This window comes from Cynocephalus volans, chromosome 7, assembly GCF_027409185.1.
Source record: "Cynocephalus volans isolate mCynVol1 chromosome 7, mCynVol1.pri, whole genome shotgun sequence".
NCBI classification, from domain to species: Eukaryota; Metazoa; Chordata; class Mammalia; order Dermoptera; family Cynocephalidae; genus Cynocephalus; species Cynocephalus volans.
The window spans coordinates 125,103,474-125,175,562 of record NC_084466.1 but is presented as its reverse complement, the minus strand read 5'-3'; the positions used below and the strand labels follow the sequence as shown (position 1 = coordinate 125,175,562).

Sequence of the window (72,089 nt, the reverse complement as noted above, 5' to 3'; positions counted from 1 at the left end):
CACATGGCTTGCCTCTCTATGCTTAGCCCTCCCGCTTAACTTCCCTTGGGCACTACCTTTTATCTGTTTAGGACATCTGTTGTTTTTGCTTAGAAAAAGGGCACGGTCCCATAGTTCCCCCTTTTTGTTTTAATAGAAGCCTTGTGTGGTTGTGTCTGTCTTAGGTTGCCAACCCCCCGTTAGGGGATCTTACCCATCGTTGACTATCCAACCAAGCTGAGGCTGAAAGAACATGTATTGGTCTTGTGTGGTTGTGCCTGTCTTAGGTTGTCCTCCCCCCATGGGGGATCTTACCCGTCCCTGACTGTCCAACCAAGCTGAGGCCAAACTGGAGATTGCACCTTGGTTGGTGTTAATATTTTTTTGAAGGGCCAAATTGACCGAAGGGTCTTGGGGGTGTTCTTCATTAGCTACCTTTTCCACCACCTGGGTGAGCATGGTCAGGGACCCTAGGTTGTGCCTTATAAGGGCTGTTAGCCAACCCCACATGCATGGAGGGCCTGTTAAGGTGGATATTAGAGTGGTGAACCAAGGGGAAGTTCTAAACCAGCCTTCAAAGCAGCCAGAATTGGTCTCTCTTTCCCTCCTACGTTTTTCTAATACTTCTCTTAATTTAGCTAAAGAATCTTTAACAATGCCGGAATGGTCTGCATAAAAACATTCTTCTTTGAGGGCTGCACATAATCCTCCTTGTTGCAGAAACAGCAAGTTGAATCCTCTTCTGTTCATGTTTGGTTAGCCAGAGTGTGTGGAGAAGAGGGTGGACTTGCTTCACCAATCATGGAGAAGACCCCTAGCAGAAGACAAGCTTGCTTCACTGTGGACTTTCCTGGAAAACATAAGAAAGGTTTTCCTCAGGGTCATTATTGCCCTGGGCAGTGGGTGAGAACTTGAGATTTCTGGCTGCCACCCATATAGGGTTGGGCTCGTTGAAAGGAAAAATACATCCAAATCCTCTGCCCATACTTAAGAGTGGGTCAGGGTCTCTCCATTGTCCTGAAAGGGGATCTTTCCATCACACCTGAATGGCAGGACTTGGGGACTGGGTTGACCAGTGTTTTTGAAAAGCAGTTATTTGCTCATGTTTTGGAAAATTTTAAATATTTAAGGTAAATAATGCCATTCCTAACTGGTGGTGGTGGCTAATAATTCCCCCTTTTTGTTTTAAAAGTTGGTTCTTTAGAATCTGATGATGACGTTCTATTATGGCTTGTCCCTGAGGATTGTAAGGGATGCCAGTGGAATGGCATATGTTCCAAGTGGATAAAAAATCTTGGAAGGCTTTGCTAACAAAGCAAGGGCCATTATCTGTTTTAAGTTGATTGGGGAAGCCTAGTGTGGCAAAACATTGTTAGCCTTTTCCCGAGTGTGTGCTGTAGCCCAACAGGCATGAGAATAAGTGTCAATAGACATGAAAATATATTTTAATTTTTCAAATGCTGGAAAATGAGTGACATCAGTTTGCAATAAAACATTAGATTTGAGCCACTTAGGGTTTACACCAGGGGGTTGTAAAGGCTGTACTTGTAAATACGGGATGCAAGATTTAAAGGTATGAACAATTCTTTTTAACTGTGAAACTGGGATTTGTGGGAATCGGGCTTGAAGCCCTCTCCAGTTAACATGAGTTAAGGCATGAAATCAGATGCACATGGTGTGGTGTAAACATTGGTGCCTGTGGTAGATATTTTGTCTGCCAGGGCATTGCCCAAAGAAAGGAACTCAGGCAGCCCTTGGTGCCCCCTCAAATGGTGCACATAAATAGGTTGGTTTCTTTGTTGTAAATAGGACTGGACCTTTATCATTAGTGGTGTGATAATTGGGCCTGGTTTAAGTAATTTTGCACCTTGTGTAATATTTGCTTATGGCACAATTGTAATGGAATTTTTCTTGTTATAGACTTTACTTTTAATAACTCAAATAAAGGAGTTAATTCCCCTGTGGGGATGGGGATCCAAGATCGAAGCCAATTAATTTCTCCTAAAAGACCCTGTAATTCAGGAAGTGGGTACTCATCCTGAATAGAAAGCTGAGGTTTTAGAGGGCTGGCATCTTCCAGGGTTAGCTGTGACCCCAGGAATTTAAAAGGAATTTTATCAGATGAAATGTGAAGGTTTCCCCTACACAAACAACCTTGTAAAATTTTGTGAACATTGGCCAACTGATTGGGTGTAGGGGCCCCCAAAATAATATCATCCATATATATATATATAATGTAACTTTGAAAAGCTGCCTAATAGGCAGCAACAATTGAAATACGTAATGTTGGCAAAAAGAAGGACTATTGGCCATTTCTTGGGGCAATACCACCCATTCGTACCATTCATCAGGCCCTTGGAAGTTGGTAGATGAGACCGAAAAGACAAATCTTTCACAATCATGTGGATGGAGAGGGATGGAAAAATAGCAGTCCTTGAGATCAATGATCATGAGATGCAAGTGGCTGGGGAAGGCAGGGGCCCAAGGTAGGCCCCACAAAGGAGTCCCCATAATAATCATCCTTTTGTTTATCTCTCTAAGATCTTGGAGCATTCTCCATTTTCCTGAAGCCTTTTTTATTACAAAAACGGGCATGTTCCAAGGGCTGACAGAGGGTCGAATGTGTCCCAACCTAAGTTGTTCTTGGATAATATCTCTTAAAGCCTGTAGTTTGTGAGAAGAGAGTGGCCACTGCTCCACCCATATTGGAGTTCCATCACTCCATTTAATCTGGGGGACCAGGGGAGCTGTGGCCTCTAGAATTGGGGGTGAACCCTGATTCTGGGGAGAGGTTGTTGAGCTTGCATTTTGTAATTAGGGTGACAGCGAGTGTTGAACTGTTGTTGGTATTCTTCCTTATCTAAAAGCTCATCATAAAAGCCCTTATGATTGGTGGTGATGTAAGCATCTGCCTTGCCAAGGATGTCTTGTCGTAAAAGATTAGCATTAAATCCAGAAGCAATGAAGGGCTTTACCTCCCCAGTGGTGCCATCTGCATCTCTCCATTTAACCATCCTTTTGTTTCAAAAGATGGTGTTTCACCCCTACCCTGAGGATTTGAGGCCCAAGGACATCCCAGCTAGGAGGCACTTCCTCTTGGTGGAGGACAGTTCGATCTGCTCCCGTATCAATTCAGCATCGGAACCTTTTACCCTCGATGGTGATATCCATTTTTGGCCTTACTCTGGGGACTATAGGGACTGTCCAATTAGCCCTGGGCCCTTTTGGCTGGTTACTTTTATGACCCCCCTTGGGGTGATGGGGTTAGGTGTTGCCCCTGGCTTAGTTTAAAGGATTGCCATCTTTGTCAAATTTGGACCTACAGTCCTTTTTCCAATGTAATCCTTTTTTACATCAGGGGCAAGGCGTCGTAGGGTTTTTTTTTTTGTTTGTTTTTGTTTTTTTTTTGCCTTTAGACTTGGGACATTGGCTTTTAAAATGACCTTGTCTTCTGCAACCAAAACATTCTCTCTTGAATGCTGCAGAAATATTATTTCCCAAGGGAATCAGGGCAGTAAACGCCTTGAAGGCTTCGGTTAAGTTTTGTGTCTGAGCCTACAAGGCTGTGGATAAAGCCCTGGCTTGAAAATGTTGACTCCCTACCTCCTTGGAAGTGATAAACCACTTCTCCATGGATCGGTCCCTTAAGCCTGCACAAGCCAATCTATGATCAGTGGTCATTCCATCCCATACAAGCATCTTAACAAACTGATCTCTGAGTGGGCCGGGGGAAAATTTTCTTTGTATATTTTGCTCTACTCTAACAATAAAGGAAGAGAGGTCTTCATTGGGCCTCTGGGTTATTCCAGCAAATGGGGGGGCTGTGGGGCCCTCTGTGAGTGTTGCCCAGGAAGCTAAAGTGGCAGCCCTGACTTGGTCTTGGTAAGGAGGTGGGATTGCCGCCTGTTGGATTCCTGTACATGCCAAAGGTAACTTGGATGACGGGATTGGCTGCTTGATTCCTTTCCGCTTGGGCATGTCACTCCTCCTTATAAAAGGCACAGAACTTATTAAACAAATTTGGGGGGAGGACTGCCTTACATAACATCTTCCAGTCCTGAGTGGTACAGGGCTGATGGGCTAGTCCCTGAAGGATAGTTTCTACCCATGGAGAATTAGGACCATCCTCAGCAACAGCCTTTTTTAGTTCTTTTAAATCCTGGGCTTCCCAAGAATACCAAGTTGCTGATCTATTGCCCCCCAGATTAACATTAACAGGGTAGGCTTGAAATGAAGGTTTTAGTTGATCTATGGGATTTCCCCATGTATCTTCAAGTGGTTTGGGTTAACTGAAAAAAGGACCTGAAACCAGGAAATATTGGGGTTGTTCAGAAAAAGGCGAGGGTGGGTTTTCAAATTTAGCCCAATTGTCATTTTGGAGCAGAGTCTATGGCCATGCTTTTCTTCCACCTTATCACCAAAAGGGGAAAGGTCGGGATAGAGCTTTGCACAAGCGGGCCCATCAGCTATTGGTTCAGGCTGTTGATAACCCTTTTCACTCATTGTATTGTCCTGTGCTCGCTCCTCAGCAAAAGCTGTCCAAATGCACTCTGTACATGGGGAGTCTGAGTCGTCTTTAGTGCTAGTCTTAAAACATAGTTTAAGGGTGGATACAGTGGGATAAAAGCCTAAGGGTGGCTCAACTCCCTGGTGGACTTCCCTCTTCTGAGTCACGGCCTGAATACAGTCCCAGGTATCATATGAGAACAAATCTGCTGAGAGCAGATTTGGATCTTTCCAGCATTTCTTCTAGATATTTAACTCTAGATATTTAATTCCCATTTTATAGGTCTCCAACTCTTCATTTTTACAACACATTGGGGTCATGTGCTTCAGACCCTCCCATCTTTAGCTTCACGTCATGTTTGCCTTGACAGGAAATAACCCAAGAATGTCTATTTCTTTCTGTTGTTAAAATTCAGTTTCTCATTTCCTCTCTCTTCAAGATGTATATTATATCTACAATGCATGTAGTTTTTAACTTTATTCTCTGAGAAGGTCAGGGTCCTGTGACACCCTTCCAGCAAGGAACACACTTAATATGCCGATCTTGATTCTAAACCACACTTACAAATAAAAAGAGCCAGGTTTCTTAGAGAGATGGCTGCTTGAAGAACAGGGGCAGAGAAAGTTTAAAATGAAGCTGGAATATGTTGTTTTGCCAAAAAATAAGGAATTGCTTAAGAACATAAAATCCAACTATTAGGAGTCAATTTGAGTACCAAAATAATTAATACTAGTAATGGATTATAACCCATTGAAAACAATTGAATCCATGATTCTTTACTGATTTTTTTAATAAATAAGTAATTTGAAGGCTCAATGAGGAATGATAGTTTTAGGACTTCAAATAATCTACCTATAAAACACTTAAAATTCAAATATGAGGAGAATAACTTTATAGTGGCAGAGACCATCAGACACTCTCTGAAACTAGAATTCAAATGAACATTATCTCTAAAGGAACAGATTGAAATTGTTTGTCACTCAAAAATGAGAGAAAATAGTGTCATTCTGTGATATTTCTACCAGAATTGTTTACACTGAATTTACTCATTAGGAAGCATAAGACAAACTGAAATTGGGAAACATTTTAAGAATATTTGTCCTTTACTCTTAGAGTGTCAATGTCATGAAACTCAAGTAAAGACTGAAGAACTGTTCCAGATTGAAGTTGACTAAAGAGATATGACAACTAGTTGCAACATGTGGTTCTGAAATTGATAATGAATTTTGAGTGGGACATAAATCATATCTTTGGAGCTTACTGGTGGAATAGTGAAGTGGGTTAGAAATCTTGATTCTCCTTTTATCTTAGAATAGGATTTTTAGGTAATGAATGAATGAGCCAAAAGTTTCTTGAATAGGGGACAAAAGTCCACAGATAAGGTTGGCAAAAGCCATCTCATCAGGTCTAATCACTGTTTAGGGATGGAATTGTGTATTTTGACTGTTTTAGGTTGCTGGTTTGATTCCTGCTTGAATGACTATTGACTACTTAACCTACTCAGTGTTCTTGAGATATGTTAAGGAAACTGCTTGAATGCTGTTTAAATATGCTAAGGATATTGCTGTAGGAAGTATGTGAAAAATAAAATGCTTACTAAGGACAAGCTCTTTGTTGGTGAATTAACCTAGCTTTTTGCAAATTACATTCTGGAATGTCACATTTTTAATTTACTGCTCTTCCTAGTTTTACACTGCCTGTCCTTATGTCCTTCTTTGATGATTGAATCAACTGATTTTTCTAGTGAAACATTCTTGTCTTGTCAATAGAAGGAAAGGCTGGTTTTGGATCAGAGCTTCTCCCCTGATGGGCTGAAGTCCCTCCAGGCCTCATTGATTGTATTTTGAGCAAATTCTTTCTCTTTTCTCCATCTCATTTGAGCAAATTCTTTCTCTTTTCTCCATCTCAGTTACACAGAGGAAAGTGTAACAGAATAGTAAAGGGAAAGAAGACTAGGAAGTCTCAATGCATCAATATTAATTCCCTGATTTTGATGGTTTTACAATAATTATATAAAATAATCACCCTTTTATTTTATTTTTTTTTTAATTTTATTTTGTCGATATACATTGTAGCTGATTATTGCTCCCCATCACCAAAACCTCCCTCCCTTCTCCCTCCCCCCTCCCCCCCAACAATGTCCTTTCTGTTTGCTTGTTGTATCAACTTCAAATAATTGTGGTTGTTCTATCTTCTCCCCCCCCCCCGGTTTGTGTGTGTGTGTGTGTATGTGTGTGTGTGAATTTATATATTAATTTTTAGCTCCCTCCAATAAGTGAGAACATGTGGTATTTCTCTTTCTGTGCCTGACTTGTTTCACTTAATATAATTCTCTCAAGGTCCATCCATGTTGTTGCAAATGGCAGTATTTCATTCGTTTTGATAGCTGAGTAGTATTCCATTGTGTAGATGTACCACATTTTCCGTATCCACTCATCTGATGATGGGCATTTGGGCTGGTTCCAACTCTTGGCTATTGTAAAGAGTGCTGCGATGAACATTGGGGAACAGGTATACCTTCGACTTGATGATTTCCATTCCTCTGGGTATATTCCCAACAGTGGGATGGCTGGGTCGTATGGTAGATCTATTTGCAATTGTTTAAGGAACCTCCATACCATTTTCCATAGAGGCTGCACCATTTTGCAGTCCCACCAACAATGTATGAGAGTTCCTTTTTCTCTGCAGCCTCGCCAGCATTTATCGTTCATAGTCTTTTGGATTTTAGCCATCCTAACTGGGGTTAGATGGTATCTCAATGTGGTTTTGATTTGCATTTCCCGGATGCTGAGTGATGTTGAGCATTTTTTCATATGTCTGTTGGCCATTTGGATATCTTCCTTAGAGAAATGCCTACTTAGCTCTTTTGCCCATTTTTTAATTGGGTTGCTTGTTTTCTTCTTGTAAAGTTCTTTGAGTTCCTTATATATTCTGGATATTAATCCTTTGTCAGATGTATATTTTGCAAATATTTTCTCCCACTCTGTTGGTTGTCTTTTAACTCTTTTAATTGTTTCTTTTGCTGTGCAAAAGCTTTTTAGTTTGATATAATCCCATTTGTTTATTTTTCCTTTGGTTGCCCGTGCTTTTGGGGTCGTATTCATGAAGTCTGTAAAATAATCACCCTTTTTAAGGAAATATAAACTAAACCATTTCAAAACTCTGGAATAAAGTCAGCATTTACTTTCGAATAGTTAGAAGTAAAATAATTCTTTGTATATACTAGCAACTATTCCATATACCAGTGATTGTTTTTAAAAAATAAAGCCAACTGTGGGCTTGTATATACAAAATAAACCAGTCTTTCACAAATGAAAAATCAATATTATCAAAGGACATCTGTAAAAGTGCTCAGCAACATTAAGTTTTATAAAAATGAAAATTAAAACTTCAAGGAGATATTATTATACAATCCACCAGAATGTTTAAAATAAATAAAAGCACAGATTACATTATGTATGAACCAGAAAGAGAAGAAACTGGCCCTCTCATGAAAAATTGTAAATTGGTTCTACCATTTGGACATTCTTTGGCAGAATTTACTTAAAGTGAACACATGCATATTCAGTAATTTTACTCATAGATATGTACTAAACAGAAATGCAGTACACTAGTATATCAAAAAGACAGGTATAAGGAGGTACGTAACAGCACAATCAAAATAGCCCCACACTGAAAGTGATCCAAAGATTCATAACAATACAATGGGAAAGTAAATTTTGGAATAGTTTTAAAGGAAACACTACAAGTAAAGCATAACTTATCTACTGATATTTGCAACAGCATCTATGAATATAACAAACATAATGTTAAATTTAAAAGAACTATGCAGTAAATAAATACATAATGGATGATTCCATTTATATAAGGTTTGCAAACAAACAAAACTACCTTGTGGCATGATACCAGATACCTGTGGGGAGGATTTGGTGGTTGTGAGAAGAAGGAGGCATAAAGGGGCTCCTGTGGTCCTAGCAAAATTCTTTTTCATAAGAATTAAGGTTTAGGTTGTACAGGTATGTTGCCTTCATGTTAATGCTTTGAGCTATACATTTAGAACATGTGCTTCTTTTTCTACATATATTATCCTTCAAAGAAAAAGTTTATTTAAAAACAAACAGCTCTACAGAACAATCATTTGAAGCCATAATGACTGAGAATTTCCCAAATTAATGTTACATGCAAATTCTCAAATTCAGGAGCCTCAGAGAACTTTAAGTAAGTTAAATATCAAAAAATCTACACCTACATATATTATATTCAAATGGAGAAAATCAAGACAATGGAAAAACCTTTAAAGAAGTCAAGGGAAGAGAACATCAGACCTATACAGAAACAAGATAAGAATCACATCGGACTTTTCTTCATAATTCACGCAAACAAAAAATGTAGGGTAAAATATTTAGTGTTGAGAAAAACCAGCCTACGTTGATTTTCATAACCAGTAAAACTATCCCTTGGAAATGAAGGACAAATAAGGACTCTTGCACAAACAATATAGAGAAAAACTCTCTTTAGTTCCTGCCTTGCAAGAAATGTTAAACGAAGTTCTTCAGGAAGAAGTAATAATATAGGTCAATCACGAACATATATCAGGAAAGGAAGAGAATCAGAGTACGAATAAATGAAGATAACTTAAAACTTTCATCTTATCAATAGAACTAACATACAATAATTTGTTCAGAATAATAAAAGTGACAATATATTTGGTGATAATAACTTATGGATGAGTGAAATGAAAGACAGTAATGATATAAGAAATTGGAGGAAGGAACTAAGAACACTTTGTCACAGTGAAAACACTACCAGTGAAATGCACTACCAGTGAAACAGTATAACGCTATCTGAAAGTTGACTTCAAATAATTGTAAATATATTTGCAACAACATGGATGAACCTGGAGAAACTTATGTTTAGTGAAACAAGCAAAGCACAGAGGGATAAATACCACATGTGCTCACTTATAGGTGGAGTTAAGAGAGAACGGAAGGCAGGAAAGAAAGGCCAGAGTAGTGCCATGATCCAACAGAGGGAGGGAACATTCCTAGGGCTACAAATTGGAGTTGAGGGGAGAAGGATAAGGGGAGGGAAGTTGGGGGATAATTGGAAGGGGACAGGGGGTACCAGGGTAATTCCTGGTAATGGGTATGAGCCCAATATGATTCTGGCCCCCACATCATGGGTGTGAAGGGGGACAATCAGCTTTGTATCTCATGAATATTTGAAATAAATAAGTTAAATAATTAATTAATTTTTTTAAAAAAGAATTACAAGTAAAACCTATTCTGATTTAAATTTAATTATGATTCCTTTGACCATTTTAATATTTTTAGCATTATGATTTTGTAAATGATCAATTAACATGTGACATGTTAATTATATTATTAAATATTTGAATAAAGAATGGTGAAAATGCTTAAATTTGTTTTTAAAAATACCAAGAAATTTGGAGAATTTGTTTAGTATAATGAATACATAAATACGTTTAGTGTTTTATAAAAAAAAAAAGAAGAGAAAATGAAATTATATAGCATGCTCAATTAAAACTATAGAAGGCAGAAAAAAGAGTTGAAAACAATAACAAAATAAAGAAAAAGGACAGCAGATAGAAAACAGAAAGAAATATGTGGTAGATACTAATTCAATGATATCAAAATAACTTTAAACACTACTAAATACACCAAATAAAAGACAGAGACTTTTAGAGTAGAGAAACAAAGAAGACCCATGCATTTGTATGTTGTCTACATGGTGGCCACCTGAAATATAAAAAAGCATATAGATTTAAATTAAAGAAATGGGGAAAGATATACCATAATAATATTAACTGAATTAAAGTTGGAGTAGCTATATTAATTTCAGACGAAGCCATCTTCAGAGCAAAGAAAATTATTAGATATTAAGGGGAGTATTACATAGTAATAAAGTGATCATTTCTCAGAGACTACCTAACAATCCTTAAAGTATATACACCTAACAATACAATGTCCAGATATGTGATGAAAAACCAGATGAAAATGCAGAAGTAAATAAATCCATTATTAAAGCTAAGTAATTCAACACCCATCCATCAGAAATGAGCAGATCCAGGAGACAGAAATTTAGGAAGGATCTAGGTGAACTGAACAGCATTATAATCAACTGGAATTAATTGACATTTATAGAGTATTTGACCCAACGAAAGCAGAATACACATTGTTCTCAAGCTCACATGGAACATTCACCGAAATAGAGCACATTCTGGGTCATAAAATACACCCTAACAAACTTAAAAGAATATGAGTCATACAGTGTGTCTGCTATCAGACCACAATGGAATTAAACTAGAAATCAATAGCAGATAGAGAGCTGGAGTATACAAAAATAATAATACATTACATACCTCTAGGACAGGGTGTCCTGCAATGCCTTAGCCCAGTAACCCAAGCAGCCCTCATAAATAAAACCCAGGGTGGAGTGCCTTTTGTGGTCCCTCAGCTATGGATTGACATTGGGCACATGCAAACAAGACTCTGTTCATCCTGAGCAGCTTTCCTGAGCCTTGGGGGAATGGCTCACCATGAATCCTCGGCTTCTACTGTCTCTTGCTGCCTATCTGTGAGTAAGAGTTGCTTTGCTAAAAAAATAAAAATAAAATACTATATGTGCCAAAGAATAAATCTCAAGAGAAATTTTAAAATATTTTGAACTAAATTAGATGAACATAGAACTTTTCAAAATTTGTGGGATGCAGTAAATGCAGTGCTTAGACGGAAACTCATAGCACTGAATGCATATTTTAGCAAAGAAGAAAGACATAAAATCAGTATTCTAAACACTATCTTAGGAAACTAGAGAAAGAAGATCAAGTTATATCCAAAGAAAACAGAAGAAAAGAAACAATAAAAAGTCAGAGCAAAAATCAATGAAATTGAAAACAGGAAAACAAAAGAGAAAAATCGATGAAACCAAAAGCTGGTTATTTTTATTTTTATTTTTTTACCTTTTGGGGAGGTGGGCTACATTTTTTTTTTTTTTTGGCCACTGGCCAGTTTGGGGATCTGAACCCTTGACCTTGGTGTTACAAAGCTGCACTCACCAACTGAGCTAACTGGCCAACCCATAAGCTGATTCTTTGAAAATAAAATTAACATGCTTCTAGCCAGTCTAACCAAGATTAAAAGAGACAAGCTACATTTTGCTAATGTCAGAATTAAAAGAGAGAGGCCATACAATGGACACTAAAAAGATAATTAAGGAATATTATGAACAACTATACGTTCACTAATTTGTTAACTTAGGTGGGTCAATTTCTTTCTTTCTTTAATTTTTATTTTAAACTTTACTTGTACGTATTTGTGGGTTACAGTGTGTTGTTTCAATACATGCATGTACTACACAATGATTCACTTAAGGTAGATAACAGTTTTATACCGATCAGTCCACCACATCCCCAGCACACCCTATGGTGGATCAATTTCTTAAAGACATAATCTTCCAAAACTCACAAAAAGGAGATAATCTGAATAGCCCTTTATTTATTAAAGTAATTGAATCAATAATTAATAACCTCTAAAACTGAAAGTGCCAGGCCCAGTTGGGTCACTGATGAATTTTACCCAACAATATTTTTAAAGAAAATGTAATTGTATTAATACTATTTTTTTATTCCAGGATATTGTCATGGAGCAGTTGGGAGGGAGGGGGAGAGGGGAAAGGGGAAGGAAATGGGATGGAAGAAGGCAGGAGGAGGAGGGGTGGGATTGAGGCCTCTGGAACCCCCCTCATTCCCACAAGGGAGACTGGGTGATTCCAGCAGTGGCTTGGTCACTGCTAGGCTTTGTGCAGATGTCAGGGGGGTATGGCAAAAGCCTTTGCCCCCAACCACCTCAGCTCAGGAACCTGGGTCACTTCTTGCTGCAGATTGGTGGTCAAGCTGGGCTAGATGCATGTGTTGGAGGGGCGTGACTGAGGCTCGAGGCCCTCCACTGCCCCTCCTCAGGAGAGCCTGTGGTGCTTCCTGAGGCAGCGTGGTAGTCACCACTGGGCTGTGTGCAGGTGTCGGGGAACATGGCTAAGGCCCAAGGCCCCTTCCACCCCAGCTTGAGAGGCTCAAGGCACTTCGTGTGATGGCTCAGTAATCTTCACTGGGCTGACTGTGGGTGTCAGGGGGTCGTGGCTGAGGCCCAAGGCCCCCCACCACTCCAGCTCAGGAGAGCCTGGGGTGTTTCCTGCAGCTGCTAGGTGGTTGCACTGTCTACCCAGCATTTTAAGGAAGAGATTATACCAGTTTTCTACAATGTCTTCTAGAAGGAAGTAGCAGAGGAAATTCTGCCTCAATTAATCTATGAACACAGCATTATACTAACACTAAAACCAGACAAAGACGTTATAAGAAAGGAAAACTACAAACCAATATATCTAATAAAAATAGATACAAAGTCCTCAACAAAACATTTGCAAATTTCATCCATCACTGTATAAAAATTATACATCAGGACAACGTGGGATTTTTATCCAGGTTTGCAAGATTGTTTCAACATTTGAAAATCAACTAATGTACTACATCACATAAGCATGCTGAAGAAGAGAAGTCACATGATATCAATAGATGCAGAAAAAGCATTTTAAAAAATCAAACACATTCATGAAAGAGACTCTCAGCAAACTAAGAAGAAAGGGAGAACTTTCCTGATTTCATGACAAACATCTGCAACAATCCACAGCTAACATCATTATTAATGCTGAGAAATTTGAAGCTTTCTGGTTAAGATCAAGAACAAGGCAAGATGTCCCCTCTTACCACTCCTGCTTGACATCATACTAGAAATCCGAATAAAATAACAAAAAAGGAAATTGAAGTTATGCTGATTAGGAGGGAAGAAATAAAGCTCATTGTTTGCAAATTACGTGATTATTTATGAATAAAATCCCAAAGAATTAAAAAAGATCCCTCAAACCCAAAGAACAACAATTAAAACCTCCTGGAACTAATAAGTAATTACAGTGTGACTGCAGGATATAAGGTTGATATACAGCAGTTGGTTGCCTTCCCAGATTTGAACAATGAACAATTAGGATTTGCAATTTGCAATCCCAGTCAAAATCCAGGCAAGTTCTTTTTTAGATATTGAAAATTTGATAGTAAAGCTTACATGGAGAGGTCAAAAACCCAGAATAGCCAATAGTGAAGAAAAACAACATTACAGGACTGACCGTACCTGAGACTTATATAAGGCTTTAGTTACCAAGACAGTATGGTATTAATAAGAGAATAGATTAATAGATAATGGGACAGAATAGAGAGAGCCCAAAATAGATTCACACAAATATCGTGAACTGTTTTTTTTTTTTTTTTGACAAAGAATAAAGGCAATTCAATAAAGAAAGGAAACTCTTTTCAACAAATGTTGTTGGAAAAAGTGGATATTTACATGCAAAAAAAAAAAAAGAATCTGTATAGCTTTCACCAAAGTTAACTTAAAATAGATCATTGGCCTAAGTGTAAAATGCAAAATCATAAAATCCTGTGAAAATAACACAGGAGAAAACCTAGATGAACTTGATCTGGCATTGTTTATTTAAAATACAACAAAGGCACAATCCATGAAAGAATCAATAAGATGCACTTCATCAAAATTAATCATTTTTACTCTGCAAAGACACTGATAAGAGAATGGGAAGACAAGCCACAGACTGGAAGAAATATTTGCAAAAGACATATCTGATAAAGGACTATTATCAAAAGTATACAAAAACACTTAAAATTCAACAATAAGAAATCAACAGCCTGCTTCAAAAAATGGGCAAAAGATCTGAACAGACACTTCACTCAAGAAGATATACAGTTGGCAAATAAATATGTGAAAAGTGTTCAACATCACACATCAGGATGGATTTGCAAACTAAAACAGAAAGGAATTATCAGTACCCTCCCCCTAACAATGGCTAAAATTCTAAACACTGATAAACCAGCTATTGGCAAAGATGTGGAACAATGGAAACTGCTAGTCATTGCTGGAAGGAATGCAAAATGGTACAGCCACTTGGGAAGACAGTGTGACAGTTTCTTCCAATACTAAAATATACCTACTGTATAATGCAGAATTGTGCTCCTTGTTGTTAACCCAAAGGAGTTGAAAACTCACGTCCAGACAGAAATCTGCACATATCCATTTTTAGCAGCTTTATTCATCACTGCCCCAAAATGGAAGAAACCAAAATGTCCTTCAGTGGCTGAATGGATAAACTAACTGTGGTACATCCATATAATGGAGTATTATTTAGTGTTTAAAAGAAATGAACCATCAAGTCATGAAAAGATATGGAGGAACCACATGCATATTAGTGAGTGAAAGATACCAATCTGGAAAGGCTACATGCTGTACGATTCCAACTTACGTAATTCTGAAGAAGCCAAAACTGTGGTGACACCAAGAAAATCATTTCTTGCCAAGGGATTGGGGTGGGAAGATGAAGAAATAAATAGGCAAAGCATAGAGGATTTTTAGGGCAGTGAAACTATTCTGTATATTACAATGGTGGATACATGCAAGTATACATTAGTTAAAACCCATAGAATGTAGAGTGGACCCTGCGTATCTTCACATTCCTCATCCGTGGATTCAATCAACTACAGATTGAAAAGAAAAAATAATACCTCCCCCCAAAAAAACATATAAAAATACAGTTTAACATCTCCTTACATTTTATTAGGTATTATAAGTTATCTAGAGATGATTAAAAGTATATGGGAGGATGCATATAGGTTATATGTAAATTTTACACCATTTTGTATAAGAGACTTGAACATCTGCAGATATTGGTATTTGTCAGGGATTGGGACAGGGGCTGGAAGCAATCCCTTGTGAATACAGAGGGAAGACTGTGCAACACAAAGGATGAACCCTATGTAAACTATGAACTCTGGTTGATGGTGATGCATCAATGTTGATACATCAGTTGTAACTACTGTATCACACTGGTGAGGGTTGTTCATTGTGGGAGGGGGTATGGGTTGGTGTGAGGAGGGATTATGTGGGAACACATACTTTTGCTGTGAACCTAAATCTGAAAAATAAATTCTATTGATTAATAAAAACTCACTGTAATCCATGACTCTAGCCAAGATGAGGTTTGCATCACTCTGTGACTCTGGAGGGCTTAATGCTCATACCCTCCTAATCATTTGGGAAGAGATAGGCATTATGTCAGATAGATTGTGAGATATCACTGAACTGGGAGTAGAAAACTGGGATTTTAAGACAAATTCTTGTATGGATACCTTGGTGACACTCTATCTCACTGAGTCTCCAATTGCTCATTCCTAAAAAACAAAACAAGGTTTAGATTAGTTTTTCTCAGATATCTCTTCTGTCCTTAAATTATTTATGATTCTTTCATTCTATAAAAAGAAATGTCCAGCGAGGAGCCTTGGCTCAGCAGAGTAGACAAGGAGCAGAGCAAGGACACCGATCTCTCAAGGAATGAAATGACTTCTCTAGAGAAAACAACTGAGCTTATTATATCCAAAATAAGGTGTTGCAGTTCTTTCAGAGTTTAGAGCTATGTGAGTCAGTCAGCAATTACTGTTCCTTTTTACCCTGGATAAAAGTTCACCAAGACCTGGACTCACTCAAAGCTTATAAAACCAAACTCTTCTGATCCCCCATTTTAGTCAACTGCTGCTGTAATTATTAACTAATTTAATGTTTACTTTGAAAGTCACTGATAAGGCTCAATCACAAAATATTGAATTATAGCATGCAATCAATGAATGTTGGTCAACCTGGTTGAACTGAATGTCTCGCTTGGAGGGAGGATGCAAGAGGCAAGGTATTTGGACTCCAGCCTCAGCTCTATCACCTGCAGTCTGTGTGCCCTTGGCCAAGGCACTGAATCTCTGAGGCCCAGCTTTCCCACCCCTAAAATGGGAATAATCTTACCTTAGTCAGAGATAAGTAAGATACTCAAAAGGAATATCATGGGTGTGAAAATTCTTTGTAAATTGTGAGAATCCCTGTAACCATAAGGAAGAATATATTGAATAACTAGGTATTAACATACCTTATTATTATTATTATTTTACTAAAAGTGCTTAGAAGTGATTACACTAATTTAGAATAAATATGATGATGTCTTTCCAGAACACGCCTTTGCACAATCAATGGCATTAGTGATCTGGTAATGTATATCATTCCAGTTATATTTAGATCCCCTTGACCACTAGATGTCATCTGTTCAGGTCAGCACATTTTTGTGGTTCTGTGCTATGGGTTCATTGAATGATTTCCATACCTCACATCCTCTGTTGTCCACGTCTATTGTTCTGTCTATAATTTCTCTTTCTCGCTGTGCATTATTACATTCTATTACTTCTGACAATAACAGAATAAACACAACAGCAATAGCCTCATCTGGAGGGGATAGGGGGGCTGCCACAGTTTCTCAAGCCCTTCCCACTAAAATTCTCTGAGATTTGCTCTTCCCTTCGTTGCACTGAGCAAGTTTCACCTCTGCCATGATGGAGAAGGGAGAATTATATCTTTTGTTTTTTCTCATAAACACCACTGGTCCTGTAATCCCGGTAGTCAAATAAGGCACCTCTATTTATTGTAAAGCCCATTGCTTTATGAACAGTCAGTGAAGTCTACATTAAGAGTAACTAATATTGGGGTTTTTAAATGCTAAAATAATTCTCAAGGCAGCTATGATATAGGCCATAGTGCACACAATGGGTAGCGGAATATCTCAGTTTAAATGCCTCTTCTGCCATCTGTGACACTGACAGGTACCCTGTTCTCCAAGAGTCTCCCTTCCCCTATTTCAAAAATAAAAATTTCTCTCTTCCAGCATTTTCACTTAGGACTTAATGGTGAAAGGTCTGGAAATTCATTAGCTAATAACTTGATATACGTCTGGTCATTCAAGATGCATCAGTTATATTAGTAATTTCATATTTAGACAGCTGTAATATTAGTAGAGTATGTTAATTATTTGAAAGGATTTTCATTATCAAGGACAAAGTCTCTTAGTCTTTGATATAGCATTACAACATACATTTTTTAAATATACAAATCACAGAGTACACTGATTTCCCTCAGTCATAAATCCCAACTGGTCATTTATCAGAGAATCCAGAATTTTGAGTAATTTTCTTGCCTCAAGTAATTTACCTTAGTTCTTCTCAATCATGTCTGCAATTGGACCCACCTGTTTTGTTGCTTTGTTTTGGTTTGTTTTGTTTTTTTAATTACCAACACTTGGGCTCCATCCCACTGTAATTAAACCAGAATGTCCAGGGTGGGCACTGGAAAGAAGGAAAGCAAGACTAAAAAACATTTTATTTTTACCTCTATCAGTGGGCCAAAGTCCACTCAAAAGGGCATGTAAGTGGATTTAGCTTATTCATCACTTTGTATGTCAAAGAGGCACATTCTGAATTAGCCAGGAGTGTTATAAAAGCTTTGGATTGCAAACCAAAGTTGTCTTAGTAAGAAGAGAAGGTTCAATGGATCCATTTGTGGTGCTGGTGCTCTGTCTCTCCTGTTTGCTTCTCCTTTCGCTCTGGAGACAGAGTTCTGCAAGAGGGAAGCTCCCACCGGGCCCCACTCCTGTCCCAATTATTGGAAATGTCCTACAGGTAGATGTTAAGGACATCAGCAAATCCTTAAGCAATGTAAGTATGTTTTATGCTCCTTCAGTGGCTTGCAAAGGGTAAGTAAATTGAAACTAATTTTAAGTAAAATATACTCTTGGAGGCACAATATTATAATAGATCATCATAAAGTAAAGTACTTTGATGTTTCTTCTTGCTTTTTCTTGTCTGTCATTGTTAGAAACAGTGGAAGGAAGTAATGTGTTTTGTGAGTAGAGAAACAGTTAGGCCCTTGTAGGGTAGAATTAGAATAATAAAGTGGCAAATGTTGGGAGTGCTGCTTTCCTTATTTGTTTTATAGCCATTTCTCATGATTTTTTTTTCTAAATGTAAATGACAAGGGAAGTGTGTGTTCCTGATTAGAGATTTTATTCAAAAACTCACCTACTATATTTGCCTTATGTTTTATTCAGAATAAACATGAAAACTGAATTTCTCTGAAGAATCAATTTATGCCTGATGTCAAGGAAATAGCTCTGGGTTCAGGACGAGTATAAGTGAATGAATTGGTGGTGTCAGAATTCTTTTGGATTCTGCAAAAAGCTGCTGCTTTTGGCTAAGAATACTGAAGGATGTTACAAATTGTTCTTCCAGGAGAAGTGGCTTTTCCTGGCACTGCCCATGTGGTGCTCACTCTTTCTGTGCTAGTAATACCAGCAGGTCCCAAACTGGGCTGAAAATTAGAATCACCTGGAGTGACTTTATAACTATAGATTTCCAGTGTTTATCACAGGGCTACTGAGTCAGGATACACATGGGAAGAATTTTAGAGTGGATCCTGAAGCCATCAGCTGGGTATTGGTCTCAAGTTGGGCATGGGTATCTGATAAATTAGGTTTTCTTTGTAGTAGCTGTGAGGTTCTGAAAATAAATTTGGAATTCTCTGACCTCAGTTTCTTTGTAAGACAGGGCAAATAAACCTGGTGAATGTGTTGGTATAGGGATTAATTGTAATCTGTGTACCAATTGCCTTGGTATTGTATGGCACATAATAGGCCATCCATAAATGACAGATTTAACAATCACAATCATATTTACAAACAAAATTCAGAAATATTTGAAACTTCATGTAACAGAATAAAAGCATAGGAAACACAATGATAATGTCAGTCTTCATCAGGCAAAATGTATGAATAAAATAGCAACTTCTTTTGCTATTATTTTTGCTTCTTCCCCAGTTCTCAAAAGTCTATGGCCCTGTGTTCACTGTGTATTTTGGCCTGAAGCCCATCGTGGTGTTGCATGGATATGAAGCAGTGAAGGAAGCCCTGATTGATATGGGAGAGGAGTTTTCTGGAAGAGGCATTTTAGCAGTGGCTGAAAGAGCTAATAAAGGACATGGTAGGTGTGCGTGTGCCTGTGTCAGCATTGGTAATGGGGGTGGGAGGATGAAAACAGAGACTTGAAGAGCTGCTCAGGCAGAGCTTGGCCCATTTGTCTAGCTGCCCAGTGTCAACTCCCTATTCCTTGTCTGGAATCACCCTCCTACTTTTTTGCTCTTCTTGTGGTAGGAATCATTTTCAGCAATGGAAAGACATGGAAAGATATCCGACGCTTCACACTCATGACCCTGCGAAATTTTGGGATGGGGAAGAGGAGCATCGAGGACCGTGTTCAAGAGGAAGCCCGCTGCCTTGTGGAGGAGCTGAGGAAAACCAAGTGTGGGTGCCTCTTTACTCTGTAGCACTGACCTTAACAGACCACTCTCTCCTGTGATCATGTCCTTGGAAACATTTCAGGGACAGCCAAATATTTCATCATAAGCAGTGGTTGTCAGGACTCATGTGGAGTAGGGATATTTTATAACAGAGAGCCGAGGAAATTTTGTGTGTCCATGTTTTGTGTGTACAGGTATGATTGTGCATGCAGTGTAGGTATCAAAGGTCATTTAATCCTACTTTCTTTTAAACTTTGCTTTTCTTTGTTTTCAAATCAGAAATCATGAATATATGCTTAGACTTCATTTTATGAAGGGGTTAAAAAGTAACATTTTCCCCATAGCATAAATGTGGAGTGCCTATTTCAGAACATTTAATAGAGAATACTTGGCAAATGGACATGGTGGGAATGAACCTACCTCACCCTTATGGAGCATGAACCAAGTGACATATACTTTCACTTAATTGGGCTGGGTGTGAATGAACAGCCTCATCGACATGTCTGGGGGTTTCTTACAGGCCCTTGCCTACAGTTCTTGCCAGTAGTGATGCTATCTAGGGGTTTAGGCATATCTCAATACAATTTTCATCCATTATGGTTTTTCTGGAAACACAGCACTACTTACAAAATATCAGCATGAATTATTTCTTATTACCCACTACTTACTGTATTGATTTATACATTTGAGTAAATGTATGCTAGACCAAAATTGTACCAAATATACAAATACCAATTTATAATTTATTTAAATAGGTTTTACTACTATCAATAATGCTTTAAAAAGTTTACTCTTTTTAAATTGACACATACTAATTGTACATATTTATGATATACAGAGTAATATGTATATACTCTGTACACTTTGTTATGTATACAGTGAAACAAGGCGCACAGTGTGTAATGATCTAATAAGGGTAACTAGCATATTCATCACTGCAAATGTTTATCGTTACTTTGTGCTGAGATATCAAACTCCTCTCTTCTAGTCATTTGAAAATATATAATAAATTGTTTTTAGTTATGGTCTCCAAGTACTATTATAAAACACTAGAACTTATCCTTCTTTTTTTTTTTTTTTTTTTTTTAAAGATGACCGGTAAGGGGATCTTAACCCTTGACTTGGTGTTGTCAGCACCACGCTCAGCCAGTGAGCGAACCGGCCATCCGTATATGGGATCCGAACCCGGGGCCTTGGTGTTATCAGCACTGCACTCTCCCAAGTGAGCCACGGGGCGGCCCAGAACTTATCCTTCTTATCTAGCTCTTATCTTGTTTCAAGTTTGTTTTACCCACTAATTACTGTATTGGTATATATATTTTGAGTGAATATATGCCAGATCATAATTCTGCAAAATACACAAAAACCAATTTACAAAATGATTTATTTAACTAGACTTAACCTATTATCAATAACTCTTTACTCTGCCTTCCCTAAGTGTAATTTGTCTCTGCTTTCAGTTTTGCATATCTCTTTTCTCCATGTTTATTGGATTTGGGGTTAGAATTTTATGGTAATTATCTTCCTCCAATTGCCAGCTCTCCTAACTATGATGTACTTGTAAATCTGATTTTCAGTTTGGATTCCAAATTACCTTATTTTAAAATTCTCTCTTCCAAATGAACTGAAAGGGAAGACTAAAAATCAGATCTTACCTGTTAATGAAGCACGAGCGCATGCACGCGCACACACACACACACACACACACACACACACACACACACAATCCCCAGGAATCCCAAATTACTCTACTTCAACTTAGCCAAAAAAAAAAAAAAAAACTTTTCTGAATGTTTAGAGCCCTGGAGTGTTTTAAACGCCTCGCATGGAAGCAGTTAGCTCAACAGGTTTCCTATTGTTCAATTCCCTACCATTTACTCAGAACAGTTTTGATTCAAGTCAGCCTTATTTGGGGTCTATAAATGTGAATTTGAGAGCTTCTTATGTGTAGGTTTATTGATCATTTGATTACAACCTTTTTATTACATAGACTCACCACCTAAAAAGAAAACTATTCATGTAATTGAATTTCTTTAACTGCAAAATGATAGACTTGGCCTAACTGATGGGCACATTTTAAAATTTATTTAAATAATACATTTCTGTTGATGGTTATACAGGACAATATCTCAGAATTCACAAAAGGGTGGCTTTGCCCTACTAAATTAAATGTGGAGGTTGATTGGACATGATAGACATTTACTTACTATGGAAGGAAATAATTTTTTAAAAACATTTAAGTGAGAAATAAAAAGATTCCTTTTGCAAATTTATTCTTTTCTTGCCATACCGGGGATTTATATTTTATATAAAAACTTCCCATGTTATTTTATTTATTTTTAGAAAAACTAGTCCATTGTATACTTACTGTTCATTCATATTAGTTTGTCCTCACATATAACATGGATGCATTCTGCTTTTCACATTTGTTTCTTCAAATACATGAATTCACTCAAAATCTCTCTTAATTCCTCTCTATTGGTTCAACACATGGCTCTTCCTGCCATTCATTATAAAAAGTTACCAGGTCCCCCACTATTCTATCCCTTTGCATGTCAGAACTTTACACTCTATAGGCTTTGCAGACAGATGTGATTCTGCTTTGAAAACTTAAACTATTCGGTTAAAAAATCTTCTTCCTTCCAAAATAACAGATACCTAGTGTTAAAACGGTGTAAATGATGAATGGATGTGAATTGAGTATTTGAAACAGCATTATTTAATTACCTGGTTTGTAATGGTATGCTCAGGTTTAAGGTTAAAGTGATGTGTTGATTTTATTCATGCTGAATACTTTTTTTTTTCTGTGAGGGGAATTGGTAGGTAAGATATTGCTTAAAATTTCTAATTTACCATTACCTGTTAACAAAGTGTTTTATGTGTACATTTTAATATTTTTTCCAATTCTTTAGCCTCACCGTGTGATCCCACATTTATCCTGAGCTGTCCTCCCTGCAATGTGATCTGCTCCATTATTTTCCAGAATCGTTTTGATTATAAAGATCAGAATTTTCTTAATTTGTTGGAAAGACTGAATGAGAATGTCAGGATTTTGAGTTCCACATGGTTGCAGGTGAGACCAAGGTCTTTTCTTCTTGAGAAACAACTAATGCTCTTTTTTTCTTGACAAGTCCAAAATTCTATACACAACATGCTGTGGAGTGAATGTGTGCAAATCTCAGTCCTGCCTGAGTGGCATGGAGTGCACATCTGGGAAAGATGGCTGAGCTATTTATTTACACACATGAAAACAAATGCACAAATATGGAGATGGCTTTCAAGCCGTTAGCCCTCTAACCAGTGATTTTTCCACTAAACACCAAAGCTATTTCTATAAAGTACTTTGGTGGTTGCCCAAAGGAAGCCCATATCACTCAGTGGACATCCAGGCCCTTTTTGAAAGCTTCCATTATCCACAAGGCTTGTCCTCCAGTCAACACTCACAGACCTTTTGTCATATTACTTGATAAAAATATCCTGATTTAGGAAGAGAATATCTCCTTCAAGAAGGGAGAGTACTTGGGACCCTACAAGTTGCCAGGAAACACTGAGTAGGGTAGGAGTGTTTGATGCTTCAGCTGGGATCTTAGCTGACAAGGTGGCTGGGTTAGGAATGACAAAATAATTGGTTATATGTGTATGAATCATAAACAAACATCAAAATTTTATCCTGTGCTGGATTGCTGTGTTCTTCACTCTGCCTCAATAATAATTATGTGATCTTGGAGAAGTCACTTAACTGCTCTGGTGCACGGTTTGGTTTCAAGGTATCCTTGAGCCCCTCAAAGACACTCAAAGTGGAATCACTTCTACAATACTGATTCCATTTCTGAGGCTGCTTGATATAAATTAAAATGGTTGGGACTAGCTTTGTTCTCTAAATCTGAACTCCCTTAACCTCTGTTGTCATCTACAAAAAACATGAACCATAGAGATCATGCTTTCTTATATTTCAAGTTTGTAGGGAAGAATTAATGTAAAAAAATTAGAGAATTGATATAAAGATGTTTTTATAGTGTAAAAGTGATGTCTGAACCTAGGAAGTAATTATGATCTTTGATACTCTGGTGAGAATTCTCTCTCTGAAATGTCATGAGTTTAGAGAATTATTATACAGATTGAGTATCCTTTATCTGAAATCTTGGGGCCAGAAGTGTTTCAAATTTTGGAATTTTTCTGATTTGGAATATTTGAATATACATAATGACTATGTTAGGGATGGGTCCCTGGTTTAAACATTAAATTCATTTATATTTTATACTCACCTTATACACATGTAGGCTGAAGGTAACATAGTATAATATTTTTAATAATTTTCTTCATGAAACAAAGTTGTGACTACAACTGGTCATGTGAGGTCAGGTGTGGAATTTTTGACCTGTGGCATCATGTTGGCACTTAAAAATTTTTCCTCTTTGGCTCGGTATACAGTATACGTCTTCATTATTATTATTTTTTTCCTTTTTACTTAATAAATTACTGTTTTTCCTTTTAGGTCTGCAATAATTTTCCACCTCTCATTGACTATTTGCCAGGGACTCATAACACATTACTTAAAAATATTGCATATACAAATAGTTATGTTTTGGAGAAAGTAAAAGAACACCAAGAATCGCTGGACATTAACAATCCTCGAGACTATATTGATTATTTCCTGATCAAAATGGAGCAGGTAAAATGTTAATAACAGCTCAGTTATTTAATTGCTCATGCATTTTGTGGTTCATTGAATAGTTCTGTGTTTACTAGGGATGCTTAAATGGTCAGACCAGTTATGATTGACAAGTATTTTAAGTGCATATTGTGTGCATGAATCTTCACTAAGCATCATGGAAAACAGGAAATTAATTTGCTAAATAATTAGAATACATTAACTCCATTCTTTTTTATTTTTGGTGGCTGACCCATTCAGGGATCTGAACCCGCCTTGGTGTTATAAGGTTGTGTTCTGACCAACTGAGCTAACTGGCCATCCACATTAACTCTGTTCTTTAAATAAAAATAATCTGCTTGAGGAGATACAGAATACAGATCACAGGTGAAATAGAAACAGCTACAAACAAGTTGGAAAATGCAAAATATATTACCATAATATGGAGTTGGACAAGATCAATGCATGCGTAGTGAGGGAGAATGGACAAGAATGACTTAACCTAGGTGGGCTTTCTGCATGTCTGCCAGATTGAAATAGACTTTAAAACATTCGCAGGAGGGATACAAGAGGGATTTTCAGAGGGTTTAAGTGTTATCTGTAGAGAAGTAGAGGTGTGTGTCAGGAAAAAGTAGATACATGGAAGAGAGAAGATTTAATTGAGTGTAATCTAAAATGATTTTCACAGATATGTAGTCGGAGGATGGTGTGTATCATGTGATGTCTAAGTATGTATCCTGTTATCACTTCATCATTTATTTATTTATTTTAATGTATTTTAACTTGCCAACATACATTGCAGTTGATTTTTGTGTCTCTTTACCTGTTCCTTTCCCCCTCTTCCTCTCTTCCTATCCCCCACTCCACTACATCATGTCTGCTCACTTGTTGTAATAAGTTCAAAGAATTATTGTGATTGTTCTGCCTTCTTCCTCACCTACACCCTTTATTTGTTTTTATTTTAGTTATTTATTTATTTTTAGCTCCCACAAATAAGTGAGAACATGTGGGATTTCTCTTTCTGTGCCTGACTTGTTTCACTTATGTAATTTTCTCTAAGTCCATCCATGTTGTTGCAAATGGCAGTATCTCATTCTTTTTATAGCAGAGTAGTATTCCATTGTCAAGATATACCACATTTTCCTTATCCACTAATCTGATGATGGACATTTGGGCTGGTTCCAACTCTTGGCTATTGTAAATAGTGTTGCAATAAACGTGGGAGTACAGGTATCCCTTCAGCATGATGATTTCCATTCCTCTGGATATATTCCCAGCAGTGGAATATGGGGATATTCCCAGCTGGGTCATATGGTAGATCTATTGGTGATTGTTTGAGGAACCTCCATATCATTATCCATAAAGGCTGTACTATTTTGCAGTCCCACTAACAGTGTATGAGAGTTCCTTTTTCCCTGCAACCTCGCTTACATTTATCATTCTCAGTAGTCAGGATATTACCAATCATAAATGGAGTGAGGTAGTATCTCAAAGTGGTTTTGATTTGCATTTCCCGAGTCCTGAGCGATGTTGAGCATTTTTTCATGTGTCTGTTTGACATTCGTATATCTTCCTTTGAGAAATGCCTATTAGGCTTCTTTGTCCATTTCTCAATTTGGTCATTTGTTTTTTTGCTGTAAAGTTGTTTTGAGTTCCTTGTATATTCTGGATACTAATCCTTTGTCAGATGTATATTTTGCAAATATTTTCTCCCACAGTGTTGGTTGTCTTTTCACTCTGTTGATTGTTTTTGTTTCTTTTATTGTTTGTTTGTTTTTGCTTTGCAGAAGCTTTTTAGTTTCACAGAATCCCATTTCTTTATTTTTCCTTTGATGCCTGTGCTTTGGGGGTCATATTCATGAAGTCTGCACCAACTCTTACCTCCTGGAGTGTTTCCGCTACGTTTTCTTAAAGGAGTTGTATTGTTTCAGGATGTGTACTTAATTCTTAAATCCATTTTGAGTTGATTTCGGTATATGGTGAGAGGTACAGGTCTAGTTTTTTTCTCCTACATATGAATATCCAGTTTTCCCAGCACCATTTGCTGAAGAGGCAGTCTCTTCCCCAGTGTGTAGACTTGGAGCCTTTGTCAAATTCAGATGGCTGTAGGTATGTGGTTCGATTTCTGAGTTCTCTATAATATTCCATTGATTTGTGTCTCTGCTTTTATGCCAGTATCGTGCTGCTTTGGCTATTATACCTATGTAGTATACTTTAAAGTCAGGTAGTGTTATGCCTCCAGCTTTATTATTTATTTATTTATTTTTATTTTTATTTTTTTTTTGCTCAGGATTACTTCGGCTATGCATGGTCTTTTGTTGTTCCATATAAATGTCTGGATAGTTTTTTCCATTTCTGCGAAAAATGTCATTGGAATTTTGATGGGGATTACATTGAATCTGTAGATGACTTTGGGTAATATGGACATTTTCACAGTGTTAATTCTTCTGATCCAAGAGCTTAGGATATCTTTCCTTTCTCTTGTGTCCTCTTTAATGTCTCTCAACAGTGGTTTGTAATTCTCTTTGTAGAGATTTTTCACATCCTTGGTTAACATTATTCCTAAGTATTTTATTTTATTTTTTTTGGTGGCTATTGTAAATGGGCTAGCTTTCCTGATTTCCTTTTCAGCATGTTCACTGTTGGAGTATAGAAATGCTACTGATTTTTGTGTGTTGATTTTGTAACCTGAAACTTGGCTGAATTAATTTATCAACTCTAAGGTGTATAGGACCATGTCATACACAAACAGGAACAGTTTGGCTTCATCTTTTCCAATCTGGATGTTCTTTATTTCCTTCTCTTCTCTGATAGCTCTCGCTAGGCTTCCAACACTATGTTGAGTAGGAGTGGTGAGAGTGGGCATCCTTGTCCAGTCCCATTCAGGATGATACCGGCAGAGGGCTTAACATAATTGGCTTTAATTTTGTTGAGATACTTTCCATCTATACCTAAGTTCTAGGATTCTTTACCATAAATGAATGTTGAACTTTGTCAAAGGCCTTTTCAGCGTCTATAGAGATGATCATATGGTTTTTGTCTTTGCTTTTTTGATGTGGTGTATCACATTTATTGATTTGCATATGTTGAAACAACCTTGCATCCCTGGGATGAATCCCATTTGATCATGGTGTATAATTTTGTGTGTGTGTTGCTGTATTCTGTTACCTAGTATTTTATTGAGGATTTCCGCATCCAAATTCATCAGTGATATTGGCCTGTAGTTTTCTATTTTTGATGTATCTTTGTCTGGTTTTGGTATCAGGGTGATGTTTGCCTCAAAGAATGAGTTTGAGAGAATAGCTTCTGTTTCAATCTTTTTAAATAGTTTGTAGAGAATTGGTATCAATTCCTCTTTGAAGTTTCACTAGAACCCTGTGGTGAACCCATCCGGTCCTAAGCTTTTCTTTGTTGGGAGCCTTCTGATAACAGCTTCAATCTCTTTTATTGTTATTGGTCTGTTTAGATTTTCTATATCTTCTTGGCTCAGTTTTCATAGTTTGTGTGTGTCCAGAATTTTATCCATTTCCTCCAGATTTTCAAATTTGTTGGCTAATAGCTGCTTATAGTAGTCTCTAATGATTTCTTGCATTTCTGACGTATTAGTTGTAATGTCACCTTTTTCATTTCCAATTTTTCTTATTTGCGTCTTCTCTCTTCTTAGCCTTACTAATAGTTTGTCAATTTTATTTATCTTTTCAAAAAACCAAGTTTTTGTTCCATTGATCTTTTGTATCATTTTTCAGGTTTTTATTTCATTTAGTTCTGCTCTGACCATAATTATTTCTATCTACTAATTTTGGGTTTGGATTGTTCTTGTTTTTCTAGTTCTTTAAGGTGAAGTGTTAGGTTGTTTATTTGCCATCTTTACACTCTTCTGAAGTAAGCATTTAGTGTGATAAATCTCTCCCTTAGTACTGCTTTTGCAGTATCCCACTGGTTTTGGCATGATGTGTGATTATTTTCATTAGTCTCAAGAAACTTTTTGATTTCCTGTTTAATTTCTTCGTGGACCCATATGTCATTAAGTAGAATATTGTTTAATTTCCTTGTGTTTGTATAGTTTCCAGAGTTTCTTTTCTTGTTGATCTCTAATTTTAATAAATTGTGATCTGAAAAAAACACATGGAATATTTCCAATTATTTTGAATTTGTTGGGATCACTGCATCATTTATTGAAAAGGTTATTTTTCCCATTCAGTTGTCTTGACATCCTTGTAAAAATCAATTGAATAGAAATGCAAGGGTTCGTTTGTGGGCTGTCAGTTCTACTCCATTCATCTGTGTCTGTCCTTATGTCAGTAGTATATTGTCTAGAAGTCTTAATTACTGCAGCTTTGCATCAAGTTTCAAATCGAGGAGTATGAGTTCTTCAACTTTTTTTTTCATTGAAACACAGTTGATTATACTGGGTTCTTTTATTAAAACACAGTTGATTGTACTGCATACTCTGTGGGGTACAGAGCTGGATGTGAATACCCATGCCTCAAGACCCCAGCAGGGCACCAGGGTGGTGGCAGCAGCTCACCTACTTGCGGCTGGGTTCGGCTTCCCCTGTCTCCAAGCCTCAGGGCTGTGCTGGGGCCCCAAGGCGGTGGTGGAAGTTCACCTAGTCACGGCTGGGTTGGCTTCCACCAGCTCCATACCTCTGGGCACCAGTGGGTCCCAGGGTAGTGGTAGCAGCTCACCAGTTGTGGCTGTGTTTACCTTCACCTGGTTCCATGCCTGATTCTAAGATGTTGTTGGGGAGCAGCTTAGGGAGAAGGGGAGAGGCAAAGGGGGAGGAAAATAGGATGGGAAGTGGAGGAATGAGGGGGAGCATGATTGAGGTCCATAGCAACCCCTCATCCTAACACGGGAGAGCAAAGGGCTTCCAGCAGTGGCTCAGACATTGCTGAGCTGGTTGAAGATGCTGGGTGGTCATGACTGAAGCCCTTTGACCACTGCTGCCCTGGCTCAGGGGCCTGAGGTGGTTACTGCAGCACCTCAGTGGTCAAAATTTGCTGAATGCAGATGTCAGGGTGGTGTGGCTGAGGCCCTAGGCCCTCTCCACTCCCTGGCTTGTGAGCGTGGGGGGCTTCCAGTCCTTCTATGTTTTAAAGGTGTTCTTTGGTGGTGTTAGAATTTTACTAGTTAATATCAGAACTTGTCTCTCGTGTGTGGGTATTTTGTTTTGTCTTTCAGTTCTGTGTTGGATTATTCACTCTTCCCACCACTTTAATTCTGCACTGGTACTAATTTGTTGTCCATCCTTTGCTTACTTCTAAAATGGGGGAACTTCCTGTGGGGACCAGCACTTGACCCAGGTAGTTGAGCCAAGCTATGCTGCTTCATTGCTGCTAATTCCATGCGGAAGGCTTTTTGTGCAGCTCAAGTTTTAATTGTTGACCTTGTGTGTACTTCCAGATCTTATGAGGTCTGGTACACCTGGGTTGTGTGGTAACTCTGGTCTGGGCCTGAGTCTTTTCAGCAAACTGCACCCCCTGTTGGTCAGTATTTTTGACCAGTCTCCACTGAGTGGACCATCCCAGATTGGAGGACAGATCCGCTTTCCATGCTGTTCCCCAGTATCACACGGGGGGGCCAATCTCCCTCACCACCTGCTCTCAAATACTTCCAATGTGAACCATGTGCCAGTCTCTTGTGATGACTCACTGGCCTCTGAATGGCAGCTTTTTTCTGTTATCTGTGGACCCTCACTTCTATGTTTGTGCAGAGGAAGCCTTTTACTGATGTTTCTAGCCTGGGGACCATCAAAACCCGCTCCCTCCTGCTGCTTCCAAGCAACTTCATAGGAAGGGCGAATCTGCGGATTTTGCGAGCTCCTGCTTCATGAGCTCACCAGCTCCAGACTTGAAGTGGTTGGGGATTGTAATGGTGGGAGGAATCCTTTCTTTCTTTCATTGTGGCTTCTCCTGTCTTCATGAATTCCATAGGTATCTCCTCCTCTTTCCCTCCCTCCCTTCTTCCTTGGCTGTCATTGCTTCTTTAATATTTGTAAATTGGTTGATTTAAAGGAGAGAGTAATGATGGTGACCTTCTATTCCACAATCTTGATGAGAATCTCAGTGTCTTTTTAATCATAGCCAGTCTAACAGGGCTGAGGTAGCACCTCCATGTGATTTTGATTTGCTTTTCCCCACTACTGAGTGCTGTTGAACATTTTTCATGTGTCTGTTGGCCATTTGTATATCTTCCTTTAAGAAATGCCTTTTCAGCTCCTTTGCCTATTTTTCAATTGGGTTATTTGATTTTTGCTGTTAAGTTGTAGGGTTCCTCGTATATTCTGGATATTAATCCTTTATCAGATGCATAGTTTGTGAATGTTTTCTCCCACTCTGTAGGTTTTCTTTTCACTTTGTTCATTGTTTCTTTTGCTGTGCAGAACATTTTTAGTTTGGTTTAACCCCATTTGTTTATTTTTCCCTTTGCTGCCTGTGCTTTTGGGGTCATATTCATAATGTCTTTGCCAATCCTACTTCCTGAAGTGTTTCCCTGTTTTTTTCTTTTAGGAGTATTATAGTTTCAAGTCTTATATTTGTCTTTAACCCATTTTGAGTTGGTTTTGATATTTGGAGAGAAGTACAGGTCTAGTTTCATTCTTCTACTTATGGATGTCCAGTTTCCCCAACATCATTTATTGAAGAGACAATCTTTTCCCCCAATGTATGTTCTTCTTTCCTTTGTCAAAGATCATTTGGCTGTAAGTGTATGGTTTGATTTCTGGATTCTCTATTATTTTTCATTGATCCAAGTGTTCATATGCCAGTACTGTGCTATTTTAGTTACTATAACATTGTAGTACAATTTGAACTCAGGCAGTGTTATGCCTCTGACTTTATTTTCTTTGCATAGGATCACATTGTCTACTCAGGGTCTTTTGTTATTCCCTATGAATGTTCAGATTATTTTTTGCATTTCTCTTAAGAATATCAATGGTATTTTAATGGGGATTGTGTTGAATGTGTAGATCTCTTTGGGTAGTATGGATATTTTCACAATATTAATTCTTCCAATCCAAGAGTGTGGAATGTCTTTCCATCTTTTTGCATCCTCTTTATTTTCTTTCAACAGTTATTTGCTCTTGTTGTACAGATCTTTCACCTCCTAGGTTAACGTTTAATCTAGGTATTTTATTTGTGGGATGACTATTGTAAATGGCCTAGTTTCCTGATTTCTTTTTCTAGTAATTTGTTGTTGGAGTACAAAAATACTACTGATTTTGTTTGTTGATTTCATGTCCTGCAACTTTACTGAAATCACTTATCAAATCTAACAATTTTTGTTGTTGTTGTTGTTGTTTTTAGTAGAGTCTTTAACCTTTTCAATATATAGGATCATGTCACCTGCAAACAGAGACAATTTGACTTCCTCTTTCCAGTCTGGATGCCCTTTTATTTTTTCTCTTCCCTTACTGAACTAGCTAGTACTTCTAATATTATGTTAAAGAGGATATGTGAGAGTGGGCATCATTTTCTTCTTGTTGTTGTTAAGAGGAAAAGCTTTAGCTATTCAGGATGATACTGGTGATGGCTTTGTCACATATAGCTTTTATTGTGTTGAGATAATTACCTTCTACACCTAATTTGCTGAGAGTCTTTCTCATGAAAGGATGTTGAATTTTATCAAGTATTTTTTCTGTGTGTATTGAGAGAATTGTATGATTATGTCCCTGATTTTGTTGACGTGCTGTAACACATTTATTTAGCTGCATATGTTGAACCATCCTTGCATCCCTGGGATGAATCCCACTTGATCACGATGTATAATCTTTTAAAGTGTTGCTGTATTCTGCTTGCTAAAATTTCATTGAGGATTTTTGTGTCTATGTTCATCAAGGATATTGACGTGTATTTTTCCTTTTCTTGTTGTATCTTGGGTTTTGGTATCAGGGTAATGCTGGCCTCAAAGAATGAGTTTGGGAGAGGGACGTTTGTTTCAATCTTTTGGAATGGTTAAAAGAGAATTGGTATTAATTCTTCTTTAAATGGTTTGTAGAATTCAGTAGTAAAGACATTTGGTCCTGGGCTTTCTTTGTCGGGAGACTGCTGATTACTGCTTCATTCTTGTTGCTTGTTTTTATTGGTCTGTTCAGGTTCTCTATTTCTTCTTGGTTCAGTCTTGGTAATTTGTGTGTGTCCAGAAATTTATCCATTTCTTTCAGATTTTCAAATTTGTTGGCATATAGTTGTTTATAATATTCTCTAATTATTCTTTACATTTCTGTGGTATCAGTTGTAATGTCTCCTTTTTCATTTCAATATTTGTTATTTCCGTGTTTTCTCTTCTTTTTTCAGTTAGCCTAGGTAATTTTGTTTATTTTGTTTATCTTCTCAAAAAACAAAATTTTATTTTTCCCCTTTTATATCATTTTTAGATCTCTGTTTCATTTAGTTCTGCTCTGATCTTAATTATTTCTTTCCATCTACTAATTACAGGATTGGATTGTTCTTGTTATTTTAGTTCTTTTAGGGGTAGCATTAGGCTGCTTATTTAAAATCTTTCTATTCTTTTTCTAAATTTATTTTTTGAATTGAATCATAATCGATTATACACATTTATAGGGTACAGAGATGACTATCAGTGTTTGTGTAAATTGTATGGTGATCAAATCAATATTCTTAGCATGTTCATGATTACAATTCACAATTATTCTTTGTGTTCCTTACACAATTACTCCTTAACCCAAATCTCCGTCCCCTTTTCCCACCTCTAGTAACCATAGTTCTCTTCTCTCCTTCTGAATGTACTCCATTTTATTGTGGTCTTCCTTTCCTTTCCCTCCCTCCCTTCTTCCTTAATTTCTTCCTTTCTTCCTTTCTTTACTCCCAATTATGTATGAGGACATGTGGTATTTCTCTTTCTGCACATGGTCTATTTCACTTCACATAATTTTCTCCAGGCTTATCCATATTGTTACAAATGGCAGGCTTTCATTCTTTTTTATGGCTGAGTAGTATTCCGTTTTGTATATATACCACATTTTCCTTATCCAGTTGGCCATTAATGAACATTAAGTTTGCTTCCATATCTTGACTACTGTAAATAGAGCTGTGATGAGCATTCTTTTAATGTAAACATATTTTGCAATAAACTTCCCTCTTAGTACTGCTTTTGCAGTATCCCACAGGTTTTGGTAAGATGTCTTTGTTTTCATTAATAACAAGAAATGTATTGATGTACTGTTTAATTTCTTCTTGGACCTATATGCCATTCAGAAGCATGTTGTTTAATGTCCTTGTGTTTGTATAGTTTCCAGAATTTCACTTGTTATTGATTTCTAGTTTTAATCCATTGTGGTCTGAATAGACACTTGATATGATTTCAATTTCTAAAAACATTTTTGAGACATGATTTGTGACCTAACATGTGGTCGACACTGGAAAATGTTCCACGTGGTGATGAGAAGAATATATTTTCTGTACGTGTTGGATGAGATGTTCTGTGGATATCTGCCAAGTTCAATCGATCTAAAGTGTGGTTTAAATCCTGTGTTTCTCTGTTGCTTTGTTGCCTAGATGATCTCTCCTTTGTTGAGAGAGGGGTGTTAAGTTCCCCAACTATTAATGTATTGAGGTATATCTCTTTCCTTAGGTCTAACAGGGTTCACCTTATATATCTGGGTGTTCCAGTGTTTAGTGCATATATATATTAAAATGTTATGTCTTCTTGCTGGATAGATCCCTTTACATAGTGGTCTTCTTTGTCTCTCTTTATAGGTTTTTTTTTTTTTTAATTCTTTTTTGTCTGATATAAAAATAACTACTCCTGCTTGTTTTTGATTTCGATTTGCATGTTATATCTTTTTCCATCTCTTTATAGTCTGTGTTTTACAGGTGAGATGAGTCTCTTCTAGACAGCATATAGTTGGGACTAGCTTTTTAATCCAATCAGCCATTCTGTGTCTTCTGTGTGGAGAATTTAATCCATTTACATTTAGGATTGTTACTGAGAGATTTTGTGTTTCTCCTGGCATTTTATCAATTTTCATTTATGTGTTTCAAATATCTCCTGTTTCTTTCCCCATTATTGTTTGTCTTATGGTGTTTGTTGGGTTATGGAATTGGAAAGATGTATTTTCTTTCTCTTTCTTTTATTTTATTTTATTATTTTATTTTTTATTTTTTTTAATTTTATTTTTTGATATACATTGTGGCTGATTATTGTTCCCCATCACCCAAACTCCCTCCCTGCCCGTCTAGCCCCTCCCCCCCAACAATGTCCTTTCTGTTTGCTAGTCAAATCAACTTCAAGTAATCGTGGTTGTTATATCTTCTTCCCCTCCCCCCCCCAGTTTTATTTTTGGGTGTGTGTGGGTATGTGTGAATTATATATTAATTTTTAGCTCCCACCAATAAGTGAGAACATGTGGTATTTCTCTTTCTGTGCCTGACTTGTTTCACTTAATATAATTCTCTCAAGATCCATCCATGTTGTTGCAAATGGCAGTATTTCATTCGTTTTTATAGCTGAGTAGTATTCCATTGTATAGATGTACCACATTTTCCGTATCCACTCATCTGATGATGGACATTTGGGCTGGTTCCAACACTTGGCTATTGTAAAGAGTGCTGCGATGAACATTGGGGAACAGGTATACCTTCGACTTCTTTCTCTTTCTCATTTGCATTTTTGCTCTACCAGTGGGTTTTGTTCCTTCTTGTATATTCATGGTAGTGATACCTGTTTTTGTCTTTGCAGAGCTAGGGCTGGAGCTCACAGTCCCCTCAAGCCTGTTTTTTTGGACAGAGTCACAAACCCTTCACATGCAGGTCTATGATCTAGGTATCAGGAAAAGGTCCTTGGAGCCATGGGTGAAGAAATAATAAGCTTTATTTTAGATGCAAGCTCTGCCGACCAACAGTTCTGAGCTGCTGCCTCACACACTGAAGAGCACACAAAAATAACAACAAGCAAAAGTATACATGGGCGCACATGTGCACTAACTCTACTCCCACATAACTTGTTTACAAAGGATATGCTGCAGCACACCCAGCCAGACCTGAGGTGAGAGGGCCTGACTAAACTACTCTATTTTCCTCACAATCCACCCCTTCCGGGTCCCTTACCATACAATCTATGCAATCAGAATCTTCCACAATGTTCCCTTTGCAAGGATAAATGACCCTTACATCCATATAAGCTATTGTCTGTTCAATATGCCTTAAGGCTTGACCTTAAGTAGTCTTGTCCTTTCAACTCTTAGCTGCACATGTCCAGTTAGTAGTCATCATTGATGTGATTTTCCGTGGGAATCCTGTAGTCATACTGATTTGAAGTTCAGTGCATATTCAGTAGACAAACACATTGATCACATGACTCTGGTGCAGTGCCTGCAGCCAGAACTCTATGGGCAAAAAGACAGAAGGGTTATTGGTACCAATAGGGGAATTTCTCACCCCTCTGGTAAGATACATGCCAGCTTACCATCCTGAGAAAGGATGGTTGCAGGAGTAGGTAACTTACTTGGTTTATGATAACATACATTATCCACTAACACTGTTTGATCTGTAGATTGTACATGTAACTGTATAGCGGAATTCATAATTGGCCATAATGAAAATACAAATGTGCCTTTTGGAATTGAGCACTTATATGCTCCAGGACACGTTACCTTTACTTGAGGAGGTCAGGTATCTTTCACCCAAGGTGAAACTTGAATGTTTTCTTCTAATTCTTTCCCCCAAGGCCGTATTAGGCCTACCCAGCATGTATGGGAGAGGCTTCTATTCTCCAAGGCCATTTTCATTATACTGTCTGTCCCTGTTGCAAATAGGTTGAGGCTGGTAGGAGAATATTTCCATTCTTGCCATAACCTGGCTTCAAAAGCATATGTTTTGTAGTGACTTACAGTTGTATAGGTGCTGCAGCCCTATTCAATATAGCTTCCACAGGAAATGACCTGCCCTTTTGGGGTCTCTCATTTAAAATCCTGACTGTTTTGCCATAACCATCATGTCCACCCTTTCAGGGATAGGGGTTGGGAAGATACCTTAGTCTTTTTTTTAAAAGTCCATTGTACCGTTCAATCATTCCCACTGCCGAGGGATGATATGGCAAATGTAATCCACTGAATGGACAACAGGGAGGCCAACCTCTGAACCCCATGTCCAATAAAGTGGGTTCCATTATCACTCTCTATGATCACAGGCTGGCCATACATGGCAGTAAGGCTATTCAATGTGTTCACAGTGTTTACGTAGTCTAAGGTTTTATAAGAACATACAAAGAGAAGATCAGTAGCCATATGAACAGCCTTGAAGATGTATCTGAAATTCTCTGACCTGGCAGTGGTCCAACCAAGTCCACTTGCCATTGAGTCATGGACACCCTTCCTCAAGTTATTTGCCTATTTGTATGGTGCACCCACAAGGGGTGTGGACTCTCTTGAGCACATACTGGACAAACACAACAGTCATTCACATCTTCCCATTTTATAGGCAAGGCCCATCTTTGAGAAACCATGCACATGGTCTTGCTGCCAGCATGCTGCATTCGACGATGTAACCACTGGGCATATCAGTAGCTGGGCCTCTCTCCAGCCATCTTACCTTAGCCAAGGCATCAGCTTCATCATTTCCTGGACTGGCTAAGGGGAAGTATCCTGAGACATGGAAAAGAGTTACTCCTTTTTCATGTCCCAGTTCCATTAACTCTTGCCACATGGCTTGTCCCCACAGGGGTTGGTGGCCTACCATCCACCACTGGTATTTGCAAGTTGAGACCCAAAGGGCCATACTTTTATGCACAGCCCAGCTCTCAGTACAGATGGTTAATGGACCAGGCTCATTTTTTATCACCATTCATACTGCTTTCAATTCAGCCCATTGACTGATTTGCCTTGTGCCGTTTTCATACTACATGGTATCTGTTAAGGGATGGACAGCAACCCCTGTCCACAATGCTGAGGGTGCCATGCTAGAGCCATCTGTATACCAAGCTTGCTCTGTGAAAGGTCCCTGTCCCTCATGGAAAGGTATAGCCTCCATCTCCATGGGTAAGGGTTTTGCCAAAGTATCCTCCATAAACTCTACCAGTCCTAGCACAGTTTGCAACTCTTTGGATGGAGGACTCATTGACACAGTGCTTCTTTGTTCTATATATGCTCCCCATTCAGACAGAGTGGGAGTCTGAGCTATGCCCACTTTAGAGTTGGTTGCCCATGTGCACAGCCATCCTAGTATGGGGTATGTCATCCTTACTAGGACTTTGGCAGTTGCTGTGATAGCTTCAGTGGCCATCAAGGCAGGATATAAAGCTGCTGTTTTTTTATTAGAGAATAATGCACTTCAGCACCCTTCCAGAGCTGAGACAAGAACCCTATAGGTGTTTGGAATCAGTCTTGTCTCTGCCACAAATCCCATCCTAACCCTTCTTGGACTATATGTATGTCTAATTCAAAAGGCTTAGTGGGATCAGCCACTTGTAAAGCCTGTACATGCTGTATTGCCCTTTTTGTAGCCTGGTAAGCCTGTCCTGCTTCCTCAGTCTGATCCCAGAGGACTCCTTTCTTTGTTAATGCATACAGTGAGCATGCCATTTGGGCCATATGGGGTACAAAAGCTCTCCAATACCCCAAAAGTCCCAAATATGTCTGTAGCTGAGCTATAGTTGTGCATCGAGGGTATGCCTGTATCTTGTCTATAATAGCTTCTGGGATGACTCTCATCTTACCCGACCAGACCACTCCTAGGAATTTGATTGACAGCTCAGGTCCTTGCACTTTAGCTGTGTTCTTGGCCCACCCACATTGGTCCAAAAGACTTAGCAGTGTTGGAGCTCCCTCTGTTAAATCTGCAAGAGAATCAGAGGTTAGTGATTTGTCATCAATGTAGTGAAACATTGTAACCATGCTGGATCTAGTCCACTTGGCTAGGTCCCCAGACACTAAACCATGACCGATGGTTGGGCTATGCAGATAACCTTGGGGCAATACTTGAATGATCCACTGCTTTCCTTCCCAGGTGGAGGCAAACTGATCTTGGCTATAAGCTGAGATTGGAATAGAGAGAAAAAACCATTTGCAAGGTCCAATAATAATGCTAAGTTCCCAGCTGAGTTGTCAGCTGATCCATCAAGTCATGAACTGAAGGCAGAGCTGCATGCAAAGGAGGCACTACTTTGTTTAGTTCTCGGTGGTCTACAATCATTCTCCAGGTACAATCAAATTTTTTTCACTGGCCATACGAGAACATTAAAAGGCCATGAGCCGGACAAATAATGCCAACTTTCTCTAACTCCAGTATAGTGGCACCTATCTCTGCATGTCCTCCCACTAGGCAATACTGCTTTACATTAACTACACCCCATGGCTTGGGTAACACCTGTGAGTCATGTTTAGCATGTCTCTGTAACACAGGCTTCACTGTCTGTATCCACAGTCAAAACTCTCCAACTATTGTTTGCAGGTTGAAACCATAAAGAACCTCCATACTCAAGATGTATTCAGATACTGGGGATATATGTACAGTGTATATATGAAGGGGCAATCATCCTATGCCCAATGGCAGTGACACAGCTTTAACTTCAGTAGCATGTCCTCCATTACCATCTATGTGAACTGTGTCCCCTGGAAACTTTATTTATCATTCATCTGTTGATGCACATTTGTGTTATTTCTGTGTTTTGGCTCTTATAAATAATGCTGCTATGAACATTTGTGTACAAGCTTCTTCATGGAAGTGTTTCCATTTTTCTTGGGTACATTTTGGGGTCATATGGTAATTTTATGTTTCGCTGTTTGAGAAACTGCTAAACTTTTCTACAGTGAATGCACCATTTTATATTCACACAAACAATGTAAAAGTGTTCTTATTTTTTCACATAATGGACAACACTTTTGATTTTGTAAGTTTTTGTGTATATTAAAGCCATCCTAGTCAGCATAAAGTGTTATCTCATTGCAATTTTGACTTGCATATTCTTAGTAATTAGTGATATTGAACATCTTTTCATGTGCTGTTTCCCATTTGTGTACCTTTGGAGAAAAGTTGGGAAGTTGAGTCTTTTCCCTCCGTTTAGTTTCCTCCTTTTAGTGGATCAGCTTTCACAATTGAGTATGACTTAGCTTCACAAGTGTCATAAATGTGCTTTATCATGAATTTGAGGATTGGCTTTTCCATTTCTGCAAAACTGGCTACTGGAATTTTGATAGTGAGTGCACTTAATCTTTAAGTTGCTTTAGGGTGTATTGCCATACTAACAACATTACATGTTCTGATCCTTGATCATGGGATGGTTTTCCATTTATTATGGTATTCCTAATGTTTTTTTGCAACATTTAATAATTGTCAGTTTCTGAGTCTTTTACTTCCTTCATTACAGATTCTTAGGTGTTTTAACCTTTTCGATGATATTGTAAATGTCGCTAATTTTAATTCATTTTCAGATTGTTTACAGTTGTTGTATAGACACACAAGTGATTTTTGTGTTGATCTTGTATGCTGAAATTATGCTGAAATAATTTATTAGCTCTCATTATTTTTATTGTGGATTGTGGGGTGTTGTCTATATAGAATCCTGTTAGCCTAAATAGACATAGTTTTACTTCTTCCTTTCCTACTTAAATGTTTTCTATTTCTTTATTGCTCTGGCTAGGACTTCCAGTACTATGTTGAATAGAAGTGGTGACATGGACAGCCTTGGTTGTTTCCCCTGATTTTAGTGGATTAGCTTTCAGAAATGAGAATATAGCTTTGGAAGTTTTATAAATGTGTTTTATCCTGATAGGGAAGTTCCACTGTATTTATCGTGTTCTGAGTGTTTTTATCATAAAACGTTTTGAATTTTGTCAAATGCTTTTTCTGCATCGATTAAGATACTAATGTAGTTTTTTTCCTTCACTCTAATAATATGGATATTATACTGATTGATTTTCCTTCTTTCTTTTATTATTTTTTTTTCTGGTGGCTGGCTGGTACAGGAATCTGAACCCTTGACCTTGGAGTTACAACACCATATTCTAACCAATTGAGCTAACTGGCTAGCCCTGAGTAATTTTCTTGTTGAACCACCCTAGCATTTCCAGGAATAACACCACTTGGTTTTGGTGTATAACCTTTTTTTTTAAATTTAAAATTTTGGCAAAATATGCATAACATAAAAGTTGCTATATTCACCATTTTATGTGTACAGTTTAATGGTATTAAACACATTCACATTTTTGGGCTACCACAACCACCATTTATCTCCAGAACTCTTATTACCTTAAAGAGTGGAAACTCTGTACCCATTAAACAATAACTTCACATTTCTCCCTCCCTTTAACCCCTGGCAAGCACCATTCTACTTTCTATCTTTATAAATTTGATTAGTCTAGGTATCTCATAAAAATGGACTCTTACAGTATTCATCCTTTTGTGACTGGGTTTTTTAACTTAGCATAATGTCCTCATGGTTCATTTATGTTGTAGCATGTGTCAGAAATTCTTCCCATTTTAAGGGTGAATAATATTCCGTTGTATGTATGTACTACTCATCTATTGATAGACACGGGGGTTACTTCTACCTTGTGGCTATTGTAAATAATGCCACTATGATCATGGCTGTACATATACCTCTTTGAAACTCTGCTTTTAGTTCTGTAGGGTAGATACTCAGATGTAGAATTGCTGAATTACATGGTAATTCTATTTTTAACTTTTTGAAGAACTGCCACTCTGTTTTGCATAGTGGCTACACCATTGTACATGTGCACCAACAGAACACAAGGGTTTTGATTTCGTCGCCAACACTTGTTATTTTCTGTCTTTTGTTTTTTAATAGAAGCTCTGCTAATGGGTCAGGTGGTATCTCACTATGGTTTTGACTTGTATTTCCCTAATGGTTAGTGACATCAAGCATTTTTTTCAGGTGCTCATTCACCATTTGTATACTTCTATTCGAGTCCTGTGCCCATTTAAGAACCAGATTGTATAGGTTTCTGTGCGTGTATGTGTGTGTAATACTTTGAAAGTGCTCTTGGACTTGGTTTACTAATATTTTGTTGAGAATTTTGCATCTATATTCATAACAGATGCTGGTCTTATTTTGTAGCATCTTTATCTGGCTTTTGTGTCAGGGTAGCATCATAGAGTGTGTTAGAATGTATTCTCTCCTCTTCTATTTTTTTAAAGAATTGAGTAAGATTAATTTTAATTCTTTCTTAATTTTTTGGTAGAATCCATCAGTGGAGTCATTTTGTTCTTTACCTTTTTGGGGAATTTCTGGTTTCTAACTCAACGTCTTTGCTTGTTATGTGTTCTCATTTTCTATTGAACGTTGTGTCAGTTTTGATAATTTGTGTGTTTCTAGGATGTCTTCCATTTATCTAGATTATCTAATTTGTTGGTACACAACTGTTTATTGTATACTCTTATAATCCTTTTTATTTCTGTAAAATCAGTAGTAATGTCTCTGCTTTCATTTCCAATTTTTGTTCTTGGTGTCTTCTCTCTTTCTTTTATTTAGCCAGTATAGCTAATGGTTTGTCAATTTTGTCAGTCTTTTTGAAAAACCAATAATTGGTTTTACAAATTCTTTTTGTGTTTGTTTTTGTGTTCCCTTTTTCATTTATCTCTGCTTCCTTCTGTTGGGTTGGAGTTTAATTCATTGTTCTTTTTCTAGTTCCTAGGTTGTAAAGCCCGTTCTTTATTGGAGCTGTTTCTTTTTTAATAGAGATATTTACACCTATAAATTTTGCTCTGAGATCGGCTTTTGTCACATAACCTTATTTTGTCATATTGTTTCATTTCCATTATCTCTCAATATTTGATAATTTTCCCAGTGATTTCTTCCTTAACCATTGGTTGTTCAAATGAATGTTGTTCAGTGTCCAATTTTGTTCTCTTATTGATTTCTAGGTTCATTTCAGTGTGGTCAGAGAATATAGTTTGTATGATTTTGATCTTTTCAAATTTGGTGAGAATTGTTTATGACCTAACATGTGGTCTGTCCTGGAGAAAGTTCTATGTGCACTTGAGAAGGATGTTTATTCTGCTGTTGTCGAGTCAAGTGTGCTGTATATGTCTGTTAGTATAGTTGATATCTAGTGTTGTTCAAGTCTTCTATTTCTTTATCAATCTTCTGTCTAGATGGCCTATCCATTATTGAAAGTCGGGTATTGGAGTCTCTCACTATTATTGTAGAACTGTCTATTTGCTCCTTTAATTCTGTCAATGTCTGTTTTACATATTTTGGGGTTCTTTGAGTGAGGTAATACATTATAAAGTTACATATTCTTGATGAATTCACTTTTTTCTCATATAGAAGAATCTTATTTGCTTCTTTTAACAACTTTTGCTTAAAATCTCTTTTGTATGATATTAGTATAGCCATCCCAGCTCTCTTTGGTTACAATCTGGATGGGAAGTTGTTTTCTAGTCTTTCACTTTCAACATATATGTGTCTTTGGGTATAAAGTGAGTCTCCTGTAGATAGCATAAAGTTTCTCTTTTAAATCCATTCTTTCAATATCTGCATTAAAAATGGCAAGTTCATTTTATTTATATTTAAAGTGATTAGCCATATTTAAAAAATTACTTCTGCCGTAATGCTATCTTTCTATATGCCTAACATCTTTTTTGTTCAATTCCTTCAGTATCGCCTTACTCTTTGCTTAATCATTTTTTTCTAATGAAATGATTCACTTTTGATTTCTATCTCTGTATATTTTTAAGTTTTTTTCTTAATAGTTACCATGTGGATTGTTGTTAACATCTTATATATCTTATTACATACTGACTTGATGGAAATCATCATGTTGAAGGGATACCTCCTGCACTCCTATGTTTATTGCAACTCTGTTTACAATAGCGAAGAATTGGAACCAACCTAAATGTCCATTTATTGATGAGCGAGTAAGGGAAAGGTGGCAGATATACACAATGGAATACTACTCTGCCATAAGAAGAATGAAATTCTATCATCTAAACCAACAGAGGTGAACTTAGAGATAATTATGTTAATTGAAATAATTCAGGCACAGAAAGAGAAATACCACATGTCCTCACTCACAAGTAGGAGTTAAAAAATGAACACATCATATTGTAATATGTCAACTCTGAATATAAGGGTTTTTTTTTTCTTTTTTTTACTTCCAGCAATTACTGTTGTTCCTTGATGAAGGCTCCAGTCATCACTTTATTTAGTGACTTTTTCAAACTATTTTTGTATCTTTTGTTATGTATAATCACTTGAATCTCTTTTCTGCTACCTCTGCAGTCAATCAGTGACCTGACACAAATTTCCTTAAGTTCCTGGATCCAATAACAAAATAACAGAAAAGAAGTCATTCTGTTTCTTTAAATTCCCAATTCCAATGACACTGGGGAAATTGCTTTAGCCCATGGGGATTGTGTCAGCCCATCAGCAATCAAAAGACACAATGCTGATTTTTGAAGGAAAAAAAAATGTTTCTTTTTTTTGGATTGTGATTTTTAAAAAATTTTATTGTAACAAAGTTGATTGTACATATCTGTGGTGTACAGAATTGAACATCAATACTCGTATGCAATATGTGATGCTCACATCAGAATAATTATTATATTCAATAATATACACCATCATTGCTATTTGTGGCCCTTTACCCATTTGTAGGACAAGGTTTCTAATGCCCAGTCTAGCATCAGTGATCTGCTCAGGTACATAGTACACTATGCCCCCAAACTTCCCACCACAGTGGTAGGTTATAAGGAATGTTAGCCTCTATACAAGATGTCTAATTTACTGAAATTTACCTCTTTCTTCATCAAACATTCCTTAGATGATGCAAGTGTTTGACTAGACTCCAGAGTCCCCAAATAATTTCTTCATACATATTGTACGAGGTCACTGGTTGTTTATGTGGAGGAACTCATTGCTGAACTTCCTGATTTACCATTTTTGTGATATTACTCTCATAATGCCATCATAACATTAGGATTTCATACTGTGACATCAAATGTATTTCCATTTATTTAGGTTTTATTTTATTTCTTTCAACATTATTTTATATAGTCTTGTTTAATTATGATAGGTTATGTGCATGTAACCCTTAAATCTCCAAATTCCCTTCAACAGATGGAAATATAATTATTGATTTGTGAGTGTACTACTTCTCTTCTGACTTAAGAGTAATTTGAAGTCGATCAGCTTAGAATACTGTGTGAAGCCGACATTACTATGGAAAATGACTGTCTTTGTCTTGCAAGGAAATGTACTGAGAGGGGTTAGTTAATCTTCATGGTGCTGATTAAATAATATTAGACATGCCGTAGGTTACCTGCAGATTATAAAAGCATTATTAATTTAATGCTTGCCTACGGACTGGTTAGAAAATAATATATTTGAATATAAATGATCCTCTGTAGTTTATATTTAAAATTGCCCCCTTGTCACTTCTGTGACATATCATCTATTCAGGTCCAAACCAAACTTACTTATCCCTGTCAATTGCTTTCTCTCACCCAAATTTCTATTCATGGGAACTCCATTCATGAGTCACTCAGCCTGAATATATGCATTACTCCTACAATTTCCTTTATCCCTGATGGGCAGTTAGCACCTCAAACTCTCTATCTTCATGGCAGTAATGACTCTTTAATTTGTATATCCTATTCATTCCTGCATCTGTTCCCTGTACCAAGTTGCCCAATTTCTCCCATCTGGACTACAGTAATGCTGGCTTCATCTTGTCTTTGTGACCCCAATCCCTTTTCGTATAATTCATTTTAGATTTTGCTTCCATTTTAGCTTTTGCACAATTTCAATTTCATGATGAGTCTGCAGGCAATATTGAATTTATGTCAATTTTTGACAGAAGAAGAGAATTCACACTCTTATTTCAGGTTTATAACATCTTTATGCTGTGACCTTTATTTACCTATTTTGATTAATTAAGATTGTGTTTGCTTCTAAATAAGAGAAAATCTGGTTTATAATGGTTTAAACAAGTGGTGGGTTTATTTACTTCAAATAGAAAGATTTTCATGGTGGACCAGTGTACAGATAATATGTTAGCCTTGAAGCATCAGAGAGTCACATGCCTTCCATTTTTATTCACCATATTTGGTATGTAGGCTTCATTTCTTTGGTTAAATCCTCACATCCCAAGATGATGTCCACTTTACCTCCTAATTCACATCTGTGTTTTACGTGAGAGGGAGAAAATAGAGAAGGAGCACCAATAGGATTCTACTTATAGCTTTGTGGGAAAGTAATATGCTGCCTGGCTCACCAAGCTGCAAAGAGTCTCATGAATGGAAATTTTTGACAAGCAAAGAATAATGGAGTAAGAAATGAAGTTCAGGCCAATTGATCCATAGTCTGTGCTATACCATGTAGTAGTTTTTCTAACAATAGACTTTCCAGTTTCTGTGTTGGCTAACTTTACAGCAAGGTGAGTTATTTGGGATTTTGTGCAGTTAAATGTGCTTATAAATAATTAGTGAGGTAATTGTATCAAATCATTTTTAGGAAAAACACAATCAGCATTCTGGATTTACTATTGAAAATTTGGTATACAGTGTATCTGATTTGTTTGGAGCTGGGACAGAGACAACAAGCACCACCATGAGATATGGACTCTTGCTCCTACTGAAGCACCCGGAGGTCACAGGTAAGACCATAGCTGAGGAGCACAGTGAATTTCAGCAAAGATGTGAAGACCCTTCTAATGCCCTCCACATTGTTTCTCTTAGAGAGACTTCATTATTAAACTTCTGTGCTACCATCTGTAATCTGTCCAATTTAAGGATGTGATAAAATGGGGCATCTTTGCAGAATACAGGAGGGTGACTGAGAAGAGTGAAGGCAGCATGGCAGTAGGAAAACCAATAAAACTCTGGTGCCATGTCTGGATGTCATGGGAGGTGATTCATGGCATGCAGAGCCAGCATCAATTTGCCTGGATTGCGTGTTGGTTTTATTACAAAAAGGCCACCTTTAACATAGGTACCTTCTTGCAAATACCTTTCCTCATTCTACAAATTGGGTGTTCTAGTACTGGGGTAGGAAAAGGGAAACTCTGTTTATTGAAACATTAGTGGAAACTCTAGAAATTTAGTGATGCTGCCTGAGATAATTTCCAGCCTGTGAAGAAATCTAAAATTTAGAGTCATAAGAAAGGTGTTTCTGCTTAGGCAGAAGATATACCAAAAGGAATTTTAATATTTCAGAAGTCTTTTGTGATAAAACTAGTGGACTCACGATAAGAATTTGGGGGGGGGGGATCTGTCAATGATTCTATCTTTCACAAATTATTTTACTTTAGAAATTTATCTTTAAATATTTCCCATTATTCAGCAGATAGAAAACATGCTCTTTGCCCCCACCCGTGTCAGGATCCCACTGAAATGACAATAACCGAATTACAAATGAGGATTAGTCCTTTTAAAGTTGGTGGAGAGAAGTGCAGGAAACAGCCAAGAAGTCTTCAGAATTTTTTTGAAGCACAGAGAGCAGATTGAAGGGTGATCACTAACTCAGCAAACTGGATGAAGTTGTAACCTAATTGTCAGAAGAGGAAGCTATATCAAGGAAGAAAAACCAATCTGTGCCTGCAAAATCCCACAAGGTTCTGTATTTATTTGGAAGTAGCAAGTGTCAGAGAAGGTAGAGAATAAAGCTGACAAAGGAGTCTCTCCCTGCCCATGTTCCCTCCATGACTCCTTTTATCCGGTAACTGATTTTCCCTCAAGAAAAACAAAGGCTCACTCTTCAGAGAAACTGAGTCTGAGAACCCCTATACTGGGGACACTGGGCAGTGACAGGGAAAGAGTGAGATGTGGGGCTGGAAGAGAAAGTTTCATAAAAATCCTCTTCTTGAGTTCAGAGACTCTTAGCACTATTCTCCATCTTGCTTCCGGAAATTCAGTAGCCAGACATACCTTTCAGAGAGTGCACGGCTCTAGAGAAAAGATCGTTGTATTTTTCCATCTAAATCAAAAATTCTTTCCATTTGTCCAGCACAGTGAATAAAATAAAAAATATCCTTCCCAAGGTACAGGGTTATGAATTTTCAGAACACCAGTATTAAAAAGAAAATCATAAAAACTTTCAGAGAGCTACCAGATCATATATAAAGGATTAGGATTTATAACAGTTTCAGAATTCTCAAGAGTAACTGTTAGCTCATTAATTCATGGACAAAGGGTATCTTCCAACCTGCACATTTGCCAAAAACATTACCCCCTAGTTTTCCTTTTTCAGAAGAATACTGGAGAATGTGCTCCATCCAAATGTCTGAAACCAAGTCAGAGCAAGTCATGGGCTCCAGGGATCAGGAGGCCTCACTTAGGAGAATGAGACTGTCAGGGAGGCTTCTGGGCACCAGGCTTAGAAACCACCCACCTCAGAAAGGACCAGGTGGACAATGCAGGTGTGAGGGCAGACCCCAAGAACAGAAGAGAAGTGATGGATTTTATGAGGTTTCTCAGTAATTAGGAAATTGTAACTAGGAGTTTCAAACATCTGCTTGAGTATTTGGAAACAATTCTAACTCAGGAAACAAAATTATGAATAGAAATAAAGAGACATGATTAAGTCCATGAAAATGCCAAAAAAAAAAATTGTTATCTCAGTGGTCTTACCATGGAACCATATTTCTATAGAGGGGATCACGTGTGCTATAAATATTGATATATCCTGAATTGTGGCCTAAATATATTCTAGAAAATAGAGTGGGGAGACTTGTTTTTATGTATCTGTGTGTGGATATGAGGTGGAGATGGAGATTAGAATTCTCCTCTCTCATACCAGAAAATGATTAAATTGTTTTGAAAATGGATAAGTGAGAAATAGAGTTGTTATTTATTTAGAGTTGTTCTTTAGAAATACGAATCTAATGTTTAGAAGAAACTACTAGAATTCTCGAAATGGCCACATCTGGGAAGTGGGGATTTGAAGACAGTACCATAGTTAACTGCACGCACACACAGACACACACGGACACATAAACATACGCAGATACATACATTACAAATAGGTACTTTAGCATGATTTAATTCTTTTTAACTTTTTTCTCTTTGGCAGCTGGTTGGTACAGAGATTGAAACTTGGACCTTGGTGTTAACACCCCACTCTATCCAATGAGCTAACCAGCCATCCTGAATTTAATTTTTTAAGCACCATATAATTGTTTTGAAATAAAATTAATATCTGATTCCTGCTTTTCTTTCTGCAAGACAGTATTTTCTTGACTTAAATATATGCTAACAATATTTTCAAACATTTTATTGTTTCTATTTGCATTACTAATGTATATGCTTATATATGTATGTTCAGATTTAATTAATGGCACAATTATATTATTGTATTATAGCAATCTGCCCCTATAATTTATGTTTATAATGCTGGTGGAACACCTTCATAATACTTCATGTAATCCTGAATTGCTACCATAAATGTACCACTTTTCTCCTTTTCCATCAGTTCTTCCTTGTGTCTTATCAGCTAAAGTCCAGGAAGAGATTGGCCGTGTGGTTGGCAGACACCGGAGTCCCTGCATGCAGGACAGGAGCCGCATGCCTTACACGGATGCTGTGGTGCATGAGATCCAGAGATACATTAACCTCCTTCCCACCAACCTACCCCATGCCGTGACATGTGACATTAAATTCAGAAACTACTACATCCCTAAGGTAACATTGTTTCTCACACACTGTACCTCAGTGTTCTTCAAGTTCCCAAAGTCACAGTTTGGTTCCAATCCTCTACCAACACAAGATGAGAGAAGAGCAAAACTCATACATGTGGTAGCTTGATGGACTTTATGCTGTTTACAGTTTAGAGCTCAAAAGCTTCGTAACAGATCTTGGTATCTGGTACTGTATCTTTCAAATTTGTTCTGCTTCTTTCGGATTGTTTTAGCTACTCTTAGGTATTTGCATTTTCCAATAAGTATTAATTAAAAGTATCAGCTTGTCAAATTCCCAAAACACTGGATGTGATGTTGTGTTTTCAGTGAAGTGCCTTGCAAATCTTTTGTTAGGTTTGTGGTTCTTCCATTTTCTGTACCTGGAATATATAAATATAATAGATTTTATTATACTGATGAACATATACCCACAAACCTCACTAAATTTACTAATCATTATTAATATTTTTCCTGTAGATTCCTTTTGAATTTCTATGTACATTATCCTGCTATCTGAGTTAATACTTGTTTTATTTCATTTTCCAATTCTTGTGTCTTTATTTTCTCTTTTTTGCATTATCTCACTGGCCAGGATTTCCAGGATAGCATTGAGGAGACTGGTGATAGTGGGTGGGGGTTTAATAGCTCAATACTGAGAACGTTATTTTTAAGTACATTTTGGCAGTTATTCTTTATCAGATTATGAAAGTATATCATTTTCTGTTATTTTTATAATTTTTATATTGAAAATGTGTCTAATTTTTTCTATTGATTCTCTTCATATATTGGTAGGATTGAATATGATAGCTTCCCATTCCTCACTAAGTGTACATAGTATAAGTACATGCACAGCTGGATATGATTTGCTCCATATTTTGGGGGGCTTCTTTATTTATACTTATAAGAGTTTTCAGTCTTTGTTTTTCTTTTTTTTTTTTAATTATTTGTTTATTAATATTTTTATTTTTTTTACATTCTAAAATGTTGTTGCAGAGCAGTTGTGGAGAGGGGAGAGAAGAAGGGGGAAGGAAATAGGATGGGAGGAATAGGAAGGAGGGGAGGCTTGGTGGAGGTCCATGGCACCCTCCTTATTCTGTCAAGGGTGACCAAGGGGTTTTGGGTGGTCGCTTGCTGGTAGTTGCTGGGCTGGTTGCAGATGTTAGGGCAGTGTGGCTAGGGTTATGTGCTGCCTGCTGACTCTAGAGCCAGTTGTGCTTCCTGTGGTGGTTCAGTGGTTGTCACTGGGCTGGTTGTGGACATTGGGGGGCCATGGCTGAGGCCCTCAAACCAACACTGCCCCAGCTTGGGAGCCCAGGGTGCTTCTGGTGGCAACCTGGTGATCATCACTGGGCTGGGTATGGTGGTTGGGGGGTTGTGTCTGAGGCCAATGGCCCTCCCCTCCTCCTGGCTTGGGAGCCCAGGGGCCTTCCCATCCTTCTAGGTTTTATAGGTGTTCTTCCAGGTCTTTGGTGGTGTTAGACCATTACTAGCTAATATCAGACTTTGTCTCTGATCTCTGGATATTTTGTTTTTTCTTTCGCTTCTGTGTTGGATTATTCACTGTTCCCACCACTTAAACTCTGCACTGGAACTAATCTGTTGTTCTTTGCTTACTTCTAGAAAGGGTGAGCTTCCTGTGGGGACCTGCACTTGAGCCCTGTAGTTGACCTAAGTTACTTTGCTGCTAACTCCTTGGGGAAGGCTTTTTGTGCAGCTCAGGTTTTAACTGTTGACCTTACAACTACTTCCAGGTCTTCTGAGTTCCAGTAGACCTGAACTGTATAGAAACTCTGGTCTGGGCTTGAGTCTTTTCATAAAACTGCACTCCCTGCAATTCTGTATTCCTGACCAGTCTACACTTAGTGGACCTGTGCTGATTGGAGGACAGCTGTCCATGATTTGCCCCAATGTTCCCTCATTGGGCCCATCTCCCCCACCACCTGCACTCCAAACTCTTCCCGTGGGGTGGCAAATGTGACCATTTGCTGGTCCCAGGCAAGTGGCTCCTTTTTTCTCTTGTCTGTGGACCTTTGTTCCTATGTTGTTCCACAGGAACACTGTTAGTGGTCTTACTGGCCTGGGGGCCCCCAAGGCCCTTTCCTCTCTTGCCATCTGCAAGCAACTTCATACGTGCACAGCTGCGGGTTTGCCAACTCTTGTTCTGTGCACTCAGCAGCTCTAGCCTTGAAGCAGCCAGGGCTCAAAATAGTCGGAGTGGTCCTTTCCTTCTCTCATTGCAGCTTCTCCTGCCTTCATGAGCTCCATAGGTCTTTCCTCCTCATCCCTTGAGCTCTAGTGGCCCTAGCTTGGCAGTTGTCAGCTTATAATAGTTGTAAATAGGTTGATTTGAGGGAAAAGGGTGATGTTGGGGACCATCTATTCCAACATCTTGATTGGAAGCCCCTTCAATCTATGATTATTCTTCCTCAAAATTTTCTTGACAGATTTCTGCTCAGGTAATGCTGGCCTCACAAAATTGGGTGAGAAATGATCCTTAACGTGTGCCTGCTTCCATTACTCTCCTCTCCTTTCACTCTTCTGCTTGTGGACACTTAGTTGTATCTTAAATGAGTAAAACTTTTGGATGAATACCTAAATGCCAGGGATTATATATAAAAAAATGCAGTTTCAGATGATGTTTATGTTCTTCCAGAAGGATTTTATTTCCCTCTCATAGGCAGTATTAATGATATAACACTTTCTATACTGATTCATCATTGGACGTGATATGAACAGTTGAAAATTGACTATAGGTGTTAGCTTACCTCTCTTTGGTTCTCTCATCTCTGAAATCTTGAGACCAGCTTTTTTCTTAAGAGCTTTACAGTGCCTTCTAACACATGGATTCTGTATTTATCTACAAGTTCTTGTTTACATGCTTCAAGCTTCTCTACTCCAATTGAAGCTAGAGCATGTTATTTTTAAAATTAGAAATAATGTAAGTAAACATTGTATTTTCATGGGGGAAAAAAGTAGTGAAATTGGTAAGGTTGCATTTACTAATGTCATGCCATGGAAAAGAAGGAATTGATGCCTCTACCAAGAGGTAATGGGACTTGTCTTGATGATTACAGATTAGGTATAAGAGTAAGACTTCATTCCACTGTGTTTTCACCAAAGAACTATATTTCTTAATTTGGGGTCTGAGGGAAATACCAATGAAACTTCTCTCTCCTCTTAGCACCTAAATGGTAAACAGACTGAGGAATCAGGCAGGGATTGACACTATCCCCCAACCACTGCATCAGTTTTGGGGACTGCTTGAAGGGAGGGTTGCACCTGCTGAGCTCACCCGTTCACTCTTTTGCATGGTGGCACCTGCAGACTCTGGTGGCTTTTGAACCTAAAGAGCACAGATCCCCAAGGCTATCCATTCCCTTCTGCCTTGAACAGCCCATTATAGAAATATGCAACACTGCATGACTGACTCCTTCCATCGAAATCAGGTAAATGACTTTTTTTATGCCAGAGGCTGAGGCACTGATCTAGGTGGAGATAATGGCCCCATACACAAGTTAGTAAGCTTTTTCTTTAATGGACCAGAAAGGAAATTTTTAGACTTTACAGGCCATGCGGTTTCTGTTGCACTACTGAACTCTGCCATTGTAGCATGGAAGCAGTCACAGACACTGTAAACAAATTAGAATGACTTTGTTCCCATTTTTATGAAAATGAAAGTAAAATTTCATTTATCAGTTACAATGTAGTTGATATTTGTGTCCCTTTACCAATTCCTCATTTTCCTCCTCCTTCTACAATTCACCCCACCCATCAAATCATATCTGTTCACTTGCCTTAACAAGTTCAAGGAATTGTTGTGAATGTTGTGTCGTCTTCCTCTTCCCACCATTTATTTGTTTGTATATTTATTTATTTATTTTGATTACCTCTCACAAATAAGGGAGAACATGTGGTACTTCTTTTTCTGTGCCTGGCTTATTTTAGTTAATTTTCTCTAAGTCCATCCGAGTTACTGCAACTGGTAGTATTTCATTTTATTTATGTATGTATATATAGCAGAGTAGTATTCCATTGTGTAGATATACCACATTTTCCTTATCCTCTAATCCAATGTTGGGCATTTAGGCTGGTTCCAACTCTTGGCTATTGTAAATACTGCTGCAGTAAACAGGGAGTACAGGTATCACTTTAACATGATGATTTCCATTCCTCTGTGTATATACCCAAGGGTGGATTTCTGAGTCATAATATAGATGTATCTGTAATTGCTTGAGGAACCTCCATACAATTTTCCATGAATGCTGCCCCATTCTGCATCCCCACCAACCATGTAGGAGTTTCCCTCTTCCCCCACATCCTTGCCAGCATGTGTAACTTATACTCTTTTGGATATTATCCATCCAAACTGGAGTGAGATGGTACCTGAAAGTGGTTTTGATTAACATTTCCTGAATGCTGAGTGATGTTGAGGATTTTTTCATGTGTCCATTGGCCATTCACATATCTTCCTTTGAGAAATGCCTATGCTGCTCCTTTGCCCATTTTTCAATTGGGTTACTTGGTTTTTAGCTGTTATGTTGTTTGAGTTCCCTGTATATTCTGAATATTAGTCTTTTGTAAGATTCATATTTTGCAAATATTTTCTCCCACTCTGTTGTTTGTCTTTTTCCTCTGTTAATCGTTTCTTTTACTGTGCAGAAGGCATTTTGTTTCGTATAATCCTATTCATTTTTCCTTTTTGGTTGCCTGTGCTTTTGGGGTTGTTTTCATAAAGTCTGTACCCAATCCTACTTCCTGAAATATTTCCCCTATGTTTTTTTTAAGGAGTTTTATTGTTCTGGACATATATTTAAGTCTTTAATCCATTTTTATTTTATTTTATTTTATTTTATTTTATCAATATACAATTTGGTTGATTACATTGGCCCATTACCTAAACCTCTGTCCCTCTGCCCTCTCAACCCTCACTCCCAACAAACTCATATCTGTTCACTTGTCATATCAACTTCAAGGAATTGTGATTGTTGTGTCTTCTTCCCCCCCAGTTTATTTCTGTATTTATTTATTTATTTATTTATTTTTAACTCCCACAAACAAGTGAGAATATGTGATATTACCCTTTAATCCATTTTGAGTAGATTTTTTTATTTGCTGAGATTTACAGGACTAGTTTCATTCTCCTAAATATAAATATCAAATATTCCCACCACCATTTACTGAAGAGGCAGTCTATTCCCCAGTGTGTAGTCTAGGTACCTTTGTCAAAGTTCAGATGGCTGTACTTGTATGAATTGATTTCTGGATTCTCTACTCTGTTCCAGTCATTCATTTATTCGTTTTAAAGCCAGTAACATGCTGTTTTGTTTACTATAGCTTTGTAGTATAGTTTTAAGCCAGGTAGTGTTATGCCTCTGGCTTTATTCTTATTTTATTTTATTTTATTTGCTCTGTGTTTCTTTTGCTATTTCTGGTCACTTTTTATTCCATATGAAAGTTAGAATTGTTTTGTCCCATTTCAGAGAAATATGTCATCATAATTTTGATGAGTATTGCATTGAATCTGTAGATCACTTTGGGTAGTATGGATATTTTCACAATTTTAATTCTTCCAGTCCAAGAGCATTGGATGTCTTTTCATCTTTTTGTGTCCTCTTAAATTTTTCTCAGCAGTGGTTTGTAGTTCTCTTCATAGAGATTTTTCATTTCCTTGGTTAACTTTATTCCTAAGGATTTTATTTATTTATTTATTTATTTATTTTGGTAACCATTGTTAATGGGCTACCTTTCTTGATTTTTTTTCTGCTAGTTCATTGTTAGAGTATAGAAATGCTTCTGATTTTTGTGTGTTGATTTTTTATCCTGCAATTTGATGAAATCATTTATTCTCTCTAATATTTTATTAAGTTTTTAGGCTGTTATATATATAGGATCATATCATCTGCAAACAGGGAGAGTTTGACTTCATCTGTTCCACTCTGGATCCAGTTTATTTCCTTCTCTTCCCTGATTGCTCTGGATAGTACTTCCAACACTATATTGAATAGGAGTGGCTAGAGTATGCATCCTCGTATTGTTCCTGCTCTTAAGGCAAAAGCTTTCAACTTTTCTGCATTCAGGATGATATTGGCAGTGGGTTTGTCATATATGGCTTTTATTGTGTTGAGATAAATTCCTTCTATACCCAATTTATAGAGAGTATCACAAATGAAAGTTGAATTTTGTCAAACGCTTTTTCAGTGACTGTAGAGAAGTTTGTATTGCTTTTGTCTTTCATTTTGTTGATGAGGTGTATCACATTTATTGATATGCATATGTTTAACCAACCTTGCCTTCGTGTGATGAATTCCACTTGGTCATGGTGTATAATTTTATGGATGTGTTGCTGTATTATCTTAGCTAGTATTTTATTGAGAATTTTTGCATCTATATTCAACAAAGATATTGGCCAGTTGTTTCCTTTTTCTGTTGTATCTTTGCTTGGTTTTGGTATCAGAGTGATGGTTGCTCAGCTACCTGTTGCAGCCTCAGGGTCTGAGAGTCAGCAGGGTGGGCCTCTTGGGAGTGGGGACTCACCTGGCCTGTATCCTAAATCTGTCTTTTGAACTGTAAAATTTCCTAAAATAAAAAATACTTGGTCAGGAGGAACCACATTTCTTCAGGGAGCAGTCATCAGGAATTGGGTGGCTCTTCCTAAGCAAAAGCCTTTCAGCTGACTGAGCATCACAGCATCACTTGGCAGTGCAAAAATTTTAGAGTCTGGGAAATCCAAAGTCCAGGGATCATATCTTGTGAGGGTCTTCTTATATGGTTGCTTTACAGGAACACAAGGTTCTCATATCTAATATTTAAATTTCAAAATGTTTTTGTGTGTCAAGAAATATTCTTTTTCTTTTTGTTTTTAAATCTAAACATTCTTACTTCATGTGTTATACCAAATCAGGTGGAATGCTGGATTTTGCATGGGCCATATTTTGTTATTGCCAAATATAAGATATTACTGTCCAGTAGAACTTCTGCAGTGATGTGAGGTTGATTTGTGCATTTGGGTCCTATCTAAAGAATATTGCTAACACAAGATCCCTAAGATTTATCCTTACTTTAAAAAAAATTTTATTGTTTTAGCTCTTACATTTAGATGAGTGATCCATTTCCAGTTAATATATATGAATAGAGTTCAGTAATGGTCATGCTTCATTTCTTTTCCTTTATGAATTTCCAGTTGGTTGAATAACTTTTGTATTGAATACATCTCCTTTTGTATCTTAAAGGAAAGATTTATGTATTTATTTACATATTTAAAAATATACAAGTGAATAATGGCAAAACAAAATTATAAGCCACATTTACACTAAAATAATAAAATTAGGGAACAAAATTTTTCCTCACCTTTCTATTTAAATTAATTAAATCTACAAGAGCTCTACTGCTGCCACAGTGAGGTCCAAGGCAGGGAAGTCTTTCAAGCAGGCTTCAACCATCCCCCTCTGTGCAAAGAAGAGATAGGAGGAGTCCTGCAGCATTGATAGGGAGGCCAAAGTCAAGGAAGTGCCCCAGGCGACCCTAACCCCCACCTGCACAGAAGGCAGATGTATCACCACCACTGGGGCAGGGAGACCCCAAACTGCTGCCATGGAGGTGGTCCATAATAACTGCCACTAATGCTTCTTCCACCGCAAGGATGGCTTGCCACCACAGCAGCAGAGAGAAGAAATGATATCTTAGCACTTCAAAAAAAAATCAAACATAGAGGAAGAATTATAAAAGTGGAAGAAAGGAACAAAAGATATTTAAAACATCTCAACAAAAATACCAAGAGTAAAACAATACTGCTCAATAACAACCCCAAATGTAAGTGGATTAAACTCCCTACTCAAAAGGCACAGACTCAGGGATTGGGTTTAAATGTTGGCAGAACTGTATGCTGTCTTCAAGAGACTCACCTCATCTGTAAAGACACACAGAATAATAGTGAAGGGATGGAAAAAGACATACCACACAAGTGGAAACCAAAAGAAAAGCAGTAGCTATTCTTATGTTGGATAAATATACTTTAAACAAAAATCCACAAAAAGAGACAAAGAAGGTCACTGAATATTGATAAAGGGATCTATCCAGCAAGAAAACATAACAATCATAAATATATATGCATCCAACACTGGAGCACCCAGATATGTAAAGCATAGACTGTTAGAACTAAAGAAAGACATAAATCCCAATGTGGTAATAGTGCAGGATCTGAACACCACTCTCAGTACTGCAGATCATCCTGGCAACAAATCAGTAGAGAAGCACAGACTTTTTGTTTTTTGTCAATATACAATGTGGTTGGTTATTGTGGCCCATTACTGAAATCTCCCTCCGTCCTCCCTCTCCCCCCTCCCTCTCAACAACCTCATATCTGTTCACTTGCCATATCAACTTAACTTGTAGTGCCTTCTTTCTGTCCCTGCCAAAATTCTTTTGTGTATTTATTAATTTATTTTTAGCTCCCACAAATAAGTGAGAACATGTGCTATTTCCTTTTATCTCCCTGACTCATTTTACTTAATATAATTCTGTCTAGGTTGATCCATGTTATTTCAAATAGCAGTATCTCATACTTTTTTTTTTATAGCAGAGTAGTATTTCATTGTGCAGATATACCACAGTTTCCTTATCCACTCATCTGATGATGGACATTTGGGTTGGATCCAACTCTTAGGTATTGTGCATAGTGCTGCAATGAATATTGGCGAACAAGTATACCTTCAACTTGAAGATTAACATTTGTCTCGGTATAGTCCCAACAGTTTGATAACTGGGTCATGTGGTACATCTATCTGCAGTTGTTTGAGGAAACTTCTTACCATTTTCCATAGAGGCTGAACCATTCTGCAGTCCCACCAACAATATATGAGATTTCCTTTTTCTCCACAACCTTGCCAGCACATATAGTTCACAGTCTTTTGCATGTTAGCCATCCTAACTGAGGTGAGATGGAATCTCAGTGTGGTTTTGATTTGCATCTCCCAAATGCTGAGTGGTTTTGAGCATTTTTTCATGTATCTGTTAGCCGTTTGTATATCTTCCTATGAGAAATGCCTATTTAGATCTTTCATCCATTTTTGAATTGGGTTACTTTTTTTGTTGTAAAGTGGTTTCAGTTCCTTGTATAATCTGGATATTAATACTTTGTCAGATGTATAATTTGAAAATATACATTCTTCTCATAAGCACATGGGGCATTCTCCGGGATAGACCATATGTTAGGTCACAAATTAACTCTCAACAAATTTTTAAAAATCTAAGTCATGTCAAGTATCTTTTCAAAACACAACAGATTAAAACCAGAAATCAAAACAAGTGAATCTTGGAACACTATACAAATACGTAATATTACACACAGGCTCCTTAAAAATCTATGGGTTCAAGAAGAAATTAAAAAGGAAATAAAAATGTCTGGAATCTAATGAAAATAAAGACACATCAAAACAAAGCTTGTAGGACACTGTAAAAGCAATAGTAAGAGGGAAATTTATTGCAACAAACATTTACATCAAAAGAATAGAAAGGTCAAATGAATGACCTAACACTACATCTCAAAGAACTAGAAAAACAAGAACAATCCAATACCAAAGTTAATAGATGGCAAGAAATAATTAACATCAGAGCGGAACTAAATGATATACAGAAAAAAAAAGATACGAAAGATCAATGAAACAAAAGTTGGCTTTCTGAGAAGATAAAATAGACAAACGATTCACTCAGTTAACAAAAAGAAGAAGAAAAAACACCCAAACAGTAAAAATCAGAACTGAAAAAGGAGACATTACAACAGATACCACAGAAATACAAAGAATCATTACAAACTGTTACAAACAAATATATGCCATGAAATTTGAAAGTGTGTAGGAAATGGATACATTTCTGGAAACATACAAACTACCAAGACCAAACCAAGGAGACATAAAAAACCTGAATAGACAAATAATGAGCAAAGAGATTGATGCAGTAATCAGCAGTCTCCCAACAAAGAAAAGCTGAGGACCAGATGGCTTTACTGCTGTAATCTACCAAACAATTAAAGAGGAATTAACACAAATTCTCTTCAAACCATGCCAAAAAATAGAAACAGAAGCCATTCTCCCAAACTCATTCTAGGAGTCCAGCATCACCTTGATAACAAAACCTGGCAAACATACATCAACAACAACAAAAGAAAACTACAATATCTCTGAAGAACAGAAATGCAGAAATCCTCAACAAAATACTGACAATCAGAATACGGCAACACATCAAAAAATTATACATCATGATCAACGGGGATTCATCCCAGGGAGACAAGGATGGTTCAACATATCCAGGTCAATAAATACGACACATCACAGCAACAAAATGCAGGAAGAAAACCATATATATACTTTTGTCAAAGGATGCAGAAAAAGTATTAGACAAAATTTAACATACCCTCATGATAAATGCTCTCAGCAAATTAGGTATGGAAGGAAAAATATCTCAAACAATAAAAGCCACATATGATAAACCCAGTGTCAATATCATCCCAAATGAACAGGAAAAAGGCAAGGATGCCCTCTATCAACACTCCTATTTAATGTAGTATTGGAAGTACTAGCCAGAACAATCACTCAAGAGAAAGAAATAAATGGCATCCATTTTGGAAAAGACAAAGACAAACTGTTTCTGTTTGCAGATGATGTATCCAATATTCAGAAAAACCTAAAAACAGCAAAAAAATTCTCAGGTCTGATTAACAATTTCAATAATGCTGCAAGATACAAAATCAACACCCTGAAATAAGTAGCATTCTAACAGAAAAAGAAATCAAGAAAGCAAGGAAAGCAAGTCCATTTTTTTAAAGATTTCTATTACCTTCTTAAAAACAAACTTTTTACTTAAGATAGTTTTAGATTTACAAAAAAATTGTGATGATGGTGCAGAGAGTTTCCATATAACCCACACCCAGTTTTCCCTATTATTAAAATCTTACATTAGGATGATATATTTTATTACAACTAATGAACTATTAGTGATACATTAACAAAATTCCATGTTTTATTCAGATTACTTTAACCCAATGTAATAGTCATCAAAAATAAAAATAAAAATAAAAAATAACCTAGGAATCAACTTAGCCAAGGAGGTGAAAGATCTCTACCAAGAGAACTACAAATCACTACCAAGAGAAATTAAAGAGGATACAAAAAGATGGTAAGACATTCTGCGCTCTGAGATTGGAAGAATAAACATTGTGAAAATGTGCATACTGCCCAAGGCAGTCTACAGATTCAATGACATCCTTCACAGAATAGAAAAAACAATCCTAACATTCATATGGAACAACCAAAGACCCCCAATAACTAAAACAATCCTGAACAATAAATAAATAAATAAATAAACAGACAAACAAATAAGTAATTAAAGCCAGAAACATAACACTACCTGACTTCACATTGTACTACAAAGCTATAGTAACCAAAACAGCATAGTACTGTTATAAAAATATACACTCTGACCAATAGAAAAGAAGAGAAAAGCCAAAAATCAATTCACATATTTACATTCCATTGTTCTTTGACAAAGGCAACAAGAACATACGTCAAGGAAAAGACTGCCTCTTCAACAAATGGTGCTGGGAATATTGGACATCCGTAAACAGAATGAAACTGTTTTCCCATATACAAAATGGAACTGTTTTCCCATATACAAAAATCAACCCAAAATGGATTAAAGACTTAAGTATAAGACCTGAAATTACAAAGCTACTAAAGGAAAACATAGGGCCAACATTTCAGGAAGTAGGATTGGGCAAAGACTTTATAAATAAGACCCCAAAAGCATAAGCAACAAAAGAAAAATTAATAAATGGGATTATATTGAAGTAAAAAGATTCTGCATAGGAAAAGAAACAATCAACAGAGTGAATAGAGAGCCTACACAATGGAAGAAAATATTTGCAAACTATACATCTGATAGGGATTAATATCCAGAATATACAAGGAACTCAAACAACTACACAGTAAAATACAAATAACCCAATTAAAACATGGGCAAAGGAGCTGAATAAATATTTTTTGAAGGAAGATATACAAATGGCCCGCACGTACTAGAAAAAATGCTTAATTTCACTAATCATTAGGGAAATGGAAATTAAAACCACATTGAAATATCTCATCCCAGTCAGACTGTCTGTAATCAAAACAACTGAAATAGCAAATGCTGGCAAGGATGCAGAGAAAGCGGAACTCTTCTACACTGTTGCTGGGGCTGTAAATTAGTACAGCCACTATGGAAAAGAGCATGGAGATTTCTCAAACAACTAGATAGATCTAACCATATGATCCAGCAATCCCACTTCTGGGTATATACTTAAAGGAATGGAAATCATCTTGTGGAAATGCATGCACTCCCATGTTCACTGGAGCTCTATTTATAAAAGTCAAAATTTGGAACCAACATAAATGTCCATTGATGGATGACTGGATAAGGAAAATGTCATACATATATACAATGGAATACTACTCAGCCATAAAAAAAGAATGAAATTCTGCCATTCGCAGCAACATGGATGAGCTTAGAGAAAATTATGTTAAGTGAAATAAGCCAGGCACAGAGGGGAAAATACTGCATGTCGTCACTCATGACTAGGAGCTAAGAGAGAAAGAAGAAAGGAAAGAAAGACCACAGTGGTGTGTTGGGAGTTGCAGAGGGAGAGAACAGATCTAGGGTTTCTGGGGGTGGAGTGGTAGAGGGGTAGGGAGGTTGGGGAGAGTTTGGGGAGGAGCACGGGGAATAATTGCAATTTGTTTCAATGGACAGGCTGATAGCATTGATCTAATCATCATATCTTGGGCACAGGTGGTGATGGTCAGCTTTGTGTCCCATGATATGCATAATCAAAAAAAATTTAATCTTAACAACATTTAAACTTATATATGTATAAAGTATGTATGTATCTACTTTTATATCTATCTATATCTCAATATTTCAATATGCATGTCCCAAGAACAATGATTTTCTACTATATAGTAATAACAGCATTCACACTCAGAAGCTATCGTTGCTACGGTATTATTATTTAACATTATCTAAAGCACAGCCCACATTTAAATTTTCTTAAGAATGTTGTTTATTACTTATTTTCCTTTGCAATTCACTACCCAGTCAAGGAACAAGGATATAATTTGTTTATCTTTCTAGACTCCTGTCATCAAGAACTGTTCTGTTTCTTTAGGTCTTCTTTCAGTACATTGATCTTTTTAGTGAGTCCTGGCCAGCAGCCATTTAATGTTCCTCAGGCTGGTTTTGTATGATTGTGTTCTAGAGATTTGATTCCAGGTACGATTTGAACAAGAAAACTATAGGTACTATGCATGTCACATTGAATCACTCTGGCGAGGCAGGTCATGTGTCATTTATGACATTATTGGTTATGCTAAGTTGCTTGCACAATAAGGTGGTAACTGCCAGATCTCTCCATTGCAGAAATTCTTCTTTGCATATGTAATTAATAAAAATCTATGGCAAGGTACTTTAACGCTTTGTGAAATCCTGCTTCCTTAATTATGCACTCAGCAATTCGAGCTCTAGTTGATGATCCTTGCCAGAACTAATTTTCCTAAGTGGAACTGTTACAAAGTAATGATTTTCTAATTTTGTCATCCCTTCTATGTTTTTAAACTAGTATTAATCTGTAATGAAGATCTCCCTCTTATTTTTAAATTAAGACAAACTGCATGGCAAAGATAATCCCTCAGTTTTTTATTCATTACTGCACTGGTTATCATCCCAGAAGATGTCATTTTCAACAAGATCAGATGTTTATTAACAAAAGCCATGCGAGCAGCTGGCTGGTTAGTTCATTTGGTTAGAGCATTATCCTGATAACACCAAGGTCTGGGGTTAGATCCCTGTGCTGGACTATTAGTCCATTTCTGTTGCTTAGAACAGAATGCCTGGAACTGAGTGATTTGTAAAGAAACCATATTTATTGCTTACAGTTTCAGAGGCTGGGAAGTCCAAATTCCAGGGAATACTTCTGGTAAGTATTGCTCTTGGTGCTAACTCTATGGCAATGCAGCTTGTCACATTACGAAATGGCAGAAGCAGGAAGATCAAAGAGAGCTCCTCCTGTGCTCTGCTTTTAAAGCTCTTGGAACCATGCTGTAATAAAAGGAGAAAAAGTTTAGTCAAGCTCTCTCGCCTCGCGTCTCTTCCAAATGGGCAAGATTCAACACATTCGCTAGAAACATGCTACAATAGTAGTGTAACTGTGCATGTGTGCTCATTTACTGATTCAACATGATTGTTGTAATTATGTAATGCTTGGCTTGTGGCCCCTGTTGTGTACTTAAACTAGAAAGGTAACTGCTCTGAACTGCTGGTTAGCAAAGCCTGGAAGGTTAGAAGAGCATGGAGGGAGGACAGAGCATAGAGAATCAGTAGAATAGAGCCTGAGCTTGTGTCTGAGAATGAAGCATGTCTGTGAAGCTCATATCTGAAGAATAAAGTATGTCTACCTTGCATAAAGCTGCTAGTATCTTCTTTCAATTACCTGACTCACAGCCTGCACAGTAAGGGGCAGAATGATCTGAGATCCCTGCACCACACATGCCCATGACCACCATTAGGTCATCAATTTATTAATCGTGTTCCTCACATGTAATCACTGCTTCAGGGCCCCATCTTTCAGCTACCATAATAGGATTTCCACCCTCTTAACACTGTCACAGTGGGAGTTAACTTTCTAATATGTGGACTTTGGGGGACACAATTCAATCCACAGCAACTGGCTAGCAAAAATAAATAAATAAAACATATAAAAAGATACTCTGGATTTTCTTTCTTTCATTTTCTCCCCAGTGTTAATATTCTATATTTTTAAAGATAATTTTTTATTGAAATATAATTGGTTGTACTTATCTTTGGGGTACAGCATTGAATATTAATACCAATGGGCAACATGCCATGCTCAAATCAGGATAATTAGTATGTTCAACATTACACAATATAGTCATTTTTTGTGGCCCTTTACCAATTTCTCAGTAACCCCCCGCCCCCTTCCCCTTACCCACCTCTGATGGCTTTGGTTTTGTTCTCTCATTTTGAAAGTTCAACAAATTATTGTGACTGTTGTATCCATCTTTTTTTTTATTTGATCATTTCTTTAACTCCCACTTGTGAATAAGGACATGTGGTTTTTCTCTTCCTATGCCTGGCTTATTTCTCTTAACATAATTATCTCTAAGTTCATCTCTGTTGGAGTGAATGACAGGATGTCATTCTTTTTATGGCAGAGTAGTATTCCATTGTGTATACACAGAACATTTTCCTTCTGCAGTCATCCACTGATGGACATTCAGGTTGGTTCCAACTCTCGACTATTGTAAATACAGCTGCGATAAACATGGGAGTTCAGTATCCCCTTGACTTGATGATTTGGATTCCTTTGGGTAAATACCCAACAGTGGGATGGCTGGATCATATGGCAGTTCCCTCTGTGGTTTTGTGAGGAACCTCCATATTGTTTTCCATAATAGCTGTACTAATGTACAATACCACCAACAATGTAGGAGGGTTCTCCTTTCTCTGCATCCTCTCCAGCATTTGTTATTCTCTGTCTGTTCTGTAACAGCCACTGTAAGTGGGGTGAGATGACATGTCAGTGTTGTTTTGATTTGTATTTCCCCAACACTTAGTGACATTGAGCAGTTTTTCATGTGCCTATTGGCCATTTGTATATCTTCCTTTGAGAAATGATTCAACTCTTTCACCCATTTTTTTAATTGGACTGCCTGTTCTTTAACTGTTAAATTGTTTGAGGTTGTTGTATATTCTGGATATTAATCCTGTGTTGGATGCTTAGTTTGCACATATTTTCTGCCATTCTGTACATTGTCTTCTTACTATGTTAACTGTTTCTTTTGCTGTGAAAAAGCTTTTTAGTATCATATAATCCCATTTGTTTATTTATTTTTTTTCCTTTGTTGCCTGTGATTTGAGGTCTTATTCAGAAAATCTGGACCAGCCCTACTTCATGAGTTGTTTCCCGTATGTTTTCTTTTACGAGTTTTTTATAGTTTCATGTCCTAATTTTAACTCTTTAATCCATTTTTAGTTGATTTTGGTATATGGTGAAAGATACAGGCCTAGTTTCATGCTTCTGTATATGGATGTCCAATTTCCCAGCACTGTTTACTGAAGAGGAAGTCTTTTCCCCAATGTATGTTCTTATTGCCTTCATCAAAGATCAGTTGGCTGTAAGTGATTCTCTATTCCATTCAATGGTCCAAGTGTTTGTACAGCAGTACTGTACTATTTTGGTTACTATAGATTTGTAGTATAATTTGAAGTCAGGCAGCGTTATGCCTCCAACTTTATTTTCTTTGCATAGGATTGCATTGGCTATTCAGGGTCTATTGTTGTTCCATATGAATGTTAGGATTGTTTTTTCTATTTCTATTAAGAATGCCCTTGGTATTTTGATGGGAATGCATTGAATCTGTAGATCACTTTGGGTAGTGTGGACATTTTCACAATGTTAATTCTTCCAATCTAAGAGCATGGAATGTCTTTCCATCTTTTTGTGTCCTCTGTAATTTCTCTCAGTAATAATTGGTAGTTCTCATTGTGGAGCTCATTGGCTTCCTTGATTAAACTTATTCTAAGGTATTGTATTTAAGTTTTTTGATGTCTAATGTAAATGGGCTAGCTTTCTAGATATGTTTTTCTATTGGTTTGTTATCAAAGTATAAAAACACCATAGTTTTTTTGCTGAATTAAACTTTATAATGAACAAGGAATGTTGTATCATTGTCTTTTACATTAGTTTTATAAATCTAGTTTTATTTTTAAGTGATATTTTTAAACGATAAGTTATTATACATATAATTGGGGTACAGAGTTGACTTTCGATAGTTGTGTACAACGTGTGATGCTCAGATCAGGACAGTCAGCTTATTCATCATTACGGTACATAATCATTCTTTGCGTCCATTAACCAATTTCTCATAAACCCCTTCCCTGTAGACCTTCCCTCCCCTTTTCCTCCTCTAGTAACCACAGTTCTTTCCTTTCCTTCTCAAAGTTTGATGTATTATTGTGATTGTTGTTTCTCTCTTTACTGCCTGTTTGTGTATTTATGGATTCAGCTCCCGCTTATGAGTGAGGGCATGTGGTGTCACTTACTGCACCTGGATTGCTTCACTTAGCATAATATTCTCCAGGCTCATCCATGTTGCTGCAAATGGCAGAATTTCACTCTTTTTTATGGCTGAGTACTATTCCATTGTGTATATATACCACATTTTCGTTATCCAGTAATCCGTCAGTGGACACTTATGTTGCTGTATCATATGGAATTTCTGTCTGTAGTTGTTTGAGGAACCTCCGTACTGTTTTCCATAATGGATGCACCAATTTACAGTCCCATTCATCAGTTTAGGAGGATTCCCTTTTCTCCACATCCTCACCCACATTTGATATTCTCTGTCTTTTTGTTAATAGCCAGTATAACTGGGGTGAGATGGTATCTCAAAGTGGTTTTGATTTGCATTTCCCTGATAATTAGTGATGTTGAGCATTTTTTCACATACCTGTTGGCCATTTGTATGTCCTCCTTTGAGAAATGTGTATTCAGCTCCTTTGCCCATTTTTTAATTGGATTATTCAAGTTATTACCTAAAGTTGTTTGAGCTCTTTGTATATTCTAGTTATCAACCCCTTATTGGGTGTGTAGGTGGCATATTATTTTCTCCTGTTCTGTTAGTTGTCTTTTCATTCTGTTGATTAGTTCCTTTGCTGTGCACAAGGTTTTTTGTTTCATATAATCACATTTGATTGTTTTGTCTTTTGTTGCCTGTGTTTTGGGGGTCTTATTTAGAAAGTTTTTGTCTAGTCCTACATCCAGGAGTTTTTTCTCTATTTTTTCCTAGACATTTTAAAGTTTCAGATCTTGTATTTAAGTCTTTAATTCATTTTGAGTTGATTTTGGTATGTGGCATGTTGATTTTTCTATGTTGGTTTTGTACTCAGCAACTTTACTTAAATCATGTGTCAGATCTAAGTGTTTTCCTGTAGAGTCTTTAGGGTTTTTAATATATATAGGATCATGTAATCTTCAAAGAGGGTCAGTTTGATTTCTTCTTTTCCAATGTAGATACCCTTTGTTTCTTTTGTGTGATTTCTCTGGCTAGTACCTCCAATATGATACTAAACAGGATTGGAGAGAATGGACATCCTTGTCTTCCCGTTCTTATGGGAAAAGCTGATAGCATTTAGGATGATATTGGTTGAGGTTTTGGCATATATGGCTTTTATCATGTTGAAATACTTTCCTTCTATACCTAATTTTCTGAGAGCCTTTCTCATGAAATGACACTGGATTTTTTCCAATGCTTTTCTGTATCTATTGATGTAATACTATGGTTTTTGTCCTTGATTTTGTCAAAGCAGCAAATCACATTTATTCACTTACATATGTTGAACCAGCCTTAACGTCCCTGGGATGAATCACACTTGATTGTGGTGTATCGTGTTTTTGATATGTTGCTGTACTCTGTTCGCTGATACTTTGTTCAGGACATTTTTGTCTATGTTCATCAAATATATTGGGCTGTAGCTTATTTTTTGTTTGTTTGTTTGTTTTATCTTTGTCTCATTTTGGTATCAGGGTGATGCTGGCCTCATAGAATGAGTTTGGGAGAATGGCCTTTCTTTTAATTTTTTGGAATGCTTTGAAGAGAATTGGCATTAATTCTTCTTTAAAGGTTTTATAGAATTCAGCAGAAAAGCTGTCCAATACTTGGCTTTACTTCATTGGGAGACTGTGAATACTGCTTCAATCTCCCTGCTTGTCCTTTACCTTTTCAGGTTTTCTATTTCTTCTTGGTTAATCTTCGTAGTTTGCATGTGTCCAGAATTGCATCCGTTTCCTCCAGCATTTGAAATTTGTTGTTGTTCAGTTGTTTATAATGGTCTTTAATGATGCTTTGTATTTCTGTGGTATCAGGTGTAATGCCTCCTTTTTCATTTCTTGTTTTCATAATTTGCATCTTCTTTCTTGTTTTAGTAGTAAGCCTAGCTAATGATCTATCTATTTTGTTTATCTTCACAAAAAAACAATTCGTTGTATTCAATGGTGGAGCTGCATGTGAGTGCCTCCATGGTTTAGGCACTGGAGTCCTTAGTGATTCCTTCCTTAGGTTTGTGACACTATGTTGGACTGTTGAAAATGTGGTTGAGCTCGCAAGTTTTGGGGAGAAGCACCTGGGTGCCCTGTCACTCTTTGGCTAGGTGGGTGACCTTGGGTGGGCTTTTTGGCCTCCCGGCTAGTGTCCTGTGACCCTGATGTGTGCACTAGGATTTATTAGAGCACTTCAGTCTGAATGGGTGACCCTGAGTGCGCTATTTGGAACCCCAGCTAGCATCCTGTTACCCTGATGGGTGCACTGGGGTACACTGGAGCTTCTCAGTTTGAATGCATGACCCTGGGTGGTGTTCTCTTTCTTCTTTCCTACAGACATAGACTTCTCCTGGTTCCTTGCTTCCCTGCATTGGGGCTGGGTTTGTGGTCGTTGGGAATTCTCTTCGTCGGTCTATTTGGGTTTGTGTCTCTCTCTGGATCAAGCCATTCATGTGAGCTACACATGTACCTCCCATCCCCAGGTGTACTACTGTCTTGGGCACTGTAAATCCCCTTCTGGGTTGGGCCACGAGGTTGTGGGTTTGCACTCACTCACCTTTTCTCCTGGTCTCTGCTGATGATATCTCAGTGCATTGGACTGGTTGGCAGGCTGGCAGCACAGTATCTATGGATGAGGTGGCAGTGGTGACTGCTGTGTTGGCAGTGGCAGTATCTGTTATGGCAAGACACTTTTGTGGTGCTAGTGTTGGAAGGCTGCCCTTGCAAACATTGGTGGCTGTGGCAGCAGCAGTGGTAGACTACCCATGTGGCAGCAGGATCTGCAGCAGCTGAGGGCCACAAATGCAATGGTGCCCCACACACTTGCCAGCTGTATGTGGGGACTGCTCTCACCTCCTGAGGTCCCTCACTTTGGACTTTAGAAATGTCAACACAGACTTCCATTTAAAACCATAATCTATATATGAGATGTGAAAAAATGTAGTAATGAAACAGAGCAATAAGTTGGGACATACAACAGTGTCCAAACGTGATAAGAAGAACAGATTCAGAAAGCTTGGCTCCCAAGTATCAATATGTCTACTACATCAATTTGGAGGCCACAGTTGAACATTCTCTGACACTAGCCCTAAACTCATCCCTGTTTATTAATTGGTCTGTCTGGATGAAAATGCCATTTTTTGGACCTGAGTTTCCTCATCTATAGATAAAAAACACTCAAGTAACTGATAATCATTGTTTCTTCCAGCTCCATGAATTCTCTATCACTCAGTTTATCATTGTGTGTTTATTCCAGGGCACAACCATATTTACATCACTTTCATCTGTGCTGCATGATGAGAAGGAATTCCCCAACCCAAAGGTGTTTGACCCTGGCCACTTTCTGGATGAGAGTGGAAACTTTAAGAAAAGTGACTACTTCATGCCTTTCTCAGCAGGTAATAGAAATTCACTACCATTTCTATGTCAGGGTACGAGATAGATTTGGGGTTCAGTTGGAACTCACATGGTGCCTCCTCTGGTGCTGGAAGAGTTGCTTTTTGTACATGATCAGGAGCACCAGTCATAATACTCACACATTATTCCTGCTCATAATACATCCTCATTGTTGGGCCACATGAGTGAATCTCATGGGAGTTGACCCAGTTCTTTCAGATTCAGAAACCTAGAGTATGCGACAATTGAATTCTGCCTCTTGATATAAAACTGAGGCACCCTAGAGCTCCTCTTATAAGGTGAAACTCTTGTAGACAGTCCTAACCAGCTATGAGAAAGTTTTCTATCTCCACAACTTTGAGTGTCTTCTCCATAGTGTTCCTCAGTGCCCTCAAGCTCAGAATGGCTTCTTAAGAGGCTCACTTCTGAGTTAGTTAGGCAGATGAGTAAAGAGATCATTGAATTCCAATAGAACTAGTGCTGTGAGAGAGGGAAGCAAGGACTGCAGAGGGAGGGAGGCTTCAGGGTTGCGGAGAAGCTGCCTACTTCATGCTCTCTCATAAACCACAAAGAGGCATAAAATAGAGTAAGCAACATCCTAATAGCAGAAATGACATTAGAGCTGCCTCAAAGGGGTCAGAGAGAATGGAAAGAAGAGGAGGCAGGACCTTTTTAAGGAGGTAATAAACCACAGGAGCAGGACATTTGCTCTACATCTAGGGTATCAGAACTTTTCCAAATAAGGACAGGGTCAGAGAAATATTGGGAATATGGCAAGATCCTGTGCCATAATTCCAGAGCAGCCTACCCTTCCTTCAGTCATGATCATATATCTTGGAAACTGTGATCTCAAATCCTGAAATGTGTATGCTGAGTCTCTGTCCATGGGCTCTGGATGACTTTTGATGCTGCTTTAAAACTGGCACTGTGGATAACAAGATGACAAGGACAGAGATCTCCCTTCAATAATTCACATTATAGCACAATAGAAAAATAAATAAGTAGGGAATTATGATGTCAGGTGAGCCATGCTTCAATTGAAGCATAAATATAATGTTGAGGAATCCCAGAGAAGGCAAGGTTTTATTGCTTGAGGGAATCACAAAGGGTGTAAATAGGACCTAGGCCCTGAATGTAGTACAAGCAAAGTGCATCTTAGTCTAAAAGACTAGCATGATATAGAACTTGAAACTACATAGTGTGTTCAAGATTGATGAAGATTGTGTACAGCCAGAGCTGAGCATACAGGGTATGAAGAATGGAGGAAAGATCCTGGAACATAATAGTCGAAACAGGAAACAAAAGAATGTGGGCATGTTTCTTGAAAAATATAGATGGAAACTTGAAATGTCAAAAGAGCAGTTATAATCTGAGAATACTTAATGAAGGGCATCGAGATGATACTCAATAAATATTTGTTGAATGAAGAGTGCCTGATCAGATCAGATATTAGGCAGATAGATGTTAGGTGTCCATTCTTCCATCCATCATTCTATTCCACTGTCCTTCCAGCTATCCTTCCTTCTTCCTTTCCACCCATCCATTGAATCTGTCATCAGTTACTGCATATTCCATGTGTACCTACCACAAATGCAGTGTTTCTCCCAATCCCAGTTCCTCATATGGAGTTACTACCCTCTGTGTTTGTTATTTTCAGGAAAACGGATTTGTCTGGGAGAGAGCCTTGCCCGCATGGAGCTGTTTTTGTTCCTGACCACCATTTTACAGAACTTTAACCTGAAATCTCTGGTTGATCCAAAGGACCTTGATACCACCCCAGTTGCCAATGGATTTGCATCTGTGCCACCATCATACCAGATCTGCTTCAATCCTGTCTGAAGAAGGGCAGATTGTCCACTGCTGCTGTGCTGTTGTCTGCAACTTTCCCTCCTCTGGGGCATTGGCCACCTCCTTCTACTATTGGGTTTTCCTTCTCTGACCTCTTTTCTCACATTTCCCATTACCTGAAGATCAAATGAACACCCGTCCTTCATTAAGGAGAGTTTCTGAAGTTTCCCTGCACAAATGCACCTATTTCCTATACTCTCTAACATCTGTGTTCACCACCACATATGTTACCACTTATCTAATATGAAAATATTAAAATATTGTCATATAAAACACAGAAATATGGTTATCATACCCTAATTCAGAGCCATTTCTTCTGTGCGTGTTCTAAATATAAAGCATTATTAATTGTAAGGTTAATGGGCAGCCTTTCATTCTTCTATGCATAATGTAGGTAAGAAACAAGAACTGTCCCAAGAAGCCATGCTGGTCCTCATCATGATAAGCACAAAGAGGGACAAAGGGGAAATACAAAATGTTATTAAACATGAAAAAAATAAAAAGGGCAAATTAAAATCTATCGTATACATTTTAAGCCTTCTTGATTGGAAAATGAAAATGTATTAATGTAAGGGTTGGCAATGGTGTGGTCAGACAGGAAGTCTTGTACAGGAATATACAGTCAGATTCTCAATGGGGGCTACACTATCCTGAGTGTCTTATCAAAACTTGTAATCTCCCGT

General features: G+C 37.5%; 1 protein-coding gene across 3 annotated transcripts; it reads left to right on the top strand.

The window, feature by feature from the left end:
• Window positions 1-17,975: 17,975 nt before the first annotated feature.
• On the top strand, window positions 17,976-71,397 carry LOC134382633 (cytochrome P450 2C19-like). 3 transcript variants are annotated; one of them, XM_063103349.1, is made up of 9 exons: window positions 17,976-18,143; window positions 19,301-19,463; window positions 19,634-19,783; window positions 22,692-22,852; window positions 24,275-24,451; window positions 45,863-46,004; window positions 48,839-49,026; window positions 69,419-69,560; window positions 71,216-71,397. In XM_063103349.1, exons 1-9 carry the CDS (start codon window positions 17,976-17,978, stop codon window positions 71,395-71,397), a joined length of 1,473 nt encoding a protein of 490 aa, XP_062959419.1. The 3 variants fall into 3 exon arrangements, with proteins under 3 accessions (XP_062959419.1, XP_062959421.1, XP_062959422.1); XM_063103351.1 differs by lacking the exon at window positions 24,275-24,451; XM_063103352.1 differs by lacking the exons at window positions 17,976-18,143; window positions 19,301-19,463 and adding an exon at window positions 18,157-18,181.
• The last annotated feature ends 692 nt before the right edge of the window (window positions 71,398-72,089 follow it).

Bases quoted from the DNA above. Each gene is read 5' to 3' on its own strand.
- LOC134382633 (XM_063103349.1), top strand. From the start codon at position 17,976: ATGGATCCATTTGTGGTGCTGGTGCTCTGTCTCTCCTGTTTGCTTCTC. The intron at 19,464-19,633 runs GTAGGTGTGCGT...TTCTTGTGGTAG, and splicing joins AAGAGCTAATAAAGGACATG to GAATCATTTTCAGCAATGGA. The intron at 22,853-24,274 runs GTGAGACCAAGG...TTTTCCTTTTAG, and splicing joins TGAGTTCCACATGGTTGCAG to GTCTGCAATAATTTTCCACC.